Below are 72089 nucleotides of genomic sequence, written 5' to 3'. Positions count from 1 at the left end.
CTCATAAAGTGTTATACTCTAACGGCATATAATTTTAGGTTAATTAATTAAATTTAATATAGATAGATATAAGTAAGGGCGTAAGGGTAACAAATAATGATTTATTAAGATTTAAATTATTTTAAAACTAAAAATTATCTTTTTTAAAAGATAATCTTTTGATATTAGGATTTAAATTAAGAAAAAAAAACTATAAATTATACAATTATTATATACAAACACTTTAAAATTAAATATTTGAAAAAGGAAAATATATGTACATTTTGTTTGTAAGAAACGTTCAATCAATTTTCTTTTTTAAAAAAACATTTTAAAAGAAATATAAATTATTAATAATTAACTAATATTCTTCAATTTTTTTTTTAAAAAAATCAATATTCTTCAAAAAAAATAATAATAATAACATTCAGTCTTTATCAATATTTTTCAAAAAAAAAAAAAAAAAAAAAAAAAAAACATTAATGTTCAATTTTTATCTTATCAAGCAACCCATTTCATGATTAGATAAATTTTTTATAAGAGATTTATTTGCTACTCCACAAATATATAAGATAGGATGATATTAAAGATTTGTATAGATCCACTCATAAATATAATTTTGATTTTTTTTTCCAATTGTAAATAAACAATATATATATACTATGCAAAAAACACAAACATGTGAATATTATTTATCTACACTTTTTCATGGTGTGAATTTTTTCAAGTCTAATTTGTTGATTAACAAAAAATATTGGAAATAATGTAAGTATATCAAGGCTTTCTGATGGTAAACAAAATAAATTGATTGTTGTTCATTATTTATAAGATGTATGTTTTGTTTTATTTTACCTAATCTAATTATGTGAACTATCGTATTAATTTTTGTTAAACAACTTAATTGTAACTTAATATTAATTATTTTGTATTTGAAGGGATTATGTTCATGCGCCAATTGAAAGAAATTTCTTCAAGCACTTATAAATCCAAAAGAGAAATGTGTGGATTGGAAAAGTAAGGGTCTATTCTCTTCAGCTTATTTTCAGTTCAGTTCAGTTCAATTCAATTCAGTTCCTAATTTCCTTCTCTCATAAAATATTCAGTTCAGTTCAGCTTCAATCAGTTCAGTTCAGTTCAGTTTAGTTCAGTAAATCAAAACAAGCCCTAAGTCAACTATAATGTTACAATAGTAGGGGAAAAAAATTAAAGATTGTAAGAGATGTCTCTGATAATTTTGATTTTTTTGTGTATTATAGTTTCTTGTAGAATATCTATATTATTATTGTAAATATCATTGTAATAGTGTATACATATAACTCTATTATTACGGACATATGATAATGAAATTTCATTATAAGGATTTAATTTTATTCAATTAGATTAATTTTAGTAATGCAACACTCTTGGTAGTATATATATATTTCATTTAACTATTTAAAAATTTATAAAGTCATATCTTTTACTATTACTCCCACCGTCTTTATTTTAACTCTGTAGTTTTGGATTTACTTTATTAATTTTTCATTGTATAAAGTTGATACGGAGTAAAAGAATAATGGTGGTCTAAGTTATTGTTTGTGAAAGAAAAATAGTGATTCTATAACTATATATGTATAGTGGAACAACGTGTTGCCGTTATACAAACGAATCATGGGTTAAAAAATACGAACAAGATTATGATTTATTCTAATATCTATCATACTTATAATTTTCATATAACTAATATTAGTAAATTAAGGTCGCATTATAAGTTGCATAAAAATAAAATAAATTATTCATTTTCTAACAAGCAAAATAATAAAAAATTATAGGGTTAAATTAAGAAAATAATCTTTTCATGAGATTAATGTATAAAAAACCGTGCATCGCACGGTATTCCATCTAGTCCTAAAATATTGAAAGTATATGAAGTAACAAATTGGACAAAAATTTTGGTGAAGATTTCATTGTTTAAATTTTGGTGAAGTTTTCGAATTGTTTAAAGGTTAGATCTCTCTCTTTTTTCTCCTAGATTACTGTTTGATAATAATTTCCACCATAATTCATTCTTTCTTAAAAAAAAAAACACTTTTACTCGTATAAGGTGTTTGAGGATGAGTAGTTATAGGATGTGTTAAACAATGCCAGTAAATTACTTACTAACGCCCACAAATATTGGAAGCGAATACCAATAATACCCCAACCCTAATTCTTTCCCTCACTCATCCACCACCATACCCATCTTTTTAAATGAGAAAATACAACAAAAACTCTTTATCACATGGCATTTTTGTAAATAAATCAACAACTTTTTCATTAATGTGAGCTTCACAGTTGATTGTGATTGGATGAAATTGTTGATATATTTACGTAATTGCCAGTGACAATTTTTCGTTTATCAGTGAGAGCATACACAATAGTTGCCAACAACCATTGTGGTTATCACTTATTTTATTAATTTATCAATCTTCCATCTCACTTATAACCCCAAATCCCCAATAGTTAACCACAAATTTTTGGTTACTCATTTTCTCTCTCCTATTTTTACCTAACCCCACAACACAATCTTCCTCGACTTCATAAGCTGATTAATTCCACAACCAGGTTATTGCTTTTTTTTTTTCACAAAAAATTTCTCTTTATTTTTTAATTATTTTTTCACATTCTCTCTCCTAATAACCACCATAAATGGTTAACGGTTGGCTATGCTCTGAGATTAACTAGAGCAAGCTCATTTTAAACACATGACATCAACAATTCAACAACACCACAGAAGCATCGGAAACAGAAACAAAGACGGTGCCTTTTAATTTACTGTACTTAAAATCTTAAATATAAATAAATAAATAAAATACCTCGTGTGGTTAATGTAGGTGAAGAGTCGAGACGGTGGTTCTGGTTGTGGGGGGTTACGTGGCTTCCGGGCTGTCTTCTCTCCATTGACGTGGCTTCTGAAGTAAGAGTGGTGGAGGAAGAGCGAAAGAAAACAGGGATAAGTCAAGATGTAAGGAGGGTTTGGGTGTAAAAGGGTATAATTGTCCATTTAATAACAAATGCGGGTGTTAGTAAGTAAAGTGTAGGCGTTGTTTAACCACCCACTATTTAAGGGGATTAACCAATAACCATTGTAAAAATAGTTTGAAAAATCAACAGAATTTAAGAGTTGATGTACTGGTTGATAGGAAGAGGCAAATATGCCAAACATGGCTGCTTTGGGTACCACTGTAGTGTAGTGTACTACGGTGAGGTGAGTATTGAATTTCCTTTTTTGCCTCTTTGTTTTTCGAGGAGTGAGTATTTTTTTGGGTTAGTTAAGTTGATCAAAGGTTAATGGAGTATTTGTTATTTTGTTAGTACAATTCTACTATAATGTGGACTTGTAAAAAAGACTTAAGGCACACCAAGGCAAACGCAAAAATTTTGTTTATTTTTATTTTTTTCTCATTTTGAAAATTATTGCCCATTTAAGCAGTATGAGTAAAAATTAACATTTGATTGCACCTGAGTGTATGTAAGAATTTTAAAGGTTATAAGGATTTCTTTGTGACTTAGGCATGAGACGCACATAATTCAAAGTGTAAAATTTTATGATGCGCCATATCAAGATCACCCAACATTTATTAAAAAGGGCGTATGGTCTGGCCTTACAAGGTTACACATCAATGTCCAGGTTAAAGTCAATAATTAGTGTGACTTTGGCTCATGATAATGTTAGTATGGTTAACGATGTTAGCCCTTCAGCAATTTTGGGAGTTTTTGGCAATGTTTAATCCCAATAAGCAATTACAAATCCTTTCATGTTCGCTTTGGATTTAGATGTCACATTACTAGCTCAAATCACACTTTTATAACGACAGTTATTTCCTGACTTGAGGTGTTCTTAAGTAGTTTGGAATACATTATTTAGAATTTTTTTTGAAAGATGGAATACAGTATTTATAAAACTACTGCAATGGCTAATATTAAAATGAAAAGTCAGGTATTCAGGGTTCAGACTGTAAAATATTGATTTATTCCCCCCTTTTCTCACCTTCATGCCTTATTGAAGAATGAATAACTAGTTAATATGTCTTTAATCTTTATGATATTCTACTGATGGATATTCTCTAAAATACTACAAGTATATAATAAACATTAGCCGCATCCATGTAGGACATAGCCTTCATCCAGGGGTTATCCTCACATGTACAAGATAAAAACAGAAGAGCAATCTTTTGAACAAGAAATACTCTGTTGTGGACTTCAATTAATCTCACAGTAAGTCTGTGCTAGAGAAGTCAATGAATCACTGAAGTGCAGTTTAGAATTAGATTTATTTACACGCGAACAGTTCCTAACGAAGAACTGCTCAGGTCCTAATAATGCCCCATTCGATGGGGTGTTTAATGTGCCTTAGGTCACACTTTTGATTTTTATGAACCATGTTTGAAGTGATTGTTTTCCTGTTTCCAATCATTAATACACAACCCTGTGAGCCAATAGTTTAAACGCGAACCACAATCCTTTTGCTTAAGCACAACAATTAGATCAAAGATATATAGCTATACTCAAGCAAACTTATGAACCATATTGCGAGAACTTGTTAAGACATAGTAGATGGTTGTTGTTTAGTATGGACAAATTGCATCAGCCATGTTAATATGCTCACCAAGAACTCCATTCTTAATGATGGTGATACATAATTACAGAAGAGCCCACCCAAAGCCCCCTATACGATTATTGTGGGACTCAAGTCCCATACAAATGGATCATAAGAGAAGCACTATATTATCTCACAAGAAGATGTTAACTTGTGTAATGTGTGCATTACCTTGCTTGTGAGGTCATCTTTCTTCTTATTATACTTGATATCTTTTATCATAACACTAGCCATTTGAAAGTAAAGCTGACTTTGCATGTGATCTCAATCACATTCAAACGAAGAAGAATTAGAGTCTATAGTTGGGGAGAGGTTGGGATGACCTAGTTTGCTGAGTTGCAAATAACAAGAGTATACGATACAAAACTTGAAAAAGGTGTATAGGACTTCATGCTCTGGCTGTTGTATTGTGATGAGGATCTTTCAGAGAATTGTATGGAATTTGAAGAGTATGTCATGCAAAAAGTTAAAAGGAAAGGTACACCATGGATCATGGAAAAATTTAAGATGTATTGGAAAATCTCCCTCAGTTGACTGCTATAATTTATAAAATCTAGAAGAGAAAGACATCAGATGATTTTGCAGATTGATATGGGACCAACAACTATTGTAGAGTATGTTGGAACCTGTTGTTTTAATTATTTTATTTTTATTGAAAACTGGTTTCTTCAGCTAAACATTATCAATTTTTTGGCTACTGAAAATTTAAGCAGAAAGATGTAATGTATAACCCCAGAGCACAACAACAAGCAATAATCAGCTCTTGCTATTCATTTCTTTGCTTTTAAGGTGCAGGAAAGTAGTATTTGTACTCTTGTTTGTGAAAACATAACAATCCTAGAAAATTGTATTACTCTAAATTACCTGATTGAGAAGCCTTAACATTGTCTCTGATTGTTATTTACAAATAATTTTTGCCAGCATGAGCTAACCAAGACTATTGCTGTTCTCTTGTTCCCTGGCAGCACTTAGTAAGCTCTAATTGCAGGCCAAGAGACCTTCAATGTCGTATGTTCTTTCAGATATCTGGCATTGAACTCGTCGGACTTGGCACAGCACATGTATCCAAAAGATGGAGCTGAGGGTGTCTTTCTCTTCGGTCTCCCCTACCTTGAAGATCAAGTAATTGAATGTTCTGGTGCAAGACGGCTGTCTGATAAGATGTCTCTGCTAGATTTCACTGCAAGACTAGTTTTAAGATGCTGCCTAATGTATCATGATCAAGTTCACCCACAATTGTTGGACTGCCATCACTGGAACATTTTCTGAAGAAATAGCTGCAACAAGTTGATGATGAGACATTTACAGGATGATGCTATAGACGGATTGATCCTACCCTAAGACGGTGAAAACAGAAGCAAAGTTGTCATAGGATGACTACATTGCAGCTCTCTTTTGCAAAAAGTACATTATGCATTTATTTATTTATTTATTTATTTGTTGGAATACAAATTAAATTAGTTTTATTTAGAGGGAAAATGCTTGATTAAATACATCCCATTATGCAAAGAAAAGGTTGCATACTTGCATTCATGGGGAAGATGTATTTGATTTTGCTGGACGATTATTGAGGATAGTTGAAAAACAAAAATGGAGATAACACTAAGGTGGGTGACAAATTAAGTGGTTATCTTAGAACACCTAACAGCTGCTCTGATTCTAATAAAAGTGCCTACTAAGGTGGTATTAAAAGAGAGAAATGGAATTCTCACAAAGATAATAACAAAATTCAAGTCACGTTCATTTAGAGAAAACAACCACCAAAGGGATAATTTCACGTTTACTATATTCATTGGAAGAACAATTTTTAAGTGCCCAATACCTCTTCAAGATTTACTTAATAATAGTGCATTAAACCAAACATATCTTCTTCACATATATATTGAAATGTTAAATTTTTACAGGAGATTGGTTTCTGATCCTGATTAATGAGTTATGTTTACGAATTGCGATAGCTTGCTAATGTTGACAGCTTGGCCTCAAAGAGTTTCTATCTTAAAGACTGAACTCAGCAAAAAAATAAATAAATAAATAAATATTAACATTATACTCCATATTAATGTTTGGTTTTATAATCTTATCAATATTCCAATGCAAATACAATATAATTTATGAATCAAACTTGGAATCATATGTTCTACTCTGTGACAGGTCTGCTCGAGTTCTTCGTTCCCTTTAGCCACCTTTTTGTTTTCCTTCACTTTTCTTACCTGTATTTCCATTATTTACAGTAGGTGGGGGTAAAAAGAAATGAATAAAAGAGAAGATATAGAAGATGATAAACCAGTATGATATAGAAGCACAGTATGATTTATACATCAAACTTGGAAGTTTGAACCATATGTTTTACTCTGTAAGCGCCAGTCCTGCTCGAGTTCACCCTGCCCTTTTGCCACTTCTTTGTTTTCCCTATTTTTCTTCCTATGTTTCCCGTTACTTGCAATAGGTGGGTGAAAAAAGAAGAAGAACATTGAGAAAAAAAAAAAAAGGGTATGCTTTAAAAAAAAAAAAAAAAAACCAAAAGAAATACATGGGCCAGCCTAATACTTTTTTTTTTTTTTTTTTGTAAGACTCAAAAGTAAACTATTCCTAAAAAAAATAGAGTGAAAGTGTAAAATTACAATACTCAACTCTTGATATAATGATATGCATACATGCTTTAGGGTGCAAGGAAAAAAAAAAGTCACTTTGTTGTCTGGATTGATAATAGTTAATTGCATATTGTATTATTGATGTAGATTTGCCATGAAGTTGGAGTTTAATAAAAGCATTTCATTATTGACAAACTATTCCATAAAGTCTTAATTTGTACTATTCTAGATCCACTGACTAAAAAGTATATGCAATGACTCAGATTAGTATCAGCAAAAACTTTTTCTTTTATCATGAGTCAGATTGACACTGATGTTTGTTTTATGGTCAATGGCAGGAATTTTAACTGCGGGCCGAGAGATTGCTATGCTGGTCGGAAACCGGAATACATTTTACGAGCCAGCCGATGGGCCAGCTGATCGCAGCAAGTGCTATGCATACGCACCATTGAACCCAATTCAACCTTTCAGTACCTGCAAATTTCTTGAGAAATTCTACCATTGCCACTTGAAGAAGAACAGTAATCAGAACTATCCCTAGAAACAACCTGTTTTTAAGAATACCTTTAAATATGTTCTTTTTCTCCAGCTTTCTTGCATTAAACTCGTTAAATACTTGACATAGCACGAAACAGTTGAAGATGAGGGTGTCCTTCGCCTTCTCCTGTACTCCGAAGATTGACTGACCCTTAAACTGTAGGATCAGCAAGATGGTCATCTGATAAAAGGCTTGTGCAATGAGGTTTCGCCACATGACTTTGGTTATGAGTGGCTCAGTTCTTCCTACAGGTACAGTAGTTTTTTCCATGAGATCATTTGTTGGTTCTTCAGTTGCCAAAGCTAATGCTCCCAAGGTATCCATGATCAAGTTCACCCACAGCAGTTGGACTGCTGTCAAAGGAACATTTCCTGAAGAAACTGCAGCAACAAAGTTGATTACAAGCGCGGCCACATTTACTGTGAGTTGAAACTGAATGAATTTCTGGATGTTGTTGTAAACACATCTACCCCACCTTAAGACGGTGACAACTGAAGCAAAGTTGTCATCTAGGATGACTATATCGGAGCTCTCCTTTGCGACTTCAGTCCCTTCGATACCCATTGATAACCCAATATCGGCTTCTTTAAGAGCAGGGGCATCATTTGTACCATCACCTGTCACTGCCACTACATGGCCTTTTTCTTTTAGGCACTGGACCATGAGGAGCTTATCAAACGGGGATGATCTTGCCATTACTCGAATGTGGTCAATTTTATCCATTCTTTGTTCAGAAGAGTAATTTCTGAACTGAATACCTTCTATGACAGCTTCTTCATGTAATGATTGGTCATCAGGTTTGAGGATTCCGCATTCTGCAGCAATGGCTTTCGCAGTGAAAATGTTGTCCCCAGTAATCATTTTCACACTAACTCCTGCTTTCCTGCATGATGCCACTGCTTCTCGGACACCAGGCCGACATGGATCCTTCAACCCAACTATACCTAGCAATGTGAGGCCACTCTCATCAAGCTGCTGTGTGGCATTGCCTTCGTTTCCTTGTTTGTGAGCAAAAGCAATGCATCTTAGGCTTTGTGCTGCCATGTATTGAATTATTCCCCGGAAATATTTATTATCTTCTTCCTCCAACCTCACAAGCATCCCTCCTTGATCATAATAACTCGAACACATATCTAAAATCATCTCTGCTGCTCCCTTCCAATGCACTTGCACTACTTTAATGTCGCTCATCATCCTAGCCATAACCCCACTTCGCTTTTTCTCAGAGTTGAAGGCCTCAACTTTCAGAACCTCAAAATTATTGTTCAGTTTTTCCATCTGCATCTCCAAATCACATATAGCCCATTTTAGGATTGCTTTCTCAGTCGGACTGCCAGATATCTCAGGAACTATTGCAAAAGGCAATTGACAGACACTTCCACTTGTATTCAAGCCAACTGCTTGATAAAGCAACTCGAGAACAATCTTTGATAAAGAGAAGGGATTCTGAACCACTTCTCTGCCCTGCCAAAATTCAGTGACACTCATTTGGTTAAGAGTGAGTGTACCGGTTTTGTCTGTGCATATAGTAGTAGCCAAACCCATAGTTTCGCAAGCAGAGAGTTTCCTCACCATGGCATTATCTCCCATCATCTTCTTCATCGAATAAGCAAGAGTTAAAGTCACAGCTAAGGGGAGACCCTCAGGAATGGCTACAACAATAATGGTAACCGCTGCAGAAACAATGTCTATGACTGCATTCATTACATCATTAGTACTTGTTTTCGATCCATTAAATTCTCTATTTCCATGTTCATCTAAAGTGTGTCCTGTGAAATACCGAAGCAACAGTACAATAAGAACAAGTGATGCAACAAGAACCCCAACCTTACCAATATATGCAGTGAGTTTATTGAGCCGTTTCTGTAATGGAGTCTCTTCATCCAAATTTCGACTTATGGAACTCATCATTTCACCCCATGTAGTGTTCATCCCTACTGAAGTAACCAACATCCTCCCATAACCATCTGTCACTTTTGTGCCAGAGAACAAAAAAGGGCTATTCCTGTCATCCACTTCGACATGATCACTTTCTCCGGTCATGCTTGATTCATTTACCTTTAAGGAATAACCATCCAAGAATAACCCATCAGCCGGAATCTGATCTCCTATGTTCAAATACACGATATCTCCCACAACAACTTCAAAGATGGATATATGTTGGCGGCATCCATCTCTCAATACTTCAACCTGTATGTCACTGCCAATGTTAGAGAGCTTTTCAAACTGTCGGCTCTGCTTGAAGTTACTGATGGCAGAAACCGAAACAACGAGGAATATTGCTATAATGATGCTTCCCCCATCATACCACCCCTCTTTTAGGCCATGCTGCTTCATGCCAAATCCTAAGGAGAGGCAAGCACATATCAAAAGAATGATGATTGTGGTGTCTTTCGAGGCTTCAACTACGAAACTGAGGAAGGTTTTATTAGGCTGTTTTCGGAAACAATTAGACCCGAAAACACTCTTTCGATGCAAAATATCAGGAGTGTTAGTGCTATCTACACCAATTTCATTGTTGGTTCCTAGTGTTGAAGCAAGATGCTTTACACCGCCAAGTTGCGAAAGTGATTCAAGGTTCTTGTCCCTTGTGATGGAAGTGAGGGTTTGTTGGTTAATAGAGAAGGAAGACAACGACAACAACGACGATCCTTGTACGTTGTCATGGATAGAAGAAACAGAATCAGTTTCTACATCAAGCACGACATAAGGCGGAGAACGGATAAGTACTCTTTTGTAGAGATGTGTGTTTTTGTTTGCTTTTTTGGAGAGTGTAACAATGAAGTAAACTGCTTTGCACGGCAAACTCCATCGACTCGAAGTTTTGACCGGAAAGGGTGAATTATTATCGGAGTGAGTAGCATTTTTTGTGGTGTTACGTTGGTGTAACTCCATGGCTGTCAAAGTGTATGATCTTTAGAACTATGCATTCAGAAAGATTTTACTACATATTATATAGAGTAACTGCTAAACTCTTGACTCCTATAGAAGTATGGATGTAATTTCATGTAAATTTCACTCTAATATTCATCCCTTTTTTTACTCTTTCTTAGATTATGGACCATGTATAATGTATGTTGATTTGTATTAATATAGTAATATGTAGTTACACAAAATTATTATTTACGAAGTATAAATTTACTGTACCGGACGTATCTATTAATTTGGGGTTTACTTTTCTAAATAACTTTCTATATTTTATGTTTGTTGTGAAGTAACTACCTTTTTAAAGGAGTAGTTTCCTAACACTTTATTTGTGGGACAACTTCCTACCATTTTCTTATCTTTATAGAATTAGGATATGTTAGAAAGAAAAAGTTAATAATAATTGCAAATTTTGTATAGACTTGCCCAAGTCTTTAGGCAATAGTCAACAAGTCAAGTGATTGTACTCTAAATAACTACTAGTCTACTACGTATAAAGGTAGCCATTTGTCCATTAGTTATATTTTTCCATTTACAAATGACGGTGTTGCAGAGGCAGTCGTCATCAAATAACGTTATCAAGGTGACGAAACATAACTGCCAGAAAAAATAAAATAAAATTGTGACCTAATGCAAACCCTCTTCTTCCTGTTGCATCCATGTAGAGGTGGCAATCTGATTATTTAATCCAAATTAAATCTGGTTATTGGATAAGGTAGCTCAATGATAATAAAGTCAAGGTTAAGTTTAAATGGAAAAGACACTTATTGGGTATAGAGCCAAAATATTTGTTAAATTTAAAACATAAAGAAATTAGATAATGTAAAAAATAAATAAATAAATAAAATAAATAAATAAATAAATAAATAAATAAATAAATAAAAACATTGATATTTTTGTATTTATATATACTTAATAATGGCTTTGTCCAATCAATAATATAATACTAAAACAGACACTAGGAATAACACTTGTCACTTTCTGGTGTTGTTGTTTTTCCCCTCTAAAATTCCCCCTCCCTTTTTAGCAAAAATCTTTTATTTTTGGAATATTTGTATAATACAACTTTAATAATATATTATTCCTAATTTTATGTATCATTTTTATGATAATTATATTTCTTTTTACTTCGTGTTTTATAACTTAAAATAGTTACACAACATTTTGAGACATTTTAATTAAGGGAGAATAATCCATAATTTAAAAGGTTGATATATGGTGGAGAGTATAAAATATATAACGGAGCCAAAAATACAATATTAACATTTAAATTAACCATTATACAATAGTGGGGGTTCAATGAAAAAAAAAAAATTATATTCATGGTGTTGATTTGAAATCTTATGAAATAATAATAATTGAGTTTGTTTTCTATTTTCTGTAATAATTTTACCAACTTATAACTTTTTTTTTCTTGTAAAAAATCTATTAACTATTACTAATATAAGTCATGCTTACATTGATCATTTTGGACATATATCAAGCTATCATTAAAAAATTTCCTGCCAATACAATATATGATGTCAGCTTTAATTTCGTACAAAAATAAATTATTCTACTTAGTTTATGTTTTGGAAGTACATTGTATAGCATTTTTTTTCTTAACTAAATTAATTCATTAATAAAGGAAAAATTCATGGGAATAATCCCACCTTTGGGCCATTCGTTTTTAATACTCCCACATTTGAGATATTTTTTAATAATTCGACCTTTACTCCCCATTCTTTTTTAATGGTCCCATTTTACATGGAACCGGTTGAGTAGGTAAATTTTTTTTTAAAAGTTTAATTTACACGTGTCGTTACTTAATTGGTCAAAAAATTAAAATAAATTAAAATAAAAAAAAATTCCAATTTTCTCCCTTCCTCCATTAAATCCGGCCACCATGCCCTTCACCACCTCCCTTTCCGGCCACCCTCCCCTTCACCACCTCCCTTTCCGGCCACCCTCCCCTTCACCTCTCTTTCCAGCCACCTTGTCTTTCCGGCCACAACCCACCCGAAACCGGCCAATCCCCACCCGAAAACCCCCACCCTGAACCAAACACGCCCAAAACCCCCACTCAAATTCCGGCACCCTCCAAGACCCCCACCCTTGAAATCAGTAACCCCCACCACGCACCAGCCACTACTAACACCGACGTCGGCCCAAACCATCTCTCCTATCACTAGCAAACCTCGAAACCCCCTCCCCTAAGAACTCTAAAAAAAATCAATTTGGGGCTTTTTGTTAGGTTAAGCTACTCTTGTAACTCGTTGCACCAAATGAATATACGTTGGATTGTGAGCATTTTGATACAAATTTCATGCATTTTGGTGAAGAAATGAGTAGGTTCCCATTATGCCATGAACTCCATACGTGAGCTTCAATGAAGTTTCCTCCATTGTTGTCTTCTTTAAGCTTAAAAATGGAGTTGTTGAGGAAGGAGGGAAAGGGAACGGAGGCCGGCAGCCGCCGGCGTGCCTGCCGGAGCATGTACCGGCGGCAGGGGGCTAGCCTGGTGGCTGGCTGTTTTTTTATTATTATTATTTGTTTGACCAATCACAGGCCGCCACGTGTCATATAACCTGTTATAACAGGTTACATGACCGGTTTGGACCATTAAAAAAGAATGGGGGGTAAAGGTCGGATTATTAAAAAATATCTCAATGGTAGGATTATTAAAAGCGAATGGCCCAAAGGTGGGATTATTCCCATGAATTTTTCCTTAATAAAAAGTCATACTACATCTACATTGTATAGTTTTATTGGTAATATCATGCATCATTAATGTAGTATAATGTATATTATTTTTAAATATTTTCAACACAACTAATGAAAAATAGTATTTTTTTTTCTCAATTGCAGTTTTAATAATTTTTACCTTATTATTTCATCTTTTTTATATGCATTGCATTTGTTTACTCCACATGAGTTGCCTTATTTTATATTATATCACAAATTAATTATGAAAAAAAAAATTATTATTACCGTGCATCACATGGGCATTAATCTAGTATTTATTTTAATTATTAGTTTGTTGGTCCGCCCGTTATCAACCTAACATAGACCCGCAACCCGCAATGACCCGATCCGCTATTAGCCCTATAAAATATGATCCTTTTAACTTGACCTACACCGACCCTGATCCAACCCACCCAGACCCAACCCACCCAATAACCAGGCATAACTTAGTAATGAAATAATAAAACGAGCAATGAAGAAGGTTAACAAGAAACGTAAGAAAGTGAGGAATTTGAGAACTTCTCTTCATTATAATGGATAAAATAGATAAAATAATAATACGAGGAGTCTTAATACAATAATGCTTAACGGCTTAAAAGTATAAAATGTTTACATAATGGTCCTAAACAAACCCAAAAGTGCTCCCCAACTCCCCAAGTAATCACGTATATATTACTCTAATAGCCGAGAAACAAAATATTGGAAAGTGTTCTACTACATCCGTTACATATTAGTTGTAATTTTAGGATATTACTCTCTTCGTTTTTAAATACTTGCTTTATTTCTATTTTTTGCACTATTTATTTGTCCTACTTTGACTAATGTTTGTGATTTATACATAAGAAAAAAAAAATATAGTCTTGTGGGTACTTGTTGGAATTGTCTCAATGAATAGATTATTAATTTTCAATTGTTACTTATACTTATTGATAATTAAAGATATTATTATCAAAGATTAGCATCGGCCTACAAGCCCAAGAGAAATGGAGCAAGTATTTAAAAACAAGGGGAGTATTTGTGAGATATGAAAAAATTAAAATTACAACTAATATGTAACAGAGGTGGTACTGTAGATCAGTGCATGTAAGGAACAAATGGGGTTGCAATGTTTTATGCGCAAGGTTCTGTGCTACACGCACAACGTTACTCGATTATACTCGATTTTTTTTGAACATATATATACTTCATACTTCCTAATAATTGGTGTCGAGTCCTTAATTTTTTTATGTAGTTTTATAATTTTGTTATAGTATAATTACTCCGTATTAAACAATCATGCATTTATTGCACAGGGTTTAATAACCTAGTTAAGTATTATGGATTAGGTAATCGATTGTGTATTGGTTAGTTTTGTCAAGTGTCTTTATTCATGTATTCTCTTAAAATGTTGTCGTATTTTCCCTCTGTTTCAGAATAACTTTTTTTTTCACTATTCATGTATTAGGTTTGATCATAATTTTTTGCTAACCTAATAAAAACATATTTTATCATAAATTATATTTTTAGATATAAGTATTAACATAAAGTTTTATGTTAAATGATTTTTTTTTCCTTCTTTCTTTTTGAATGTGATCCTTTCAAGATTTGAATACTTTCTGTACAGTTTCTTGCACCTGGATATGGAAAAGTACGACAGTACGAGTAGTTAATTTTAAACGTTTTTAAGATTTAATCTAAATGGTACAAAGTACTTAGTTGTTTAATTTGTGTAAATTGTTAGCTGGTTTCTTAATTCTCGTAGATTACTGCTCTATAATCTAATATGACTATATTTGTGATGTAAGGTAACAACTGATCCGTATGTTTAATTTACCGGATTCTATAGAGTTGTTTCTACCAGCTAGCTACCACCCCATTAGATTTGAAGGCATCACACTTTCTCATCATGCTTGGTAACTGACTTTTTGAAAATGACTTTTGTGCTATTTATTTACACCAGTTTGGCTGATATTAGATATTAATTGATAAGATTAAAGTCATGTCATCATGTTGGGCCTTGTTAAATTTGTCATAATGCATATTTTCGATAATTTATATTTCCTCTGTTTTTTTTACTTTCAACACCATCATGGCATCATCCATGACATTTTTTTTATCATGCATCACTTTTCTTTTTTACTTTGTCATTATAAGTTTAAACATACATTAGTTTAGCTAAACGTTCAACATAGAACCCGGTTGGATCGTCCATTATTTGTAACATACATCATTTTTAAATTAGTGCAAAGTATGAAGTGTAAAACAAGCAACAACATGGAACATCAATCGTTCCGTTTTCATATCCAACTTATTCAAATTATCTCAATGTTGAACACTCCGTTTTAACACTTGATATACCATAATCTTAATATATACAGATTTAAACTTATCCTACATCATGTTTCTGTTAATTCTAAATAGTGATATCTAAATCTCATATAGTCATATTGCAATTCATAAAACTAATTACATCTTCTAAACAAATAAAAATTTAAACTTTTATTCAATTCGCTACGTCACATTCTTTGGACATTTATTTTAGTTATAAATATACTTGAATTGGGTATATGATAAACATTTTTCCAGTTTGATGATGGCATCATCGATAGCTATTTATGTGACGTCAAGCAAAGGACATCACCTCTATTGACTATACTTTTGATAGTCTTGGAGAGGAAACAATATGCAGTACGGAGTATTAAACATTATGTCCATGTTTGGTGAAATGTTGAAAAATGAAACTGATTGTTTTAGCTGATTTTGACTAGTTGATTGTATTAACTGATTTAACTAACTTTATTTTATTAACTGACTGTATAAAAGTGTTTGATAATAGTTGATTGCTTAAAATTATTTGAGTATGTAAAATGACTAATAAGTTAATTGTAAGGGTAGGTAGTTAAAGTAGGATTTTAAATTAAATGGGGTTATAATAAGTATTATTTCACAGTTAGATATTGAATACGCTAATTGAAAAAACTCCTAAAATGAGCTTTTTGAAAAAGAGTTTATTTAGTGGAATAAGCTCTTTAAGTAAATTTTTCATCAAACACCTTAAATTAGCTTAATTAATAGTCAATAGTACTATAATATTTATAGAGTATAAATCATACTCGTGGGCAAACCAATCTAGACGCGTGGCCAAACTATTTACGAAACTGAGCTTCTGACATAAAACGCTGCCTCGGTCAGCGTTTTACCTTTGGTTATTATTTTTTTTTATAAAATTTCGTATTATGTGAAATACAAATTTAAAAAAAAAAATTGGAAATACAGTAAAACGCTGACTCAGTCAGCGTTTTTCTTGTATCCATAACAGAGAAAAACGCTGACTGAGTCAGCGTTTTACACCTAAGCATAAAACGCTGCCTCAGTCAGCATTTTATCTGCTGGCTGAAGGCAGCAACAGCAGGCCCCCAACAGCAGCCAGTGCAGCCCCCTTCCACATCCACCAATACCACCACCCTCCTCCTCCACATCCACCACCACCCTCCTCCTCCACATCCACCACCACCCTCCTCCTCTACATCCACCACCACCCTCCTCCTCCACATCCACCACCACCATCACCCTCCTCCTCCACATCCACCACCACCCTCCTCCTCCATATCCACCACCCTCCTCCTCCACATCCACCACCACCACCACCCTCCTCCTCCACATCCACCACCACCATCACCCTCCTCCTCCACATCCTCCAACACCTCCACCACCCTCCTCCTCCACATCCACCACCTCCACCACCCATCCTCCTCCACATCCACCACCTCCACATCCACAATTTATTTCGAACGAAATGAGTCAAACGTGGACAAATAAGGAATTTGAAATTCAAACAGGACATAAATTCATTCAAATAATTATTAAAATAATAATGTAATGTAAGTGTTATGTACAACAAACTAGAGAAGGTCATTACATCAAATAAATCAGATAATTCTATCCTATTCTGACTCATCAATTTGGTGTAACGGCTCTCTATCCTGTATGTCCACTCTCGGCCTTTGACGACGGCTGTAGTGACGGACCGTGGTAAATGGGTTCGGGCGTACTGGCGGAGTCAGCTGGCTAGAAGATGGGTCATCAGGATGACGTAGGGGCGCGGAACTGCGAATGTCGTACTGCTCTGCGCCCGTGAATGACGAAGGATCACCCCCACAGCTACTCTGGCCAGCCTCGAACTGTGAGTGACTAGAGTGGCCGCCATGATCGTCCCGGGGGTGGACGAGATAGGCGTGACCATATCTCTGCAAGGTAGCCATGCCCATATCTCGCACCCGCTCGACCTGTGCTCTGGGCGGCTCAGGTATGCCTGGAAGGACGTCCGACAGTGCGTCAACCATCGCCGTCATATCCAACGCCTGCAGTAATTAAGGATGAGTTAGTTGAATGATATACAAATTTAAAATTGATAAAGATAAGTTAATCAAATACACTTACATATCCCCTGATCACGTCAAAGGATGGATGGTAATGTGCGGATGGCGGTGTGTAGCTGGGGTTGATAAAACGCCGTGTAATCCGCATGTACCACTCCATGTATGGATCGTATGGATCCATAACGTCGTGGATGGGGTCACCAGTGACGACGAACTCCAACCGTCAATGCCACAAGTCAATGTACTGGGCATGCTCCGTCCGCCAGTTCCTATCGCTCTTTCCCCGACGGTCAATGCGGTGCAGCCGGGCACTAGTGTCACACTGCTGGGGGACAGTCTGTCGTAGTCCAAACTGTCGCATGACTCGATCTGGTAGGTGACCCTCGACGACCTCAAAACAGATCAGGGGGACCCTAGAACGCCACTGCGCCTAATGATCTAGCAGATGTGGAGGCATGGCAGCAACTAAATCAGCTTCATACGGGTCCCATGTCATCTGCGATAACACATAAAAAGTAACATAATAAACAGGTTAGTGCATATTAAATATGTTAAGAGTATACATAATAAATAACAATTTCATAAACAAATTAAAGATTTCACCTGATCCTCGGTCAGTCGATCAAGGGCGTCTCGGTAGTACGGCAGGCCCCTCGCCGTATGCGCATATGTCAGCTTGGGGACCGCCCATCTGCAAGCGTACGCCTCGTCAGCGGAAGGCCGTGGTGGAGGAATGTACCGCTCATACTGCTGGTCCTGATCCTGCTGCCCCTCACGATGTATAGCAGGCCTACCTGGCCTGCCTACATGGATGGCCTCCCGGGTTTGACTGTTTGAGTGCTTCCATGAAGTGCGGAAGTCGGCCATAAGAACTCTCCCAATCTCCAAATACTTCAGCTATGGCTTTCTCCCTAGCATACCATGCTCTTCGATAAGTAACGTCGAACTTAAAATGCTTGGATATGAGTTCCTGTATAAATTCAACTTTCAAGCATGGATCTTTCTGCACAAAAGACTTCACAAAATCGGAAATTAAGGATGAATCCAAGTGTGCATGATCTGTAGATAACACTTCAGTGACACAGGTGTCCCGGTGCGGGCCTTTGTATGTGACTATGGTAAAGGTATCTGAGTGCTCACTTTTTTTGGTGCCTCGTAGCGACCAACCACAATTCTTCTTGCACCGCAGATGAAGGACCTTCTCATTTGAGGTCACTGTGGTGTAGAATTGGTTCCTTTGTATAGAATACTTCTTCACCATTTCCTGAAGCAGTTTCTTAGATTCAAAGAACATACCCTTCTCAAACTCCCCCCCGATCACAAATGTTGTATGACTACCTGATTCGGCCCAATATTGATCAACCTCATAATTCTCATTTACTTAACTTAACCAAGGAATAGGAGTTCTAACCATGGCCTCCCCACCTTCCATGTCTGTAGAATCAACATCCATGTTATCCAAAATTGGTTCCTCCTCTTCGCTCTCAGCCTCATCATTTGTTTCCCGGAGCGCATCATACAGAGACAACTCGTTATTCACCATATGTTGTAGATTTTCAAGATGATTCACCAATGGTTGAGACGGTGATGTATGATCATCATGTTGCAAAAGTGAATAACTTTGGAGTTGCATGGGAGAAGATATAACTGTGTTCGATGTCGAAGGCCCAGATTGGCCAAACATTGTCGTGGATGTTCCACCATATACAGGTGAAGCTATATGTGAACTCAACGGCATCTGGAACCGATCGTCATGAAGCAGTCTGCTGAAGGACCCCATCCCATATTCAGTTGATGGAATGTCTTGTGAGGGCATTCGGAAGGACTCTGTGTAACCGGAAAAATAGGTAGCTTGTTGATCTGGTCGAGTACTTTGTTGCGTACACGTAGACACTATTTCTACATATATCTCATGTGGATAACCCCTCATTAAAACAGCGCTCCTCAAAGCTTTCAAATGTCTATCGTTAGAACAAGGTAACACTTGAACCGCATTATTAGTCTCAAACCTCATTTGAATGTTAAGTTGTACATTCATTCGGTTTAAGCCAATAATGTTATGAACCTCGTTCATCAGATCGTTGAAAGTCATGTCTGGTCCAAGTGGCAATGGTTCCATATTTCCACCACTATACTGGACATTCGGTCCATCAGACACAAATTCACCCCCCCATCGGCATAACAAAGCTGCGTTTTGTGCAGCCATATTCTATACAACAACCAAAAACACATCTTAATTGCATGCAATCTCCACCAATTCGCACAATAACAACCAAGAAATTCACACTACAAACATAATTAACCATCATTGTTCAATTCACATAACAACCAAAACAAAGTACACAACGAACATATTCACACTAACAACCAACGTATTCTACATAACATAATTTTCGTAATTAAACGACAATGTAGGCTATTTTATCAAATTGTAACAACAATTTCATCAACAATATCAACAATTTCATCAACATTTTCAACATTTTTACCAAACATTTCCACAATTTCATCATAAACTTTCTTACTAAACTAACATCAATTTAGGGCTTTTATACTAAACTATTATCAAATTACAACAAACTAACTTAGAATTATCAACATAATTATCAATTTACATCAAACTAACTTAGAATAATCAACAACATTATCAAATTAAAACAATGTACTATATAATTATCAAACTAACCTAGGTTTTAAAATTTTAAAAACAAATAAGTGAGAAGTACCAAAAATGTGATTATAAAGAAGAGGAGAGGCGCGGCGGCAGCAGGCAGTAGGCGGCGGCGACGGTGGCAGGCAGCAGGCGGCGGCGGCAACGGCAGCGACGACAGAGCTTTGAGGAAGAGTGAGTTTGAGTTTTTAGTTTTGAGGAAGAGTGAATGCGTTGCGTCTGCCTGGAAGAATATACCAGGCAAAACCGCTGACTGAGGCAGCGTGTTTCTAGTATTAATGAAACGCTGCCTCAGTCAGCGTTTTAAGGCCTGTTATAGCCTAACACAAAAACGCTGACTGAGGCAGCGTTTTTGTGTATTTCAGTTTTTTTTATTTTTTATTTTGTATTTCACAAAATACATAATTCAAAACAAATTAAATAAATAAAAATGAGGAAAAACGCTGACCGAGGCAGCGTTTTACCTCAGAAGCTCAGTTTCGTAAATAGTTTGGCCACGCGTCTATATTCGTAAATAGTTTACTAATAAGGCTTAGTTTCGTAAAAAACCCATAATAGAGTAAGATACATGTTCATGATCTTTTAGCACAACCAATAACAGACCACATTAGCACCACTTATAAAGTTAAAGGATTGTAAAAGACTAGCAACAAAGTTAGCCAATTTATTAGTATTAATAATTAAATAAAAAACATTGTTACTTTCTCCGATCCGTTTTTCTTTCATTGCATGATTGCATCCTAAGAACTTTTACATTTTATATAATTTAATCTTCTTTGACAACACAAAAAAAAAAAAAAAAAAAAAAAAAAAAAAAAAAAACAGAGGACGTACAAATAAAGATTGTGGTAGATACTATAGACTTGATTATATACAAGAAACACCAAACTTCACTAACAATTTCTTGAAAGTATCAACGTTCAATAATCTATTATGTTGCAAATGAATCATTGATAGATTATTCGTAATTGCTTGATTGACTAGTTTGTCCACAATTAATTAAAGAAATATAGTTTTAAAAAAAGCTCTTGACACTATTCTTTAATCGTTTCTTTCATATATGGAAAATAATTATTATATACTACAAAATCAATCTCTTTGTAGATGTAGTAACATTATACTTCACCCGTTTCATTAATATTGCAACATTTTAAGAAGATGAGAAAGATAGAGAGAGTTTAAAACATATTCCCATGTGACGAGGAGATATATAGAGAGATGGAGTAGAGAGAAAGCACATATATGCTAAAAAAATTATAAAAAAGAAAAAAAAAAAAAAAGAAAGAAAAAATGTTGCAATATTAGTGAAACATCCTAAAATGGTAATATCTATTATAATATCCAACCTTATCGTATACTATCCCTTTGTCTTAATCCCTAAATCATAACCTCATTAGTAATAAATAATTAATCATCTTAGATATTGATGGTTATTCACTCACTAGCTAAAAGCTCTTAAATTCATATGAACTTGATTTAATTAAGGCTATAAGTTTTAGTATAACCTTGTTAAAATTTAATACGGATGGAGTAGCTCTTATATGCCCGTAACTAAATTAGCTTAATCCAACCTAAATTTTGGACTATAAAATGAAAATTTTCAAGGAGGGATTATTTTTACGCACATAATCACCCAAACTTCCATTTATTTTTGCCAAATTTTCTTAAAGAAACAAGTTTCAGCAACAAGTTTATGAGTAGAATCAATTTTGTTCAAAAAGAAAACGAGTTAATTGCATTTCAAGGAATAAAGTCTTGCCTTTAAAGCTAAGGGAAGCTTCAATTATTCCTTAAATTACTTCTTAGTTCTATGAATACGATTATTCCTTCATCGATACTTAAAGAAAGTGATGCATGCATTTATTCCTTGGGTTCATCTTCGCAGAAGATATATTATGTGGTTATTAATTTGTTTAAAAGAATGTGATAGGAATAATGAATAATACTTCATTCCTTTTTTTTTTTTTTTTTTTTTTTTTTTTTTTTTTTTTTTTTTACGGAGTAATAGGTAGATTTTGACTCCTAACAGCTGATACACATACAACCATTGTATGTTGTCCCTACATACAACACCACTAGAAATTTGACACATCATCAAAAGAGGGGAGAAAATTAGGAGTCAAATATAAATTGAATTTTAATGGAACTTGGACCCATTATTCTAGCCAATAAAAACATGACACATTAAGGTTGTATGTAGGGGCCACATACAACAATTATATGTGTAGCCTTTACCTAACAGGCACAGTTCACAAAATATTCTTTGACAATTTGACGACTAGCTGCTAGCTAGCTTTTGTGATTTATAACTATGATAAAACACACTTCCTTTGTTTTTCTTTAAGTGAAATATTTTGACTTTTTGCACATTCATCTACCTAATTCACTTTCATTTGTGTTAGTAATTTTATCATAAAAAAATGTTAGAATCAACTCAATGAATAATTTATATTAATATTCAATTGTTATATTTTTTAATTATTGATAATTTAAGATATTATTGGTCAAAGCTTTACATTTGGCATATATGCCTAGGAAAAATGTTAGTAGTAGTGGATTTGAGGGGGAACCATGAAAAGAGAAATATATAATATTAAAATGGAGTGATTTGCAAAAAATGAAAATATGACAATTAATAAAATGGCCACATTTGATAAATGTTACACTTTAAAGAATGAAGGGATTAGTTATACAAGAGTGGACATTAACTAGTTAAGTACTCTTTCCGTTTCATAATAATCTTTCATTTACATATATCTATGCGAAATTCCAATATTTAATTGTAAATATCTTTGATCTCTAATTAGCAATATTATAAAATAAAATGTTAATAATGTACTCGACGAAAGGAATCAAATTACCTAGATCTCATATAACTATCAAAAATGGAAATTAAAGATCATTGTGAAACGGATCGGAGGGAATGCTAAGTTCATATTTATACATTTTTGTCTAAGAAATGTTTCCAAACTTGAATGTAAGTAGATAACACGTACTTTCTCACAATTTCTCTACCATATTGATATTTTATCATAAGTCCGAGGTTGTGAACTTGTGAAGAGGGACTTTGGTTGGTTTACCGGTTAGTCAATGCCTAACTTCGGCGTTGATTTTCACATGCATAGCACGTGACACTTAGAAAAGACTCCTGTAACTTTTTTTTTGCCATGTTTCCCTCCATTTAAACAACCCCGTGCTAGGCACATGAAAGTTAAAGTCGAAGTTGGGTGTTGACTAGCCGGAAAAACAACTAAAGTCTCTTTTCACAACTTCAAACAATTTATAAAGTCCTTTCTCACAACTTTTGTCTTAAAAGGTCATTCCTCATAAAGCCACCCTCTTAAAAGGTTCTTTCTTGCAAATTTTCTTTTTAAAATGATTGCAATTCATACCTAGTGTTTGTTCAAAATAAATAAATAAGTCATGTATCTCAAAACCCCCGACATATGAAGTTTTAAAAGTCTAATGAGGACGGAAGTACTACGTAGTGATATGAATCTAAATCCAATGATATAAATGTTGACCCTAAAATTAAAGTAAATGATATATAATACGTAGAATCAATTAAGTTTTGTTTGGGGTAAAAATACCCCAGCCACGTGGCCCTATGGCAGAGCGACACGTGGCACCCCGCCATTGGTCAGCAGGGCTCCAATCCCCTGCTGACACGTGTCCCAGGAACCCTAAATGGGGAACCAAGTCTCCCCATTATAAATAGTGGGAGAATCCTCATTAATGGGGCATTCAATTCAGAATATTCAATACATTCATAAAGACTTACACAAAAACCGAGCAATATTAATTGCGGAATTCTCCCATTATGCGAGAAGTAATTTCACTATTTTACGCACTATCTTCCTCCCGTACGTAACTGACTTGATCGTCGTAGGCGGAGCTCCAACCAACCGGAGTCTTCGTGGTTTTGCAGGTACAGGCGGCGAAGGGCATTCTCGGAATTGTAACTCTCCCGCAGGACACATCAAAAAACCCCGAAACATTTGGCGCCATCTGTGGGGAGAGTACTTTTGAGATGACTTCTAATCCTGTACCACCGGATCAGGACAAGCGGCCATCGGCCGAGCCTGAGGTCCAAACGGACCATGAAAGCGGTGATGATTACGGACTCGACACCTATGTGGCCCCAGACGGGTCCTTCAGAACAAAGCACACCCATTCCAGGGATAAGAAGGAACGGGATAACATCCAAGCTGCTCCAGGCAACCCAGCCGGCAACCCGGTTGGAGCTGCTCAGGCGGCAGAAGGTTCTGCTCCCGTCACTAGGAACGAACTCATGACCTTCATGAATAGTTTCAAAGGCGAGATCCAGAACCTTATTCGGTCAGCTACTCCCAAGAAGAGTCAGCCGGCCAAGAAGCCTTATTCTAGCAAGAAGGCGATTAAAGACCGGGTCCCCACCACTCATCCAAAGCCGAAGGAGGGGGAGGGCCTCAGGTTTGATCAAAACCGGCTCCGCTTCCCGCAAGCGGAACCCAGAAAATCCATCCGGCACTTGCAGCCGGATGGTTCAAAAAAGATATTCTCTGATGCCCGGACGTTTCTCCAAGAAAAGAGAAGTCTGGCGTCTGCGTCGGCTTCAACGTCGACCTTCCCAGACAGTTTCCGTGACACCTCTAACAGGTGCACGGGAACAAGCTTAGGGAGTCAGACGGGCGAACCATCCGCCCGGTCTGGACCCTTAGTGATCCAACCTGGTCTATTTGGTTCGCCAAATGGGCTGGGTGGATCCCCTTTTACCCAAACGGGTCCGTTTGGCAGGAATGTGCAGCAACCGTTCCAGCTCATGGACTGGCAGCAGCGCCTGCTGAACTTAGGAGAACAGCCCACGGCGTTCTCCCCTGAGATAACCCAGGCGGCACAGCCGGCTAAGGTTAAAAACGTGTTGGTAGGGGCCTATGATGGTACCTCCAACCCAGAAGATCATCTAATGACCTATTCCAACCTCATGTACCTACAGGGGTTGGATGATGCCGTCTGGTGCCAATGCTTCCTGGCTATCCTGAAGGGCATTGCCCAACGGTGGTTTGGTAATTTACCAGTCGGCTGCATCAACAGCTTCAAGACTTTAGCGTACTTATTTACGTCAAACTTCTCAATGAACATCCTTGCCAAAAAGACTAGCCTCGATCTGGGGGCAATACAGCAGGGTGACAGAGAAGGGCTCCGGTCCTATGTCAGGCGGTTCAATCTGATGAGAATTCAGATTCAAGGACTGCCGGACGAAGTTGCTTACACAGACTTCTTTAAGGGTCTGAAGGATGGGTCAACCTTCAAGTTCAACCTCGTCCGGAAAAGGGTAGCCACCCTCCAAGAGGCGTTAATGGAAGCTGAAGCCTATATACAGGCGACGAAGATTTGTGTTGTAAAGCAGCCGTCGGATTCCAAAAAATCTGACAGAAGAGACAGCCGACAACAATAACAGCCGGCTAAAAAAGAAGAAAAGAAGAGAAAAGAGGTCTGGGCAGTAGACCGATCTGGTCAGCCGGCTCAGAAGCTCAGACGGAAATCAGAACCGTACGTTCCCAAGTACGAGTTCACAAAGGACTGCTCCTCCATCCTCATGGAGATCAAGGACCGGATGTCTCTCGACAAACCGGTTGTGATGAAAAGTCCCGTGAGCAGTCGGGACAAAAGCAAATACTGTCAGAACCATGAGGATGTTGGCCATGACACTAACGGTTGCTATAGCCTCAGGCGGCTATTAGACCGTCTGGCTGATGAGGGGGCCCTGAAGTCCTACCTGCCCAAAGTCAAGAGTAACACCCTGGCCAAGAAAGGGCAGACGGCAAAAGATGTGCTTGCCAACTCTGAGACGGATGAAGAGACAATCTTCACCATAGCAGGCGGCTTTGCCGGAGGGGGTCCCACTATTAGGGGCACCAAAGACAACATCAGGAAGCTGGTCAACTCAGTTGAGGAGAGCTGGGCGTCGAAAGACACCTTTCCTGAGGTCCTTATTTCTGAAAAGGACCGAGGCAAGGTCAGGCGGCCTCACGATGACCCCATAGTCATCGAATGTAAAGTTGCAAATCAGAGGGTTGGCCGGATCCTAATAGATACCGGGAGCTCGTCTGACCTAATCAGCTATCAGTGCGTGACCAAGCTCAAGTACAAATCCAGTAACATGCACCAGGCACCTCACACGCTTGTTGGTTTTGGGGGAGGCGTAGTGCATCCGGTTAGAAGCATAGATCTTCCCATCCGGCTGGGTGAAAAGGGGGAAGGACGCCACATGGTGATAAAATTCCTGGTTGTAGAAGAGCTCGCCGCCTACAACATGATTTTTGGCCGTCCGGCCCTCAATGAGTCCAAGGCTGTCATCGTTCCTTCACTCATGCTTGTCAAATTTGAAAAGGACGAAGGTACATTCGGTTCCCTGAAGGGGGACTAGAGGACGGCTAGGGAGTGCTATCTCTCTGACGTCAAACCTACTATGGGGGCAACCGGAGACGGCAAGCCCATAGACCTTGATAACTGCGATGCAGCGGTCCCGGCTCCAAGGGCAGCCGGTAAGAAAAGAAAGGCGGACCAAGCGGATCCCGTCAAACAAGAAAAATAGCAATCACTAGTCGGGGAAAGGTCAGATGATCAACGACCCCAGCGGCTGGTGACTGCCTTGATGTGTCTTAGACGACAGCCGTCCTGACAGAACTGTCAAGGTTGGGACGGTTGCTTATGAACGGTTGGGAGCAGACCTGCTCCAACTTCTAAAAGAATTCAAAGATATCTTTGCCTTTGAAGTGGAAGAGATGCCAGGCGTCAGCCCGGATCTAGCTGTCCACAAGCTCGTCGTGGACCCTAAAAAGAAGCCGGTCAGGCATAAAAAGAGGGATCACGATGAAGAGAGATCTCAGGCGGCAGCGGCTGAGGTAAAAAAACTATTAGATGCTGGGTTCATCCGGCAATGCTACTACCCGGATTGGGTAGTAAACGTTGTCCTCGTGAAAAAGTCGAATGGTACCTGGCGGATGTGTGTAGACTACACAGATCTGAACAGAGCATGTCCAAAGGACAGTTACCCGCTTCCAAAGATCGACAGTCTGGTCGACTCTACAGCCGGTCATGCTCTGATGAGTTTCATGGATGCCTACTCAGGTTTCCATCAAATACCCCTATGGAAAAAAGATCAAGAAAAGACGGCCTACGTAACTGATCAGGGGTTATTTTGTTACAAGGTGATGTCGTTCGGGTTAAAGAATGCACCGGCTACATTCCAACGCATGATAAACACCGTTTTCATCAATCAGATTGGCAGGAATGTAGAGGCGTACATTGATGACATGATAGTCAAATCCAAGCTACAGACGGATCACCTATCGGACCTCCGAGAAACATTCACCACACTCAGGCGGCACCGGGTCATGCTTAACCCAAAGAAGTGTGTATTTGGTGTTGAGTCTGGGAAGTTCCTCGGATTTCTGATCGACCAAAGGGGCATAGAGGTTAATCCGGAAAAAGTACAGGCGGTCATTGACATGCGTTCTCCCCACACTGTAAAAGAAGTCCAGAAATTGACCGGTTGCTTGGCGGCGTTGGGAAAATTTCTCAGCCGGTCAGGTGACAAGTGCCACTATTTCTTCCAGGCCATCCGGAAGAGGTCCAGATTTGAGTGGGGTGAAGAGGCAGAAATGACATTCCAGAAGCTAAAGCAACATTTGCATTCTTTGCCAAGGCTAGTGAGCCCCCTGCCCCGGGAGGTCCTCTATATGTATCTAGCCGTCTCTGATCATGCCCTTAGTGTCGTTCTCCTCGCTGAGAGAGACGGTAATCAGCTCCCGGTGTATTTCATCAGCCATGTACTTAAGAACGCTGAACTCCGGTACCCTATGATCAAAAAATTTGGGTTGCCCCTGTTCGTCGCAGTCAAACAGTTGAAGCCCTACTTTTTGGCTCACCCGGTGATTGTATATACAGACCAGCCGCTCAAGCGCCCAATGACCACCATTGAGTCATCCGGCAGAATGATCAAGTGGGCTGTTGAAATACAGAGCCTCGAGATAACTTTTGAACCCAGGCGGGCAGTGAAAGGTCAGGCGTTTGCCGACTTCATTGTCGAGATGACTAGACCGGTGCAACCGGAAAACCCTGATCAGGTTTGGAAGTTATTTGTAGACGGTAGCTCTACAGTGAACGGCTGTGGTGCAGGCGTTATATGCCATTCTCCGGAAGGGGATAAGTTTGAATATGCACTACGGTTCCAGTTCCAAGCCTCAAATAATGAGGCAGAGTACGAAGCTCTGCTAGCCGGTATACGAATGTGTAAGGCAGCAGGGGCAAGAAAAGTCAGCGCCTGCTCAGACTCTCAGTTGATTGTTAGCCAATACAATGGTGACTACGAGGCCACCCATCTGGCTATGATCAAATATCTGCAGGCGGTTAGAGAAGAGGTCGTGTCACTGGATGAATTTCATCTAAGTCAGGTGCCCCGGTCCGAGAATAATCAGGCGGATGCCCTTTCCAAATTGGCATCATCCGCCTCCTGTGATGCGCCTAGGACGGTTTTTTTGGGAGGTCATTGAGAAAAGAAGCATTGATCATGACCCCATTGGTATCCTTGACCGAAGTGCCACCTGGATGGACCCCATCCGGGATTACTTGGCAGACGACACTTTACCGGATGACCCTTCTGAAGCAATGGCGCTCAAGAAGCGTGCTCTGAGCTTCGTTATGCATCATGGAGAACATCTCCGAAAGGGATACCTACAGCCGTTTCTAAAGTGTGTAACCCCTGAAAGGGGAAGAGAGGTTCTAGAGGATCTACACGCGGGTTTTTGTGCCTCACACATAGGTGGCAGGTCCTTGGCAAGAAGAACCAGACGGCAGGGCTACTTTTGGCCCACTCTTGAGGCAGACGCCATGGATTTGGTGAAACGATGTGACAAATACCAAAAGTTCGCCTGGTTGATACATCGACCGGCAACTGACTTGACTGTCATCCATAGTCCGGTACCGTTCGCAAAATGGGGTATGGACATTCTGGGTCCGTATGCTCCTGCATCAGGCGGTCGCCGCCATATTTTGGTGGCAGTGGATTACTTCACTAAATGGGTTGAAGCAGAGGCAGTCAAAGGCATAAAAACAAAGGACGTTATCTCCTTCATTTGGAGAAATGTCATCACCCGGTTTGGGGTCCCAATGTCTATGGTTTTTGACAATGGACCACAATTTGAAACGCCTGTCCTCAAGAGCTGGTTGGGGGACCAAGAAATCTCCCATTGTTTTGCATCCGTTGGCCGTCCTCAGGCAAACGGACAAGTTGAGGCTTTCAATAAGCTGATCTCAGACGGTATAAAGAAGAAGGTGGAAAGAGCCGGTGGATATGGGCAGAGGATTTACCTCATGTCCTTTGGGCCATCAGGACCACTGAAAAAGGGGCAATCGGTGAAACCCCATTTCTTATGACATATGGCACTGAGGCGGTGCTCCCTATTGAAATTTATGAGCCAACACTTCGCATCATGCTATATGATGAGGCGGCCAACTAGGAAGCCATGCGGCTTGCACTGGATGCTCTCCTAGAGCGAAGGGGTAACGCAGCCTTGCGTCATGAGATTTACTGCCTGAGAATGACAAGAGCCTACAACAAGCGGGTTCACAAACGACCCTTGAAAGTAGAAGATTTTGTGCTTCGCAAAATGGAAGCAACCGGTAGGGCCAATGAACAAGGAAAATTGACCCCAAATTGGGAGGGACCCTACCGGATCTTTGAAGAAGTGCGAGACGGTACATACCGCCTTGAAACCCCAGACGGTAGAAAGCTGCCTAGAACCTGGAATGTAGACAATCTTAAAAAGTACTACTTCTAGAAATTGTATAGCTTTTGTAGACTTCTGTATAATTAATGACAAGATTCACTACATATTATGCTTACATGCGCCATGTCTTGTGTTTAACACAAGCGGCCCCATTTACTGATTTTCCATGCGCCATGTCTTGTGCCCAACACAAGCGGCCCTGAAAACTGACGAATAAACCGGTGACACCCATTCGGGTGCATTCATCGAAGAGAACATCTCCCATTCGGGTGGAAAATTGTTCTAGTGGTCAAAAATCAGGCGGTCCTACCCGCCTGAATGATCCATGGCAACAAAGAATCGTGGGCTAGCATTCCCAAGCTTGCAGCCGGCCCACCCTTTGGACTAAGTTCCACTAAAAGCTGATCTCAAAACAGACAACCGGTACTTAAAGTGCCGCCTAATCGACTAAGAGAAGGCAGGCATCAAGCATTTGATTAATGCCATAATCTATAAAGGGGTGTTCCTGCAAAGGCCCAACCGGCAAATTGACACCCTAAATCCTACGAAAAGGCCTTTCCCAGAAGCCTCAGCCGGCAAATCAAAAAAACCGGCTGCTTTTCAATCTTACGGTTAGCACTTAGCACTTAGCTAAATTGTTAACATTTGCGCTATAGCATATGGATAGCCGCCTGGCATCATCTCACCTATGCCAGCCTCTTATCCAGGGGCAATTACCTACCCTAACCCCAACCAGTCATGCGGAAACACATTCATCCAAAAAGCAAAAAATAAGCAGCAAAGAGGAAAACACAAATTCATTCAAAACTGGCTCAGCCGGTAGAAATGTAACAGAATAAACCGGCACAACCGGTGAAAATATAAAAATTGTTTACAGAATAAACCGGCACAGCCGGCGAAAATATATCAGTATTCAAAATAAAAGACAACAGCAGAGTAAGCCGACCTTTCCGGCGCTATTACAAAATAATGCACGGCGCGCAGGCCGGGAGGTCGTTGCTACTCTAGCTGCACAGTCACTCGGTCAGCCTGAGCCGGGTTCCCTTCCGGATGAGATGGGTCGGTGGTGGGAACGGAGCCGGGAGCAACCTCATCCTCGACTGCCTCTTCGTTGCCAGCCGCCTCCTCCTGCATCCGCTTGAACTCCGCCTCAACCCATTACTCATAGGGTTCAGGCCCCGGCTTGCCCTCCTCCTCAGCCAGAATGGCAAGGTCTGCGTACTTGTAGGCGAGCTCCCAGACGTTGTAGTCTGTACCCGGATGGATAATGGAGAACGCCCTCTTCATTCGGTTTTTACAGTCCTGCTCATTCTCCTCAATGAGCCGGCTATGATCAGCTTCAAGAGTGGCCTGGAAGTTGCGCTGAGCATCAACAACCTCCTAGACCAGGCGGTCATTCTCTAATTGCAGCCGTTTGCTGCTCTTCTCCGCCTGGTCAAGCCGCTTGAAGGGCTCCTCGTGCTTCTTGAGCTCATCTTCAGCATTGTCTAGGGCCGCCTGGAGGTTGTCTATTTTTGTCTTCGACTCTTTGAGGGCATTTTGGAGGGACTTGACCTGATCCGCCTGTTGCATGATTATAGATTTAGTTTCTAAGTCATGCACAATCATTGAATAGTGGGCAACGCTATGTGCGTCATCCGCAGAACGTTTGGCTCTTCTTACCTCCTCCTGTTTGCGGATGTAGGCCTTCTTGAGCCCCTCCACGCGGAGCAGTGCCTGCAACAACACAGCCGGTATTAGTAAAAAAACTGGATGGGTATACTACAAATTAAATGTCGGGTGGGTACTCATTGACTTACATCGGCCAGGTCGACCATCACACGGTCGGCATTGAAGGTATTGATTCCAGGAATCGCCTCCTTCTCGTCCCGGGGGACGGCTTTCAGCGTGGCCCAGGCGTATTGAGCAGCGTCCGGCCAGCGTGGAGAATTATCTGCACCAGAAACAAACGGTGAGAAAGCTACGTATGCTCCGCCTACGGACAGCCGGCTGATCGGAGAATCTCCCGGCTGAGATGCGGAATATGACTTAACCCGCATGGGTAGGTCAAGCAGCGTGAGGTTGAAGGGGTTTGTACCTCTTTGGGAAGCCTTTTGGCCTCCGGCAGCAGATGGACCGGTTGCGGTCCTTATTGGGGTGACCTCTTTCGAGGCCGTTTCAGTGTTAGACCCGCCTGGGGTCTTTATTGTTTTACCGCCGGTAGTAGCCCGGGCGGTAGAAGCGGTTCTCTGCACCTTAAGTGCAGGTTCTTTAACAGACGGCCGTTGCCGGATCTGTTTTTGTAAAGAGCGAGGAATAACGCCCCCATCCTGAAACAAGATCACAAACGGTCAGATGAAGAAATGGTCAAAATAGCATCAAGGCAAACAAATAAAGAGGGTCAGGCGGGCTAACCTTTTTAGCCGCCTGAGCGACAAGTTTTTTCTCCAGATTCTCCTTGCGGATATCTGAAGCTTTCTTTGCGGGTGTCTTGGTGGTGGGCAGCATGTTTTTAGCTTCTTCTGCAAAACGCAAATACATCCGGTTAAGATCATGATAATTTTGATTACAATAAAAAAAAAGGTTAGCCGGCATAAAATTAACCGGCTAGGGTTCGTAACCTACGTCTTTCAAACATGCTGCTAAGCCTACAGGCGGACAAGAAGCACTCGTCCCTAAAAAATTCGTGTTTGGGCACCCAGTTCTTGGGTACCCTTATTATCTCTCCGGTTGAGAGAGAGGAAGAGGTCAGCTCAAAAAATCCGGAGTCCAAAATGGCCTCCCTATCATTATCAGGCACTGGGGGCAGCCGGCACTTCTGCCCCAAAAGCTCAGGTTTCCGGTTGTAGGTCCGGTACTCCTTGTTCTCCCCCTCAGTCGGAGCTTTGACCAGGTAGAACCGGTTCTTCCAGTCCGACCATTTAGACGGCTTATCCAAGGTCATCATATATTGAGGATGAGTCGTCAAGGTGTACCAGGCTCTCCAGCCGCCTAGGCTCCGGCTCAAATAATGCATATGGGAAAACGCCTCCCAGCCGGGGTTGAGATCCTGCATCTCACAGGCGGCGATGTACCCTAGAATGTTCACCCAAGAATTAGGGGTGAGTTGCCAAACGCCTAGGCCATATCCCCTAAGTATGGCCTTAATCGTGTTGTGAAGGGGGAAGCGGACACCGGCTAGGAAAGCCGCCTCATAGCATCCAAACCAACTGTTAGCGTTGGGTTGGTCATCCTCCCATACAACCGTCCCGAACTCGCCCGGTACGGACAACTTGTACCCTCCACCAAGCGGTCGCTTGGTAATAAAATCTATTAGAGAAGACCGCATGAGGGCCCGGTCTTTAAGAGAGACGGCGATCATGAGAGGGTCATTTCTGCTTTGCCATGAAGGCCTTTCCGCCTCCTCACTATCTTCAGACATGGTCAAGTAGCTAGAGCTACTGCTTTCTACGCGACTGTCATCAGAGCCGGATGGGGAGTTGGGACCCTCATTGACGGTTCCTGGCTGCTCAGCCTCCTGAGCAGGAGAGGTCTCCTCGTTGTAGGAGCCTAAAATACTATTGCTTGGGGTGGCGGGAGTGCCGCCGGATGGTTCTCTAGCCGCCTCGTCTGTGGCCCGTCTCTCAGGCGACAACTCATTTGAGTTTCCGCCTCTGTAATTGGGGTCCATAGCTGTTCCCCTAATTCTGGCCATCGTGTCCTGCACAGACACGAAGTCGGTCAATACAGGCGTTGAAAAGGGGAAATTCCAAAGATCAGAGGCGGCAGATCCAGTTCTAGACTCAGCCGTACTAATTGACCGGCTGAGTTCACAACTATGTTCCGGGTATGGGTATAAAGGGTCCATCTACCTATGGGACTGATAAACAAAAATGCAAGCAAAAGACGCAAACGGAAATACATGGAAAAGTGAAAAGGAATTGAGACGGTACCTAGAGTAGAAGAGATTGCTGAAACCTCAAGAAATTTCTTGGGGATGCTTGCAAAGACACAGACGGTTTGAAGACCGGCTGGGTTCTCTTGGATACCCTCACGAAAAACTTTTGCTTGCTTGCTACCTTACAGGCGGTCTGAAAACCGGCTGCTCTAAATTTTCAAATCTCCGTCTGCTCTGAATTTCAAGTATCGGATGCTCTCAAATGCCGGATGCTCTCAAAATTCAAGAAAATTCACGAAGTTTGTAAATGAGCTCTCGTGTGTGTCTCCCCCCTATTTATAGGGGTTGCCTCAGAAGGCGAAGGGACGCGACCCTTCCCCTTCTACTTTTCCCTCCTCTTTCAGTTAGAATTTGAAGAGGTTTCAAAAAAAAAAAAATGCATACGTCAGCTCTTTTCTCAGGCGCCACGTGGCACCCTGCCACGTCAGCACCTGAGAGGGGCAAATGTTTGGGGTAAAAATACCCCAGCCACGTGGCCTTATGGCAGAGCGACACGTGGTACCCCGCCATTGGTCAGCAGGGCTCCAATCCCCTGCTGACACGTGTCCCAGGAACCCTAAATGGGGAACCAAGTCTCCCCACTATAAATAGTGGGAGAATCCTCATTAATGGGGCATTCAATTCAGAATATTCAATACATTCATAAAGACTTACACAAAAACCGAGCAATATTAATTGCGGAATTCTCCCATTACGCGAGAAGTAATTTCACTATTTTACGCACTATCTTCCTCCCGTACGTAACTGACTTGATCGTCGGAGGCGGAGCTCCAACCAACCAGAGTCTTCGTGGTTTTGCAGGTACAGGCGGCGAAGGGCATTCTCGGAATTGTAACTCTCCCGCAGGACACATCAAAAAACCCCGAAACAAGTTTCGTTCTCATATCACTCTATATTCATTCCTAATTCTAAACGATTATCACATAAATTAGGCAACATGTAGAAATCCACTATCAATTATCTACGAGGATATTGCCAAGATATATCTAATATTAGGTGTGACTGGTAAGACTAACAACAGAATTGCTAATATGAATTAGGCATGACTTTGCATCATCTAACTAATGTCACACATTTTTGAGAAACTTCAGTGCACACGACGTATTGATTGACCTAGTTGCATTAAATTTACGAGTAATTTTAATACTTCGTATATTTAACTGAAAGCATTACATATGATGAATTCATCGTATCATAAAATTAAAGGTTAAAAAATCATAGTCAATCATCCTTGTGAAATTTGAATAATCATAGCCTATTAGGGTCATTAACTAGTCATCCAATTAAGATTTTTCAATAAAGATTCACAAGTCAATACTAGTAACTTGAATATTACCATATGATTATCCTTTGTTGATAAGTCATGGCTAGTGCCTAGATGATGCATGATTTATACGTCTTTTAAGTTCATGTAATCAGATGACATTGCAACAATTATGTCACGAAGTACTAGTAACTTTGCAAGAAATTTGTTGCTGTTTGTTAAGCCTAATGCCTTGTCTTTATTGTTTTGTTAAGATTAAAGGCTGACTCAAATTAGTAAATTATAAAGGAAAATTGGCTTAGAATAATACCAACTATCAACGGTGTGTGCAAAATAATACGAACTTTACTATTTGCTATTAGCGGTACCATCTTTTGTACTATGTGTGCAAAATAGTACGCCGGTCACCAGAAAAGTATCGCGAGGAATATTCTGTCTAATTATTATTATTATTATTATTATTATTATTATTATTATTATTATTATTATTATTATTATTTTGTTATTAATTTTCTGTTTTCTTTTCAAATTATATATTCTGTTAACAACTTCCTTTACAGTACCATCCAAATTAATAATACCCTACACCTTTGTTAGGTTTTTTTTTTTTTTTTTTTTTTTTGAATTGTCAATATGTATTAATTTTATTTTTTTTTTCAAAATACCTGTAGTAATTTTTACTACCACACAATAGTTAATAAGGTATTTAAATGCATTATTATTTTGATATAATTAGTTTCAAAAATTGTTTAAAAAATCCAAAAAAATTCCCCACATTATCTTGGTTGGTTAATGTGGGGAAATTTTTTATTTTTGAAACAACTTTTTAAACTAATCATATCAAATAGTAATCCATTTATATACCCTATATACTATTGAGTAATAGTAGAAATTACTACAGGTATTTTGAAAACAAAATATTTAAACACATATTGACAATTCACAAAAAAAAAAAAAAAAAAAAAAAAATATATATATATATATATATATATACAAAGAGGCGAGGCATTATTAATTTGGATTATAAAGAAAATTGTTAGCATAATATGTATTTTGAAAAGAAAACATAAAAGTAACAAAAAAATATATAAATATAGACGGAATATTCCTCGAAATAATTTTTGGGTGACTGGCGTACTATTTTGCACATATAATACAAAAGATGGTACCGCTAATATCAAATAGTTGAGTTCGTATTATTTTGCACTCACCGTTGATAGTTGATATTATTTTAAGCCAATTTTCAATTATAAATTCAAGAATCTATTGTAATTTTATATAGTTAAATGTGTTCTAATGAAATTTATGACCTATGTAATTAGGAGAAGATTTATTCGTGAATTAAATAATAATAATAATGATAGCGGTGGTGGTGGTTAAAAGTTTATAATAAATTTGAACCAGATTCAATAAGTTCCAATTACGTTCAATTAATTCAGATTAGGTCATTTCAAATAATTTCATGTCCAATTATGGATGTATTCTATCACTAAAAAAATGAAAATTGTATGTTGGTAGTTTGAAATGTGACTACCATAATATTTTAATGATTATGTACTCGTAGTTCTTAATTGACATATTTTTCTCGAAATTATAAATTATGTAGTTCTTAATTGGTATAAGATAGTATTATTAACATTTTTTTTATCTATCAAATTTTTAGATTTTGTAAATTTTATTCCTATTTTATAGTTTCTCGAAAGAAATTTATTTTATATTAGATTAAATTTTCAAAAATTATATTTGCATGGTAGATATTAGAAGACTAATTGGGTCCATATTATAATGTGAAATAATAAATTGATTATATTGTTTATCATTAAAATAATACTCCATCCATGTTTTAATAAGTGTTACACTTCCTTTTTTTGGCAAAAAGTTACATTTTAATATTATATCTCTCTCATTTCATGGTCCCCATCCAAACCCACTAATACTTTTTATTATTATTATTTCTCTCCTCTCACATTCATTACTTTTTAATAAATTATTAACCCCACTATCTTTCTTTTATAATTTTTTAATACTCCAACTATCCCACTTATACCTCTTATTTTATTTAAGTCAATTAAATTGCCTAAAACTATGTGTCAGTCAAAGTGTAACACTTATTAAAACACGGAGGGAGTATGGTACTCATATTTCGAACGTTCTTTGTAAAAACATCTTTTATAAAAGCAAATTAATCATGAACCTTTTTTTTTTTTTTTAACAAAAAGTGATGACTTAACATAGGCTTACAACTTTACACTACCACACGATAATCTTTCTTCAAAAGTCACCATTAACCATAACAAGGACATATAGTAAGTTATTCAATTAATTTTTAAAAGTGAATTATTTTGGGGCAATTGAAAAAGATATTAATATATATAGGGCTTTTAGGAGTAGGTTTTTTTATTGGGTTTTCTTGTATACTCCTAGTTAAACAAAGGTTGAAAATGAGTACCAAACATTTATACTTAGCAATTTAGTGTATAACAAAACCGATAAAGGTTATCATATGCAGGATACATTAATACTTGTAAAAGATTGAGTCAATATGACAACTAAATCAAAAAGGATGAAAAATCCTTATTTTTATCGATATCAAAACATAAAATAAGAAAGTGTTAGGAAGTTACCCCATATGAAAGGTACTAGGAAAGTATTGTATGAAACTAATTAGTGGAAAAAGCATTTAATTCATGAATGACATGCATAAGTATATACGGAGTATTCAGTATGAAGTTAACTGTAAAATACTTCGTAATACTATTATGAAATTAATCAATTAAAATATGTCACACCATGAAAATGGTAATTAATCTGCATTGTGAGAAAAAATATTCAAAAACGAGTAAAAAAAAAGATGAAAATTACTTTTTTTTTTTTAAAAAAGTGGGAAACTACGTTGAATCTTCTTAGAAAGCGTTACATGTGATTACTTCACTATTCACGTATCCTATATTTATAAACCAAGGAAACCAAGCCAAAATACAAACTTCCAAAGGTCATTCATCTCTCTCAGACTCTCAGTTGATTCTTTTTCCTTCATAACTATGGAATTACACCAACGTAAAACCACAAACCATTCCAACAACATCGACAACGATGACAAACCATTCATTCCAAAACCTAAAAAACTATGGAGTTTGCCATGCAACACAGTTTACTTCATTGTTGCACTATCCAAAAAAATCCTTACCAATAACACCCAACACACGAGAAGGGTTGTTGCCCGTTCTCGGTCCTACATTGTTGTTGATGTTGAATCTGATTCTAGTTCTATTATCCATGATGACGTTCAAGCAACATCGTCTTTTCCATTTGAAATAGGCCAAGAGATTCTTACGTCCATGACAAGGGAAAAGGACGTCGAATCTCTTTCGAAACTTGGTGGTGTAAAGCATCTTGCTTTTACGCTAGGAACCAACAATGCACTTGGTGTAAGTAGCACCAACACTACTGAACTTTTAAACAGAAAGACTGTATACGGGTCTAATGTTTTCCAAAAACCACCTAAAAAAGGCTTTCTAAGCTTTGTTATTGAAGCATTGAAAGACACCACAATCATCATACTATTTCTTTGTGCATGTCTCTCCCTTGTATTTGGCATTAAACAGCATGGCCCCAAAGAAGGGTGGTATGATGGCGGAAGCATCATCATTGCTATATTTCTCGTTGTTTCTGTTTCTGCCATTAGCAACTTCAAGCAGAGCCGACAGTTTGAAAAGCTCTCCAACGTTAGCAGCGACATACAGGTTGAAGTGTTGAGAGATGGTCATCGCCAGCATGTTTCCATCTCTGAAGTCGTTGTGGGTGATATCGTCTTTCTGAAGATAGGGGATCAAATTCCGGCTGATGGGTTATTCTTGGACGGCCACTCCCTGAAGCTGGACGAGTCAAGCATGACAGGAGAAAGTGATCATGTTGAGGTAAATGACAAAAATAACCCGTTTTTGTTCTCTGGTACAAAGGTCACAGATGGTTATGGGAGGATGCTGGTTACTTCAGTGGGTATGAACACTACATGGGGTGAGATGATGAGTTCCATAAGTCAGAATTTGGAAGAAGAGACTCCATTACAGAAACGCCTTAACAAGCTCACCTCATACATTGGTAAGGTCGGTCTTCTAGTTGCATCGCTAGTTCTTCTCGTCCTGTTGATTCGTTACTTCACAGGGCATACTAGAGATGAACATGGAAATCGAGAATACAATGGAAGGAAAACAAGAACAAACGATGTAATGAATGCAGTCATAGATATTGTTTCTGCTGCAGTAACCATTATAGTCGTTGCCATTCCTGAAGGTCTCCCATTAGCTGTGACATTAACCCTCGCATATTCAATGAAGAAGATGATGGGAGACAATGCCATGGTTAGGAAACTCTCAGCTTGTGAGACAATGGGGTCAGCCACTACCATATGTACTGACAAAACTGGTACTCTAACTCTTAACCAAATGAGTGTCACTGAATTCTGGCAGGGCAAAGAAGTTGTACAAAGGCCCTTTTCTTTGTCGAAGGATGTTCATGAATTACTTCATCAAGCTGTTGGCTTGAACACAACAGGAAGTGTCTGTCAAACACCTTCAGAATCAACTCCTGAGATATCCGGCAGTCCCACAGAGAAAGCAATCCTTAAATGGGCTGTTTGTGATTTGGAGATGGAGATAGGCATGCTGAACAAAAGCTTTGAGGTTCTGAAAGTTGAGACATTCAACTCAGAGAAAAAGAGAAGTGGGGTTATGGCTAGGATGATGAGTAGCAACAGAGTGCAAATACATTGGAAGGGAGCAGCAGAGATGATACTAGCCATGTGTTCGAGCTATTACGACCAAGGAGGGATGTCTGTGATGTTGGAGGAAGAAGATAAAGAATATTTCTGCGAAATTATTCAAAATATGGCAGCTCAAAGCCTAAGATGCATCGCTTTTGCTCACAAACAAGGGGAGGAGGACGGTGTCATGCAGCAGCTCGATGATAGTGGGCTCACTTTGTTGGGTATAGTTGGATTGAAGGACCCATGTCGACCTGGTGTTCTAGAAGCAGTAGAATCATGCAGGAAAGCAGGAGTTAGTGTCAAAATGATCACAGGAGACAATATTTTCACTGCAAAAGCGATAGCTACAGAATGCGGAATCCTCAGACCAGACGACCAACTACATGAAGAAGCTGTCATAGAAGGCGTAGAGTTCAGAAATTACTCACTTGAAGAAAGAATAGCTAAAATTGACAACATTCGAGTAATGGCAAGATCATCTCCATTCGACAAGCTTCTCATGGTCCAATGCCTGAAGCAGAAAGGCCATGTAGTGGCTGTGACAGGTGATGGTACAAATGACGCTCCAGCCCTTAAAGAAGCCGATATTGGATTATCAATGGGTATCCAGGGCACTGAAGTTGCAAAAGAGAGTTCCGATATTGTCATCCTAGATGACAACTTTGCTTCTGTTGTCACTGTCTTGAGGTGGGGTCGATGTGTGTACAACAATATCCAGAAGTTCATTCAGTTCCAGCTGACAGTAAATGTTGCTGCCCTTGTAATCAATTTTGTCGCTGCAGTTTCTTCGGGAAATGTTCCTCTAACTGCAGTCCAACTGCTCTGGGTGAACTTGATCATGGATACCTTGGGAGCATTAGCTTTGGCTACTGAAGAGCCAACTAACGATCTCATGAAGAAAAAACCAGTCGGAAGAACCGAGCCACTCATAACCAAAGTCATGTGGCGAAACCTCATTGCACAGGCATTTTATCAGATGGCTGTCTTGTTAACCCTACAGTTTAAGGGCCAGTCAATATTTGGAGTAGGGGAGAGACTGAAGGACACCCTCATATTCAACTGTTTCGTGCTCTGCCAAGTATTCAACGAGTTCAATGCAAGAAAGCTGGAGAAGAAGAACATATTTGAAGGTATTCATAAAAATAGGTTGTTTCTGGGGATAGTTGGAATGACTATTCTTCTTCAAGTGGTGATGGTGGAATTCCTCAAGAAATTTGCAGGTACTGAGAGGTTGAGCTGGGGTCAATGGAGTGCATGCATAGCAATTGCTGCAATCAGTTGGCCCATTGGTTGGCTTGTAAAATATATTCCAGTTTCCAGCACGCAGAATAATCTCTCAGCACGCAGTTAAAAGTCCTGCCAATGACCATAAAACATGCATCAGTCTCAATCAAATTATCAGTCCGAGTCTTTGTTATTTGTTAATACTTTATAGTCAGTTGATTTAGAATCATAAAACATCCAGATTCATGAATAAGAAGTCAATTTCTTGAATATACAATGCTACTACATTTCTTAACCTTCTAAGCTATTCCAATCCAATTTGATATTAGATGGAAGGTACATCCACATGAAGCGCCTACAACAATATATTTCCAAATATTTTAATTTACTTTTCAAACAAGGGGATGGTTTTTTAATTCCTGCATCCTAAAGCAAAGAATGTACACCAAGAGTTGATTATTGTTGTATCACAATTACACTAAGGTGCTTTATGATGCAACTTTGCAAGGAAAAGAAGGGGAAATTCTTCAACAATAGTAGGTTCAACTACTATACCATATGTAAGGCATCACTCTATGAAATAGTAAACAATAAGTACGTGATTCAGAGTCTTCTAAGACAGTTAGGGATACACATGGCTAGTATAAATAAAGAAAGATAAAATTTCAAAATTGGCATTCTGATATGCCTTTTCTTATTAGTTATCATCTTGCTAGCCCAACAATCGTTAAAAAAATTTAAAAAATAAAACCTCACAACCGATACGATCATGTCTGAAGTAAAGAAAATTATATCATAAATAATTTTTAAAATTTCATTAACACCAAAATACACCATTTTTAAAAAAATTGACTCCATCCAAAAGCAAATGAATCTTACCGGAAATACTCAACAGTCAACATTGAAGCCTAAAAATTCAATTTTCCACCCACTTTTTTACAATTTATTTCAAAGATTAAGTAGCCCCTAAGAATATTAGAATATTGATGGATCAGCATAAAATTTGTTGACTCAGTCCAATGGAAGAAACTCCTTGATGGCAAAGCTTGAATCTCTAGTCTTTAGAGCCCAAAACCAATATATTACATTTATGGAATTTCACCACAGTAGTACTAAAACCACATGGATCACCTATGTTTTGTACACAAATTACATAAAGCTGAAGATAAGTGACAAGGATCCTATTGTCCAAATGAAGTTTCTATACCACCAATTCCAAAATTCCAAAACACCTATCACTGTCCTTATTGTGAGGTGAAATAGACTACTATTACAACGGATGAATCCAGGTAGAAAGCATGCTAGACACACGCTATCCATATTACACAAAAAACAAATTTGAATGCCTCTCAAATTCTCAATATAAGCAAGCTCTGCTAACCAAAGTAATCGACCTGTCTCAGATACAATTCTCCTGTAAAACCTCTGACATATTTAGTTTATTGCTCTGTGAAGTGAAGCTTGAAGAGGGATAGCTCATTTATCAATTTTCACTAGTAGATTCAGATATTCTAGACACCATCATTCAACACCAACATCCTAAATGATTGATACTCACTTACCAGATAAGACAAGAAACCTTTTGCAGGTTGACTTGACATTCACAATCCTATTATTCTTATACTTAGTGACTGCATTTGACTGAAAATAACCTCAAAGCTAAAGCCAAAATCAAAAAGGGCCTTACAGCAGCACAAGAACAACTCATGGAGGCTTGAATAGGAGTGTGGGATATGTATGTATAAATGGGTTATGGTTAGGTGAAGCTGTTCTTACGTAGCTTTGAATTACGTTAAGTAAAACACCATATGCTTCTCACTATACCTAATACTCCATCTTTGTCTTCAAGAACATAAATCATTCAATATTTTTAATCTCTCACTAAACAGATCGTTACAAATAAAAATATAAAAATAAAAAAGACTGATTTCAATTTGAAAAGTCCAACTTATTTGGCTCATATGATGAGACACTCTAACTTATCAACATACGGTAGCACAGGCTAATAACATGAAGGAGAAGATGAATAGATAATGATGAATTTAACTAAGCATATTCAGAAATAAACAAGTTAGCCATGTCTTGAAGCCATGTGAGGATAAGCTCCTAGTAGAGGCTATCTCCTACACACATGTATGTAAATCCACGTCCATAACAGATCACTATATATTCCGGTTTGTCAAAAAAAAGCTCGTCCATTTTTTGTAAAAAGAAGATAAGCTCCTAGTAGAAGCTATTATCTAGACAAATGTGACTATGTTCCTATTTCTGCTGTTCAAAATCATTCCAATTTTCCCTTTCAGCCAACCTTTGTGATACAATCAGTATGCATTACAATCTATATATCAAAATTTAACATGTAGTGTAAGACTAACACTTTATTCATGATCTGCCCTTCCACAGGGTATGAAGGAAGAAATTAGATATCCAACTCATTGTTATAAGCGTGCCTTGTATCATGAGAAAAAGAGGAGAATGCTAGTGGCATTGGCGCTACGGGTTGAGAAACTCATTCAAGCTAACCCAAGTTACAACACCAGTGAGTGCGAGGATGGTAATATACTGTGGCTCGCCCACACCTTGCCCAGAGCTGGCTGAACCTTGCCAGTGGCAGCGCATGTGCATTTCCTCAATACGGTTTTGTTAATTTTGTTATGTTTCCTATTTTTACGGCTTGCTCATGTCAGCTACAACATTATTAGCTGCTCCGTACTAGGTTATTCCCTGGGAAATAATTTAGGGTACTATTAGAAATTCCATATACTAGTATTATAAAAGGAGCCATGATCATCAAATTAAGCCACATTAGAAAGACTCCATGTAAGTCTAAAAGCTCTCAAACCCCCCACTCGGCTACGTGTGAACTAGGTCTCATCGACTGAACCACATAAATTCTTGTGTCATCTGTTTCTTTTCTTTATTAAACGGCCTATATCATAGCAATTCCACATAAAAAAGAAATCCAAAATTCAGTTTAAATTCTATCAATAGCCAATTCTAATTAAAGCATAAATGGGAGTCTTGCAATACCTAATAATCCCTCCATTTTAAAATTGTAGGATCATTTGTTTAAGGTTAAAATTTGTTACCTTTACCCACTAAAATTAAAATTATCATAATTATTCCTATTGATAAAAAGTAGTAGTAAAAAATTAAAAATTATACTATCAAGCTTTGACCAAATGTCAAATTATACAATCACAATTTTATACAAGGACCATCAACCTTGGCAACAAAAAAAAAATGTCAATTTGCACAATTACACCCTCTCACAGTCTTCTCAATTCAAGGTCATACTGTTATATACTTCGTATATAATTTGCGGGATGCCCAACAACCAGATCAATAAAAACATATGATTGACATTTTCTGATTAGATAAAAAAACACAAAATTGGGCGAAATTAACCATTAAAGTAGCAAATTTTTATTTTTTTTAACTAATAAAACAGTAAAATATGAAGCCAATCAAAAAAAAAAAAAATTAATGAAATGAATAGAGAAAATAATCTGACCTTTTGATCATAACCGCAACTTAAGGAATTCGGGATTTCTACAATATCGCCGGAGAAGTGCAAGTTTTCTAAAAAAAGTAAAATGGTTTGCATGCCAGGAAAACCCTGGAAACACTACTCTGTTAATCTGGTTTTTTTTTTTTTTTTTTTTTTTTTTTTTTTTTTTTTTTTTGGTCTATATATATCTTTTCTTTTTTATACTCTTTTTGTTTCATAGTATTTTCTTTTTTGTAGGTAAACCAAAACACAATGTCTCTTCCTATCTAAATATTGTACTTTTGACATTATTAACCCTTTTTTATGAGTTGCCATTTTTTTTCCTTTTCTTTTTTTGTACTTTTAACATTAATTTTCAACCCTTTCGCTCTCTATCTATTCAATTATTCCCAACTACTTTTTCTTTCTCTCTATCTCTCTCTAACCCCACATACACATATGTACTTTTAATCATTAATTTTAAAGAATTTACAACGTTCTTAATTTTCGCGTAAAAACCCAAAGAGGTTTTGTATTATGAGACGGAGGGAGTATAAGTTTAGGAATGCATGACAAAATCACGCGCAAATCAGTGTAATTAATGAATATACTTCCTCTATTTATTTTTAGTTGACACGTTTATTTAGTCACGTTTGCCAATGCACAAATTCAACCGTTTATTTTAATTACCAATAAGCAAAAATTATAAAAAGTTGATATTTTTGAAAATATATACCGTGACGAATCTATGAAGACCCTACATGACTATATTTTTCATTACGTATAATCACAAAAAACGGTCAAAAAGAAGTATGAATAGTGCTAAAGTCAAAACGTGTCAACTTATAAAAACGGAGGTAGTATTCAATTAATATTTTCCTCTTTTAACTTCTTATACATAGCCAGTGGCGGATCCAGGATTTCCGAGATAGTGTGTCACCATCAATTATTGATCATTTGGGAAAGTACAATTTTTTTTTCCATGTCTTGTTCATAATTAATTTCAATCCAAAAATTATATATATATATATATATATATATATATATATTTCACCAAATTGATTTCAATCCAAAAATAGGACACAAAAATTCATACCACAACCAAATACAGTACTTAAGAATTCAATTTTACAAGTCGAAAATATTACAAATAACATGTTATAAACAAATGGTACAATAAAATTATTATATTGAATTAACTTTATGATTTTTTAGTTAATTGATAAGCTTTATGGGGAAATATTAAAACTGGTTGTACAAATATAAGATATAAAAAGGGAAAAAAAATTATTAAAAAATTATACAAAAAAAAGTGAGATAACTTAAGAGACCAGTTATTAAATATAACTGGTCTCTTTAATGAAAAAAAGTAGCGCAAGAAAATTGCGAAATGCAATAGCAGCATCAAAGAGACCTCTTATATAAATAACAGGTCTCTTTAATATTTAAAAAAAACCACATTAAGTCTTTTGAAGCAATAGCAGCATAAAAGAGATCGCAGAGGTCTCTTTAATATTGTTTGTTGTTACCAATAGCAGCATCAAAGAGACCACCTATCTATAATAAGGGGTCTCTTTGATATTTTATTTTTAAAAAAATACTGTGTCACCAGACCCACTATGACTAAAGATGGATCCGCCCCTGTACATAGCTCTTAGGGCTACATATAGCATTTTCCTATTTTTATTTCTTTTCTTTTTTTTTTACAAATTGATTTCTTTCTACTTCGTTCTTTTTTTTTAATTTTTCTAAAAAAAAAAAACAAAAATCTTTTAACGTTCTTTTTTTAATATACCTATGTGCATTGTTAAAACAAAAATAAATTCCCTATGTGCATCGGTTTAAAAACAAATTCCGATCCCCAAATAATGTCCATGTAGGATCGGTGTTGGGCGTCATTTCTTGATTTGTTTTAGCTTAAAACCGCAAAGAGCAATAGCGGTTGTAGCTTTAAAACCGCTATTACATTTAACGATTTTAAAAAAGAGACCGCCTTTTACTATTAACAGGTTTCTTTGCCTCCTTAATTAAATCGCCAAAAGCAGGAAAGAGAGCGCCAACATTAATATTGCTTAAAGAGACCATATTTCAGTAATAATCAGTCTCTTTGCCTTTTAAAAAAAAAAAGATATAAACCGCTAATATTGTTAACGGTTTTAACATAAAATCGTTGACGTCATTAGCGGTTTTAAGCTAAACCAAATACCAATATTACATGGATGACACTTTGGGTATTTGTTTTTAAATTGGTGCATAATGGGATTTTTTTTTTCTCAACAATATTGAGGGAAAATCGCTCTTTAATTTGAAGTACTAAGTATTCTAAATATAGATGTGCCTAAAAATTGTCATTTACTCGACCACAAAGACTCGACACAAGACCCAAATTTGACTTGAATAAGATAATCTTAAATCTAAATTAAGTTGAGTCATAGCTTGAATTAACCGATCCAAACTAATTTCGGCCCAAAAAAAGTTCAAACTCAACATCTATCCGAAACCGAATCGATCCAATCCAAACCCAAATTGACCTGATTCGAAATTAACTCATAGTAACCCAACCCTAAATCAACCCAAATCAAAGTTAACCTAACCTGAAAATTGACTCGATCCAAAATCAACTTCAATTGAAATTGATCCAAATAATTTGAAATTTTTAATCATTAATTATGGAGTTTAACATTTCTTTATTTAAACTTATTTAAATTGATTTTTTATAAATCAAGTCAAAATAAATCAAGGATTTAGGAAGGAGGAAGGATATGAAATATATAGATTTGCATGAGGATGAAGCATTGGATCGTAAGGGATGGAGGAGGAAGATTTATGTCGATGACTACATGGAATAATCAAATTTGGTTTATGTAGCCGACCCCACTTATGGAATTAAAGCTTTGATTGATTGATTGAAGTCAAAATAAATCAAGTATAATTCATACACTAGTATAAAAAATTAAATAGGCACCCCCCTATAGCACCGGTTCATGAAAACCGGTGCCAACTAAAACGAGCGTGAGTTAAAATTTCAGAGTTGGCACCGGTTCTTACTTGAACCGGTGCCAATTACGCTAATTAGCACCGGTTCAAATCGGTGCCAACTGTATTTTTTTTAAAAAAAAAACAAAAAAGAATAGAGTTTGCTCTGGTTAACCTGTGCCAACTGATTAATTTTTTTTTTTAAAAAAAGAAAAAGAATAGAGTTCGCACCGGTGCCAACTGATTATTTAAAAAAAAAAAAAAAAACGAGTTTAAAACAAAGCTATATATGCCGAGTTTCTGGGTTTTAACAACTTCATTTCTTCTTCAGTTTATTTGTCATTCTCTCTCTTAGCTCTCTGAAATTCCTTATCTCTGAAATCTGAATGCATGCATGCCTCTCTCCTTCAATTCCTTATCTCTGATCTCATCTCTGTTCTTCTCTCTCCAACCAAGCACAATAGCCAACACAACAACCAAGCCTCTCTCCGTCAAATTTGAGGTTAGGGTTTCGGGGTTTTGGGTTTTTCACAATTTTGGCTGGGTTTTTCATGATTTCTGGGTTTTTCACGATTTCTGGGTTTTTCACGATTCTAGGTTTATGGGTTTTGTGGGTTGAATCTGTGAGGGTGTTTTTGTGCGAAATCGTTTGTTTTTAAGGGGTTTATTTGATCGAGTTTTGTTCGATTTTTTGGGTTTATTTGTCAATTTTTTTTCGATTTGTTTGGGGTTTATTTGTTCTATTTATTTTTTGTTTTTTTGGTTGAATTTATCTGGGTTAATCGTTCGTTTTTAAGGGGTTTATTTGATCGATTTTTGTTCGTTTTTTTGGGTTTATTTCTTCGAATTGTTTTCGATTTTTTGGGGTTTATTTGTTCTATTTATTTTTTGTTTTTTTGGTTGAATTTATCTGGGTTAATCGTTCGTTTTTAATGGGTTTAATTGATCGATTTGTGTTCGATTTTTTGGGTTCAATTGTTCGATTGTATTTCGATTTGTTTGGGTTTATTTGTTCTATTTATATTTTGTTTTTTTGGTTGAATTTATCTGGGTTGAATCTTAGTGCATTGTTCGATTTTTTGGGGTTATTTGTTCGATTTTTTTGGTTAATTTGTTCTATTGATTTCCGATTTTTTTGGGGTTTTTTTGTTCGATTTTGTGGGTTTATTTGTTCGATTTTTGTTGAATTTATCTAATTTTATTGTTTCAATTGATGCAGATTTGAAGGACGTGAATTTGCTGAGTTGATGTTCGAAGTTTCTGGGTTTTGGATTGTAATTTATTTTTCATCAATTTTTCTGTTTTTTTTAATAAACTGTAAAAAAAACAATTTATTTTGATGAATATAGCCTTAGCTTGTTCGATTTCAAGTTTTGGATTGAATGTATAAATTGGATTGATGAATAAATGTTATGCTGAAATTTTTTTTTTTTACTGTTTGAAGGCATATTTGGCACCGGTTAACCGGTGCCAATTGAAGTTTAAATTAAAAAAAAAAAAAAAACAGCGCGCATTAATATTTCGCACCGGTTAACCGGTGCCAAAGTGTGTAGTTAGCACCGGTTAACCGGTGCCAATTGCTTTAGTTGGCACCGGTTTTGAACCGGTGCCAAATTTTTGGGGATTTGGCACCCCTTAAATCCCCAACGGTTCAAAACCGGTGCCTTAGGGGGGTTTGAACCGGTGCCAAATTAGTTTTTTCGTCTAGTGATAAATGCATAACAAAATTTATGCTGTATATTTTCGGAAACGATACACATAGTCTATGTGTACCCCACATAAATAAGTGATTTGCTCAATTTCTATTGGCTAAAACTTTTGGCCCCACCTCAAAGGTTCTGTAAATTTCAGTTTAAAACATTTTGGAATTCTATTTGAAATTTAAATTTGAATTTTGAATTTTATGGGAACGACAACATTCCCACCATTGTTAACCTTCTTTTACTTTAGACGAATTCGATTGAAATTTCTCCCACTAATTTTACTAAAAGTGGACAACAATAACGACATGAACTAACATCGCAAGGGCAAAAGCCTGTCATTGAAGGTGAGAATCGAACTTGCAAAGAAGAAGAAGCAATAGCCATGGTTTTTTTAATTTTTTTTATTTTTTTTTTTTTTTTGTAATTTTTGGTAATTGTTTATTTGTAATTTAGTAATTGTTACCCTCTCCTTGACGTAAAATATTTAATAATTTGTTTATTTGTAATTTTTTAGTATCAAATATGGATATATAATGGTAGAATATACCAAGATTCCAAGAAAATTGTTTATTGGTTATTGAAGATATGCAATGACAATCATGATCAAGAAGTGTTTTATCTTAAAATCCTGGATAAGTTATTAAGATGAGACCTATAACTAATTACTCTATGTGAGTGCCCACATAGACAACCACTTAGGGATTGACAACTACTCATGTCAAGATACTCACTTGCATCATTGCCTTGAAAATGTCTTCTTGGTAAGTTGGTGTGTTGATACTACCTTGATAATAATTTCATTGATTAGGTTGCTTCACACCAAAACATTTCACATACCATTTAATGCCATACAATTGCAAGTTATTTCGAAAAAAACACGTTTTTTACATATTAACATAGTGACTCAATCTTGAAAACCAAAAATTTTCACATGAAAGTAGTATTTTCGAAGAAAAACACAAATTTTAGTATGACACTACAATACTTCATCACTCTACTTATCAAATTACACTTAAATTTACTACCATAATAAATTATTTGTATCAAATAATTAAGGATAATTTGTTAATTACCACCCAAAAATGGATCCATTTTTGAAATAACCACCCATTTAATTTTTATTTTTATTTTACCACCCCTTAAATTAAATAACCGCTCAGATTACCACCTTTTTCAAATTTCCGGTGAAGTTTCCGACATTGGGCCCCACTTTTTTTTTATTTCCTTCCTTTTTTTTCTTCTATTCTCTCGATTTCCCTCTCTCTCACCTCGATTTTTTCTCCCTCCATTCTTCCTACCTTCTTCAACCTTCTTCCTACCTTCCATTTCAAGCTCACTTCCAAATTCTTCCTCTTCTTCTTCATCTACAATTCCCCACCGGTAGCACCACCCACCAATTTCCTAGACAACCACCATAATCTACCTCACCGCCCTTAACATACACCACTAGCCACTACAATCTACCCCACCACCCTCAACACACCCCACCGACCACCGCCTTCAACTTCACTGCCCTCCACACATATCTCACCGCCTTCAACTTCAAATTGCAGATATCAAATTAGCCGACCCTACTGATTTTCTTGTTGTTGCTATTATTGTTGTATTTAGGGTTGAAATTAGGGTAAATTACTACAGAATTGTCCTACAAATTAATCAGAAAATAAAACTTTGCAATTAAATTTGGGGGAAATTAGGTTGATATCAATTGAATTGGGGCTTTGTATGCTGAAATTGACGGGCTGATGCTTATCTTAATTGAAGTGGGCTGGTTGTGATTTGTGATTGGTGCTGCCGTGAGGAGCTTCTGTTGGTGGCGAATGGTGGCGAGTGCGGCTATATTATTGTTGGGTTGCCGCCAATTGCGGTCGTTGTTGTGGTGTTTGTGATTGTGGAGCGGATGATATGTGAGTCAAATCGGAGCAGCGCAACTGATTGCGCTTCTTGCGGTGGCTAGTGTGGCTATGCGAGGTGGAGGAGATGGGTGGGTTGGTGTTGTTTGCGTGAGGATGGATGTTGCGAGGTGAAGCTGGGGGCTGTTTTGAGAAATGGCGAGTAATCTGGTTTCTATTGCTGTTCTTGAGCCACTGTTGGGCTCCACTACCAATACTTACCATCCTACTTTTAATTTGCTTTTAGTTGTTCTTTTCTTTACTGTTTTCGGGAGTAGCAGGCTCCATGATTTGCATTTTTCAAGCTCTAAGCAAACATGAAAGCCCATTTGGTCACAAACATTACTTGAGCAAGGAGTTTGATAAAAAAAAAATTCAGAAGAAAAATGGAGAAAAATGGAGGAGAGAGAAAGTGGGGGAAGGGGGAGAAGAAGAATTTGTCAGAAGGTTAGAGAAAAATGAAGGATTGAAGGTTGAAGAAGGTAGGAAGATCGAGAGAGAAAAAATTGAGGGAAAAAATGAAAATATGGGGAAAAATTTTAAATTATCACTTGTTAGGTGGGGCCCACAAACGGAAAACCACCGAAATTTTGAAATGGGCGGTAATCTGAGTGATTATTTAATTTAAGGGGTGGTAATTTAAAATAAAAAATTAAAAGGATGGTTAGTTCAAAAACAGATACATTTTTGGGTGGTAATTTACAAATTATTCAATAATTAATCATATTTTGTAATCAGCTACCAAAACGACTCAACAGACCAAAGCAAACAAAAACTGCGTGTTCGTGTCACATAACCTAGACGTACCACATACGTTACGCCCTACAAAAAGTACCAAAATCCCTTGTCAAAAATCAAACAAGATATCCCCTACATATTCAGTCCCTTTTCCCCCCTCTTCTCACAAAATCCTCTCCTACTTTTCTTTATCAGTCAGTCCACCACTTTCCTTCCTTCCTCTGCCGCAACCTTCCCCCTACTCTCTCTCTCCTCAACAATGTCCGACGGAGCCTTACAAGTTCTCGACGGCACTCACCTCCTCGCCGCCGATACTTCACTGCCGGAAGAACTTTCCGGCGACATCGCCGCCGATCGTGTTCTTCAAATCGCCGAGTCTAGAGCTTCCGGCTGTCTCTACTCTCTCTCGTTGCCGGAGTTTCTCAAATCATCTGCTCTTAAACGACTTAATTATGATGTTCGAGGTCAAGTGATTGATAGTGCAAAAGCTGAGCGTCTTCTTCGTGATTACATCTCTGCGATCGCCGATGAATTGCGAGGTACTTTTTTTTTCATTATCTTGCGATTAATTGTTCAATTCTAACTTTTGATCAGTTCAAAATTGGTTGTTTGATGAAGTAGATCGTTTGAAATTTGCTCTCTACTTGATTTTGAATTATTTTATTATTTTTTTTTTCTGGAATAGTAGCTATTAATTTTTTAAAATAACTGTTTAAATTTTTAAATGACAACGATGATTTTCGGATTTACATTTTTTGATTTTAAATGCATTTTTTAAATCCTTTGCTTGTTTTAATATCATTTTTTTTTTTTGATTGAGGAATAAACCAAAGTTGACTAAAACTTGAATTGAATTAAACGTTTGGCATAAAATAGAATAGTTTGCAATTTGATTGAAAATTGCAATTAAATCGGTCAGCATTATAGTGCTCCTTAAATTGAGGAAATTGGAATCCATTATCCTCAAAATGACCATTGACTAAGTCCGACATTGCAAAAATTTAATTAATATTTTGCTATCCAGATTTTCCTGATCACTGTCCATGCAGCATTCTTATCAATTAATGATTATTGCAGTAAAATATCGAGTTATAATAATGTTACGGTTTGTTATTCGTTTTTTCGGATCTGAATTTTAGCTTCAATATGGTTTATACTAAATTACTAAGCATTGGACTCATAGACTGTGATTTGAGTGTGTTATGCGATGTTTGAGGATGAAATCATAGAATGTGCTTGTAATCACCAGTAGATCCTATTGGCTGAATTTGTTCTCTCATATATCTAATTTATGCAATGTTCGATTTTGCATGGAGGATTGTTAAGGGTGTAAATGATCCAATGTGCTATCACATACATGATTATCTTGAATTCAAACTTGATCTTAAAACTCATTTGCTAAGCACATAAACAAAAATAAAAGACAGATTTCCAACTTGTATATAGGAGCCAATCTTGAACGCTGCCGCATTTTGCTTGCTTACATTTTTTAACACCTCAATATTTAATTCAATGACAGTCTGATTCTTACTGTATAATTTAATTGATTTGATCTTCCGTTAGCTAGTCTAGAATTAAATAAGCATTCTTCTCATATATATATATATATATATATATATATTTATATATATATATATATATATATATATATATGTATGTATATATATTTCATAGTTGTTTAGTGATTTCTATATTGCTGTTTTTTATTGAAAAGTTTGAAATGTTCATCTAGTAAATAAATAAGCTTAGATATAAAAGTTGAACAGAGTCAAAGTTCGATTAAAACTTCAATAAATGAGCACAGAAATTCTGTTGCTTGACTCTTTTCATGTACAATTCTACTGGTTATTATCTTACACTTCATATTTTTCTGTTTATTTATTCCAAGTTTCTGATCAAATGATCGAGTTTCTCTTTTATCTGTGCAGATGAACCAATTGTAGTATCAGTTCTGGATGGAAACACCATTTGTCTCTTTTTGGAGGACGAAGATGATTTTGCTATGTTGGCTGAGAATCTGTTCACCGACTTGGATGCAGAAGATGAGGGGAAGCTAAGCAAGAGTGAAATACAGAATGCCATAGTTAATATGGGAGTTGAGATGGGTGTTCCTCCACTTTCAGGTCTGCTTTCATGCCTTAGCAAAATACTTCAGCTTACTTTTTTTAGATGCTTTCGACATTTTTATTATTAGATAACTGCATTATATGTTTGGCCTGGTATATGAACCTTAGTTTTGCTTCCATTTTATGAAACTAACTAAATTTCTGTATCCCACCATGGAATCAGAATTTCATTGTATTCATATTTATTTAACATGAACCTAATAAGAAATTCCTTCGCCAAGGCTCTAGTTGACATCTAATTTATCAGTAGAGTTTGATGCCTTATGCTCATAAGAATGGCCTGGTGTAACTCTAAATGTTTAGTGTTTCAAATAATATATTGACATAATTTTGTATGTGTTGAATTTTATTTTATTTTAACTTATAACTTACTTCCTCCATTTCATATTATTTGACATGATTTGCGAAGATATGATTTCAAATATCAATATCTTCAATCATTAATAGGCAAATATTTTAAATTGTTGATGTTCGAAATATATACACTGAGAGAATTTAACAAAACCCTATATGACTATGATGTTTTTCAAGTATAAATCACAAAATGATGTCTAGTTAAAATATGTGAATAGTGCCAAAGTTAATACGTGTCAACTAATGAGAAATGGAGGACGTATATCTTTTGGCATCTTTGAAATACCAATTACTGCAAATAACATACTTCGTATATTGAAACAAAATTTCCATATTATAGAAAATCTTGGTAAATTTACTTATCTTGGGTAGTTTGAATATCGAGTTCAGAAAATAGTTTTGAATTTTAGAAAAGGAAATATACTTACTCAACTATGGAGGCTTTTCTATAATGCTACTAACTCAACTATAGTTTGTTGCTGATGATAAGAATGCACATCACTTCTGCTCTGTTGCAATCTATAATCCTCTTTTATAAGAAATATCTATTGTTTCATTTTTGCTGACTTTTAGAAAAAGTCACACTATTCAAATAGAAAAGGGAGAAGGCAGAAGCAAGTGGGTAAAACAAAGGTACAAATGGACAGGTAAAGGGTAAAAGCTATCGAAAGAGGATGCAGGCCAACTAAAATGAAAATTCCTGTAAAGAAATGCATTTCATCTAAAATAAGATTGGAGGTAGTAAACATTTGAGTTGCAGTACTTACAAATAGTTTTGAAGAATTTAGAAAAGGAAATATACTTGAAAATAGTTTTCTTGGAGGCTTTTCTATATAATGTTGCTTACTTGACTATAATTTGTTGCTGATGATAAGAATGCACACCTGCTTCTATTCTGTTGTAATCTATTCTTTTATAAGAAACATCTATTGTTTCATTTTACCTGACTATTAGAAATAGGCACACAATTTAAGGAGAGAAGGGAGAAGGCAAAAGCAAGTGGGTAAAACAAAGGTACAAGTGGAAATGTAAAGGGTAAATGCTATCTAAAAAAGAAACATGCCAATTATAATGAAAATTCCTATCAAGAGGAATACATTTCAACTAAAATAATATGGAGGTAGTACAAATTGAATTGCAGTACTATTATATCTACTAGGACATCGTATGCTGTAAAATAACATATAAGTATCTACGCCAGATTTTTATCTCTCTCTTTTTTTTTTCCTCTCATATATCAGATTAACATGTTATGTCTCCATGTTTTGCCATTGTCAATGTGCCAGAAATCTCGGTGCCTTTAAAATTTTCAAACTGTCTGTAATCTTCATCAAATCGTTGAACAGATTTTCCAATGGCAAATGACATATTGAAGAAACATGGAGCTGAAGGAGAGGAAAAATTAGGCCAAGCACAATTTGCACAACTACTTCAGCCTATTTTGCAGGAATTGGCAGATGCTTTGGCTCTAGAACCTGTCACTGTCATACAAAATATCAAGATAACGAATGGTTCTAAGCTAAGAAAGGTAGTTTTCTGTCTCCTTGTCTATTTATAATTAGGTTTTTTATCAGATGATATCATCCCTTCAATGTACAGTCCAAAAAATTATCACTAATTACCAAGTCATTGTTCCCTTTTTCTATGTGGCCTACTGATCTTGCCCTTCAACAGTAGATGACATTGTTAGACACTTGATTAGGAAGTAATCATTTGGCCTTTCTGTCTTGCTAACTTCATCAGACGTATTTTAAAAAAGGGGTAAAAGAAAGAGATGTTCATCTACATTCTGTGCTACATACACTGTATTTTTAAAAGCCAACAAACATGATCTAACTATGACACCTGTCATCAGTCCCTCTGAACATGCAAGGCAAACTCAGATTAACAAATTGCATTAAAGCAACATATATACGAATGATGAATGGTCCAAAACTTTAAATGGATAATGAGTCCTATGCAATATGTCGTCCTAATTTTCTTCCTTATCACCCTTGTAAATACAAAAACGTAGTTTTGAAGTCTCTACTAGACATTTGTGATACAATGCTTCTCAGTAATGACTATGATAGTGGATAGGGTTCTGATTGCAAAAAGTTTATCCTGGATGGCATCATTTTATTTATTTATTGTTTCTCCATCCAAAAGCCTAATTGCTTGGTAATCTGAAAAGTTTGAGTTAACATTGCAGCTCTTGGCCGACAAGAACCAATTAGATAATGTAACAGAGAAGATGTACCAGCAAACTAATGATTGTCAGAAAGAGCAAGGTTGTGCAGAAGTAATTAGGAGCTACCTCGAGAAGAACGGGAATGAGTTAGGATTACCTCCCTTAGAAGCCAATGAAACAGTTATTCTTCTGTATGATGCAATATTTTCTGACATAGATAACAAAATGAGAGCCAAGGATATGAAGAAAAACGAACTGGGGGATCTTGTGAGGCAGATTCTCGAGAACTTTGCAGCAGAGTTACAAGCCAATCCTGTTTTCCATGATGTTGTCAATTGAGTTGGAAAGCTAGGGAGCTTTATGGTTTTATGATGTGTGCATGTATACTGGATGTTTTAAATCCCATATTACTATGATGAATAAGATTGGGTCTCATGTATAGAGTAATATACTAGTTTCCACCCTTAATCTGGAAGATTGTGTCAAGAATTTCTGCAAGACTGCAGCGAATTGAGTGATTGGCCAATCGGTCTCCCTAACAACTGCGATTGTGTATATGGACAATTGGACAATACGGTTGCCTCTTATCAGAGTAAAAGTTCTGCTTTGTTTTCATTCGTATTTCTATGTGACGGTTCATTTAAATTGCACACGCGCATGCTCCTTCAATAGACATGAACAGGATTGCTTGTCTCTTAACAGTTTTGGATTGATCTTAGAGAATTATAGACTAGCGTTGATTGCGGAGCAACAGGCAATGTAATAAGTTGGCCAGTTCCAAACTTCTGACCAATAAAAAGAGGAAATACAAGTTTATCTTCGTGAATTTGTTTATCATGGGGACAAAAGTGTAATTTTTGCAGTAAAAATGGGCAAAATCGCTACCTTGCCTTAAAACCGCTACTTTTCCCCCCCAAAACCACTACTTGAAGTAGCAGTTTGCTCAAAGCGGTTTTACTCCGTAATAAACGAATTTTGTTTATCACGGAAATTAACTAGGGCAGTGTCAAATGAAAGTGATAATGAATGGTAGCATGGAACAATGAACTATCATAGATCCTGCCATGTTCTCGACACGGAGTAAAAGAATTTCCACCATATTTAAAGTCCAGGGAAGTCGAATATATAGTGCTACTGCTACCATTAACCAAAAGTCCAAAACTACAAAGAGACTTCTTGCAAAAAGCTACTCGTAACTGATACTGTATTTTACTAGCATTTCAGATGCCGCAATATGTCATCTACATTTGATGAAAAACTGATATACATAAGGTACCGCTACAACTTTGTGCAATAATCATCCAAAAAAAAAATTTCACAATAGCCAATGCATGTTACTATGTTAGTATAAGCTTCTAAAACATTCAGCCAAGGAAACTACTCATCATCACTCTCATCACTGTACGAAACAAGACCACTCTTCAACATATCAGGGATGTTTACCCCATTGGATTCAGAATTCTTTAACTGCTCTTGAGGCTTCTCTACATTGATACTAGGCGTTCTTTGCTGGTCTGAATGCCTTTGAAACTCAGCAGAAGGCTTTTCAGCAGCTCTGGATTTTGGTTCCCGTGAGGGCTCCACTTTAGCTTTCTTTTGTGGCTTAGCTTTTATGATCATTCCCAAGGGCTGAACAGGACGACTTTTCTTTTTCGTAATATCTTTTTTCTCCTGCGGGTAACATTCATTATTGAGTGAACAAAGCAAAATTGTCGCAAGACAAATTTCAATTCTAGTTCCAGGCTTAGAGAAATAACCTCTGCCCTTCAATCTGTAAGATTTGTTCGCGTAAAAACGCTGCGAGACAAATTTCAATTTGAACTATCCTATTTACAAGTAGCATTTTCAAAATTTCCCAAAACATCATCCATAGTTCCATGCCACTGTGGACTTGGTGACATTAGACAACTCCAGCTATTTGACCAAAGAGTAATCCCTCCATTCTTGGTATATTCTGGTAGACATTTTAAACTGCCACTGATCAGTGATCAAGTTCAACTAAAGTGAGAATCTTCTAGGCCCTATATTTGATAAGGGTTTATTTGGGAACGTATGTTTTTTATTGCATTGTGCACTAATTAATTTATATTCCTAAAAAGAGTTCTCTTCTTATAATGAACAGAAATATTAAAACAGTAGGATCGTAATAGTTCTTTTCTTTTAATAAACAGAAATATTAAACAATAGTACTGTAAGAGTAGTTGATATATGATACAAATAGGACTAACAATCAATGAATATATTACTCCTGTCCGCAAATCCTCATTAAAAGTTAATATATGACACGAAGTAACTTATAATGAACATAATTCAATGGAGAGGGGAATTGTTACCCTCCATTTGGGGCAATACATTACCCTGGTGTGGTGGTAGGAAACTATTTCAGCTAAAATGAGGGTAATAAACTTCCTCCTTTATAATCACTGCACCATTCCATCTACTACCACCAGGCCACCATTTACGATATTATTTCTTTTAACCTCAATCCAAGCACACCCCTAAATTTTTATTAGAAGCAAGCAAACCCTCCATCTGTTGTTTAATCAAAACGAAAGCATGGGGAACACAGGTTGATTTTTTATGCCTATATAATTATTTCTGCAATCAAACATGGTACAGATTTATTTTAATCCAAACCCACACTGCAAAACCATCAGGCCTACCAAACATGTCTTTACAGATTCCTTCCTATCCCATGGTACAGCAGGAAAGGAGAGTGGCTCCATTAATGTAATCAATCCTTTGGCTAATGCGAGTTTGCAAAGTTCAAACATGAGAGCCAAAATGCATATTCAAACCATCACACACTCTAATCTAAGACACAGAAAGTGTTACATCATATGATATACATGGAAAACTAATGGCAGGCCTAAAAAAGAAACCAATTTGAGGAATATCAAAGACTGAGCCAAAGCAAATCATATCATAACTTTGTAAATTGATACGATTGATACTCTTTATTTATTATTTTCTGTAAACAGAGAGGATAAGATGGTGTGAGAAACTCAAAATCCAGATTACAAATTAGCCTAGTTCCTGAATCACTTCTAAAAGCCCCTGCCCATGGAATCACTAATTAGAATGACTCGCTGATATGGATACCAAGGGTATCTAGAGATTTTAATATTAAGTTGATTTAACTAAACAAAAAGACTGTTTATGACAACTATTAGGAAACCTAGTTAACTTAGGATTAATAAGCCTATAAAGGGCTTAGGTTCCACAAAAAATAAATAAAATATTTACAAAAATAAAGTTTTTCAGTTTTTGCATAAAGTTGTGTGAACTTGTGAGATGCATGTTCATGAGTGTAAGAGAGATTCTTATTCAACCAATTGGTAGAGCAAGCAATTTGGTTCTACAGCTTAGTCTATCTTAAGAAAGGAGAGACTAATTAATCTCATTCCCGAAAATGCATTCTGCGTTTACCATATTCCCAAAGTCATGATTTATTTTTTTTTAAAACAAAGGGGTATTAAGCTTGGAGCATTCAGCATTAATGATAGGAAGAAAAGGGGTAGTTATATTTCGTTAATAGATTGTAGATGACCCTTTTCTCTTTCCTCTTGGATAATATCTTTAAAGTTCAAGAATGTGTTTACTCTTTGTTATGAACTAGATTAACAAATGCAGAGAGTAAAAGAGAAAATGAAAAGAGAGGAAGATATTGTTAAATATCAGATATTCATTAACCCCTAGCTTTATATGTTGGAGTGATTGGGTCAATCCCACAAGAAAAAACATAAGCTAATGTTTCAGAATAACTTTCTGTTCACCATTCCCATTATTAATCATCACTTCCAGATTCCTTTTCTCTCAACAAATGACCTTCTTTACAAAATCCTCTTGGTGCTCCCTGCCCTCTACATCAAGCAACCTTAACAATATAATGCTGCAATTCCCACACTTTACCCCCCTGTTTACACCTAGCATAAATGAATTGTATAAAAAGCTTAGGCTGGTGCATAGCATTCATCATTGATTGTTTGGGCAAACATAGTATAGCATCCTTATAATAAATCGAGATTCTCCCATTTCGGCTGGTTGCATGATTTAGGAACAGCACCTTTGAATTTTTTTTTATCTTAAGAAAATTTGGGACTCGGTGATTAGAAGGTTATTAAGATGTTAAGACAGGTTGGAAGGCCTATTTTTCGAAGGGAGGATGATGAAAGAGTTAAACAGCCTTAGGGGGGGAGGGGGGGGGGGGGTGGGGGGCGCGGTTGTTTGTGTCAGTGTATTCATCCAAAGGTGAGGGAGAGAAGTGGCATGATTCTCATTGGTGTTGTTTGTTGGGCCTAATTTGTCATTTCATTTACCCTCCTTTCTTTTTCACTTTAGAGTCTTCTAGGTTGATCCCCTCCACTAGGTATTTCCATTCTCTTTCCCCACTTCATTAACCCTTCTCTCAAAGCCTATAGAACTCCAATATCAGCTGCCATTCTCCAAGCCTCCAGCCACCTTCTACATTGTCTCCCACATAGCCACCCTTTGCTTCCTCATCCTCTCTCCCTCGCATTCTTTCTCTCTTCTCCTTGGACCCTAACCACTCTGAAGCCTTCCACTGTCGCTCCTTGAAGCAATCCACCACCACCCACACAATCTCTCTCTCTCTCTCTCTCTCCTTTGCCTTCTATTTCATTCAAGAATCAATTTTTGTCGATTTTATTTATTTTTGCCCTACTTTCAATTAAATTAATTTTTATTTTCATATGAATTAATTAACTCATATGTACTCCCTCCCTTCTTTCAGGTTCTAGTGTTCAACACAGGAAATATTGAAAAAAGTAAGTGGGTGTTAGACAAAGTAAGAAAGAGAAAGTAAATAGGTGGTAAGTTAGACAAAGTAAATAGGTGGTAAGTTAGACAAAGTAAGAAAGACAAAGTAAAAAAAAAAAAAGGGAGAATAAAGTAAGAATTCGAGGGGTAAAAGGAATATGCCTAAAATAGAATAAAGCAAAACAAAAAAGAACGGAGGGGGTAAGTTGTTAATGTCTTGTATATTTTAACTTGTTAATTTGTATCTTGTTTATAATATGGCATGTATACTTATTTGAATACATTAAAAATATTAATATGTGTGCTTGAGTTAGTAATGTCCTTTGGATTTTCTAGTTATATATCATGATATGGTCTTGTTGTTAATCATAAATATCAATTAAAATTTATAGGTTGATTCCCTAATCCCTACTCTGAACCAAACAATCACAAAGAAAAACCAAAATCAAACGTCATTTACTTCCTTTCTCCATTCATCCCTTTTTAAATTCCAATCTATTTACCCTGCACAAACCAACCACCCCTCTGTGCTTTGGCTGTTATGGCATTTCCTATCCATGCCCATGGAAGATCATGTTGCAAGTAACCACTTTGTTCCTTCCCAATGTCAGGTTGTGGGTGGGTAATGGGGGCAGATGTGGGGTTTCAAATGGACTTTAAGGCCAAGAGAGCAACTTTTCTCCATTCTTTTTTCACAACTTCATCACTTATCTACCCCCTTACACAATGCTCATTTCCCAAAGGTTGAATTTGTTTTAGAGCCTTCAGTTTGGGAAAATCTAAACGACAATCCAGCTTCATTAGGAAACAATATTAAAGTTTTGTAAACACAACTTTAAAAAGCTCGCACTGTATGCTCGCAAGTAATACGAATAAGTTCACACAGGAAGATATTAGTCTGAAACCCTATAAAATAAAAATAAAATAAAAATTCCCGCAAGAATAGCACATCAAAAATGGCTTTTCCTAATATACCACTCACCTGGACATCAGACACAGGAGATATTTCTTTCACCTCATGTACAACCATAGATTTTTCTGCCACTGCTGCCTACATTCAATAAGAAGAAGGTTCAGAAACAAAAAGAAACAGTGGAAATTCTAACAACAAAAGCAGCCAGCATAATTGATCATTAGCACAGACTATAAAAAAAAAAAAAGCTAAGCAAAAAGCTTCATAAAAACAGTAACGAATTGTTCAGACCATATAGGTAGCAGACAGCAATAAAATTAATGCATACAAAAAAATGCTTCCAGTGGGATATAGCAGATTTATGGGATTGAGGAGAATAAAGGGATTTAGTGTTGTATTGCTAGCTAAGCACAAGAGAAAAACTCGATGCCAGAGCCAATCTACTGATTTGGCATCCCTTTATCTATACCCAAAATTGCCAACTACTAGCCTCCTCCACTGCCAATCAACATCACCAACCCAAATTCAAACCAGTCTATATATAAATAAGAATTTGTTGGGTTTTAAGGAAATCTCCTAATCAATATCACTAAGTTTGTGTCGCCTATTTTAAACTCAAATTCCTAATCAAAAAACCCAAAATAGCTTGTTATTTGTTAAGGTTGCCTGGTGAATCTACTACGAAGTAGTGAGAGTGTGAGACCCTTAAAAGTTCAAGCACCGTATCAGCTTTGTAGAGAAAGGCACTAAAGGTGGTTCCATTATGCAAAAATAACTGCATGCACTGTGAAGAAACAATCCAGAAACAAGTTTAGAACTCCTTAAAATCAAAGTGACAAAGCCTTTGCCTTTTGGAAAATATGTATTGTCAATGATCTTGTGAGATGCTTTGGTTCCTTATGTCACAAACAAATTATGGCAAAACAATATCAAGAAAAAGGAACACTAAAGCTAGCATCAATTAATATAGTTTAGAACTAGAGGGTCAATGTCACAAACATTTGTACCCATGCATATAAATTGCATCCAATTGAAGCAACTTCACAGAAATTATATTAAAAAAAAAAAAAAAAAAGAAGCAAGGCCAGTAACACATTGTCGCCAACCAATTAGAGCATTTACCCAAACAAAAAGCACTGTCTTAGACAGGGCATCCAACAAGAACACGGATATTACCAGATTACAAGGGTAACATGGAGACAAAAGTTAAGGAAGATATAATTTCATGAAAAACCGAGTCAAAGAAATTGTACATATTCCACAAAAATGGGATAAGATATCTTACTTGAAAGCTCTTGAGTTGTTGGGCTTCTTCATCAGCTAGCAGTCGTTCATATTCTTTTCGAGACTACAAGAACATCAAAATAGCTTAATATCAATTAAACTGACAGCTTGGCAATAAAAGGAAAATAATTCAGAACAATTTGTTTAATTGGCAATTTTTATCAAATAAAAGCATTGAAACACTATGGGCAGAGAGAGCTATGTCTATAATAGTTCATGCCCTTAAGGTAGACTTTCCAGCTTCACCACCACTCCAGCAATTGACGACATCCATAGCTTCCTAAGGATTAGACTAGAATCCAATTGCTAAGGCAACCGTCTTGTGAACCTACCCAAAAGTCCAAGAAGAGCAAAAACTCCATCCTAAAATATATGAACTTTTTTCTAGGTTCAAGCAAAACAGAGTGACTGTCCTAAAGCATGTCAGAGTCTCAGATCCCACATTAGGATAAGCCCAGATCCAACGGCATTCCTCAAAAAGATTTTTCGTGCATATATGGAATGAAGTCTGCTCCATCTGAATTCTTAGTTGTTTCTTTTCATAATATGCTCAACCAACAATTTTATTGATAACTAAGTGAGGAAGACAGTTTAGAATCACAAGGGGTCAGTTAAATAATTTTAGGGTATTCACATAAAATATGGTGTAATTTTTAGTACTATTAAAAATACTACGTAAATAAAATAAAAGCAGCAACAACAGAATGATGTTGTAATTGACAAGTTTATAAAACCACATATATTGCCTTATAAAAATCATATATGGATTGACCAAACAAAAAGTACTTCCAGTGCTCTTGCTCAATGGTGTTATTCTTTTCACCTCACAAACTTTCTACTGTAGCTACCATGCCTACCAATGTCTTTTATACTATTTTTATGGGGACAACAAAAAATGTATAAAAGATGTCTTCCCAGGCTCCCAGCATAGACATCTAAAGCTAAGAAATTAAGATGATACATGAATAAAAAATCTCACCGTCTCCAATTTATCAAGGAACTCGGTCTCATCTTCGTCCAAAGCCTTTGGTGGTCCTGCAACAAAACAAATGTCAAAGTGCCTGGCTTGTTCATGCAAACACAGAGAAAGAGGAAGTAAATCAAGGCACATACGATGCTTAAACCGCTCATTGAATTCTGCATCTTGCTTATCTTTATTCTCCTTCAAAATCTACAAAGAAAATACTTTTGATAAGAAAATTTATAGGAAAGACTCCAGGAGGATAGCATAAAAAAGAAGGGCTAGGTACCTAACATGGAAAAGCCTTGAAGGATAGTGGGCATACTCCGCAAACGGAAGCAATAGGATTATAGTTACCTAAAGGCAAATCAATCCTACTCGTATATTACTGGTCAGAGTACTCCTAAGCAGCAGATTCAGGGTAAAAAAACTTCTAGACCAAGTTCAGTGCAGCCAAACAAGCAATGTGTAGCAGAGGAATCCACCTTATGTAATTAATTGCTAGAGTAGGAAGCTTTCTAACAACATAAAACAGTCACGACATTATATTACAATAATTAGATATATTTTGTAATGACTAACTCTTGTAATGATTTCCTATTGGTTAGTTAGTTAGATTCTAGCTTCCTGCTTTCCAAAAAAAAAAAGATTAGAGTTTCCTATAGGTTAGGACATCTCAAATGTTGTGATAGTCTAAAAAGGATTAATTCATTCAGTTTGTATCAAACGATTCTCCAAAAAAGAATTTTTAGTCCTAAAGCTCTAGAGTTGGCAAAGGCTCGTCAATATAGGATAGAAAGATTAAACACTGGTGTTCTATTGATTCTTTCGATATTGTAGCAAATAAGTGTACATCATAAAGTCAAGGAATAACAAGAGATTTTCCAAAAGAAGCAATCATATTAGATACTATGAAGTGAGAAACAAAAAGAAAGCGGAAAATGCAAAACCTCGAAGAGCGGACGATCTCTTTGTGCAGTCCCGTCATCCACTCTTTCACCCCGACTACTCTTTGCTATATCTAACTGCCAATCACAACACAAGCAATTAAAGATACAGCAACCAAACACAGCCACTGCAATCATCAGTCAATCAATATACTTCCAGATTAATGTCTTCATATGTACTTTAAAATGTGAAAACAAAATCCATAAAAAATTATAATATACTACTATTTAATCGAAAATTTCATAATTACAATACGAAGTAATAAAATAAATAAAATAAAAGCTAGGGTTTGAAATTCGACCTCTTCTTGGGACACGAAATTCATCAACCTTATGGGAGGAGGTGTGTCCTCAGCCATTTCTGATATTTTATTTTGTCAAGTAACTTCAAATTGACTAGTGCTTCCAATTCAGTCAGCCTAAAACAATCTTCCTTACAGCCAATAGAAAATGTGGCCGCAACTATGCAACCAACCAAACCAAACTTGACGCCCTGGTTTAGGAAATAGCAATAAAAGTTATAATAACAATAAAATAAAAAGAAAATTAGGCAGAACCCCCCTTAAAAATAGGACAACCCAATTAGGGACTAATTACAGCTTTATTACTTTATATAACCATTTCCAAACAACCATCCATGATCATAACAATGATCCCAAACATTAATCTAGGGCATTACCGCCACACCTACTTGAAGAGTTAGTCCTAAGGTCAAAACTAAAATTAACCTGCCACAACATGACAACAATAAACCTCAACGCCTCATATTTTCCCAATATCTACTAAGGAGTTTGCTATGTCATAATCTACAATGATCTACTTAATACATAAGTTTTTCTTCATAAAACCCATATAGAATCGTAATACAAGTATAAATTATTACTCCATGGTTTTCTTCTTTAGACTTAAGCCATTGCCGAAAAAGACTTTACATAGTAAGACTAGTTTTAAAACCGTGCATAAAGTCAAGTAAGCAAGGTTCTTAAATTCTTCATACAATGAAATCATCACCTAAAATTGTTTTCTAAAGCTTCCAATTTGTGAAATCCAGCATATAAATAAACCAGTTATTTATACTACATGAAAGTTCAAACTAATCTAATCTTATGCCAAGACTAAAGATATTAAAGTAGCTAATATATAAGCAAGTTAAAAATCATTTCATACTTGTAATAAAAAACAAAAACTTACACTGATTACAAATTTTACAATACTATAGGTTTCAATAATCAAACCGAAAACAACCGAATTTATATTAATAAACTACAAAATGTAAGCAGTGAAACATAACACAACTAATATACCTCAAAAGAGTGCAATTTCAAAATTGAAATCAACTCTAATTCATGATACTAAAAACAAATATCATAATTAATAATCTGTTTACTTGCTTAGCAAACTTATATAAGTAAAATTAAAATACATAAGTAAAGTTTTATAATTAGGGTTTAATAGGAAGGCTAATCTATCAAGGGGAAGATGGAGTCGGCGGCGAACTGACGGCGGCGGGAGCAGTTTTTTTTAAATGAAGGCTAATTAAAGCGAGGCGGAGGGAAGAGGAAGAACAGCATTTACCTGGTGGCTGAGTGCTGGTCGACGGTTGTATGACTAATGACAGACTTCGGGTTTTTAAAAGGCCGTCCCCGTTTCTCATATTGATAAACAAAGCTCCTTAATCAAAGGATTAAAATTGTAATATTAGAGGCTAAATCACTAATTGAAATAGTGGTTTTACCCTTAAATTGCTATCTCAATTTTCAAGTAGTGGTTATATCAAAAAGAGTTACATTTATTTACAACTTTGTCATTTGAGTTATGTACAAATTATTTCCTTTACTTTACTTTCTCTGTCCTAGGATATTTGTCATATATAAACTTTGCACACATGTCGATGCACTAGTTTGATTATATTTTTATATAATTAAATATCAATGAAAATTAAAAAAAAAAAGTTATATTAAGAAACTTTAGATTAATACTATCTAACAATATAGATTTTTATGATAAAATATGTTTTTATTATGTTAGTATTAACTATAGTTAAAGTTAATATATGAAATAGTGAAAAAAAAAAAAATCCAATGTATTTTTTTTTAAAACTGATATAGTATTATCTGCAACTTCTACTAAATATGGATGCTTCCTATTATGAGCAACCTTTCCAAAAAAAATTCATTTTAGTAATTTTTTAAAAATAATATCTCCAAAATGTCCTTACTTTAAACTTCTTAATTTAAATTACAACTCTAAATTAAAATTTAACGAAACTAATAATACCAACCCAAATTAATTCACCCCCAAAATAATTCATCTAATCTAATCCTTCTACCCTACCACTTCCCAAATCAATTCACCAAATCAATAACCCTAATCCATCTTCATCTTCATCTTTCCCCATATCTTTTTCTCTCCTCTTTTAGATTTGCTTACTCTCTCCCTCCACCACCTCGTTCGGATCTAAGCGACTATAATCAAAACCACTCAATTTGGTGTCAACTCCAACTAGCACTAGCAGCAATGTCGTGGCTATGGTGGTTTACGGGAAGAAAGGCAGCAACACACCTGGTGTTTTTAAAGGTTTCATGGTAATGATTTCATGGGTTTTCATGTGATAAACATGCGAATATATATAAGAAGATCTCCTAAGCTTGCTGTGATAAACTTGGTCTAAAGAAAGGACCTTGGACTCCCGAAGTTTCTTGCTTACATTGAAAAACATGGTCATTGAAATTTCCATGTTTTATCGTTGGTCATGGCATGGCCATGATCGTGGTTGGAAAAGGAGGGGAAGAGAAAAGAAGGAAGGGAAAATGTGACTTTCCATTATCTTATTAAAATTTAAAAGGGGGAGGAAAGTGGAATCTTCCCCTTCCCTCCTCTTCCCTCCTTGCATTAGATATTCAAATAAAAGGATAATGTATTCGATCCCTCCTTTCTTCTTCTCTTCCTTTCCTCCATTTCTCTTTATCCAAACATAATGTTAGACTAAGTGATCTTCTACGGTTTTTCTTTAGATTGTAAGGGAACTAAGATGACTTCTTAGCTTCTTCCGTCTTCTTCTTTCTTTTTTATCTTCTTGTGAGATTGATGATGGTTCCTTTCAAATCTTTCCATCCTCTTCCTCTCTCTAGACCTAAACCTCCTTCTCCTTTTTACTTTCATAGCTCGCTCCTCGTAGCTTCAATCCAACATATGAGGGAGGAATTCCTCCAAACAACAAAGATAAGGGAAACCAACACAAGAAGATAATATAATAAAAATATACAAATAAGCAGGAAAGTGGGGGTAGTACTATAATTTCATGAGTTAGTCAATAGAGTTGGGCTAACATTGTTAATTGAAGGTAAAGACTAAAGATGTGAATTTGAAGAATAATCAATTCTACAACAATGGAGGTTGTAGAAAGCGATGGAGGTCGAGAAAACACCTACTCTCTAGAGGTTAACCATGCCCTTAATCCTATATTTTTATTAGAGTTTTTCTTTAAATTTGGTGGTGAAGCCGCCAAAAAAGGTGGTGTTGGGGTTGGGGTTTGTCGTGGTGTTGGACATGGTTTTTGTTGAGTTGTTGGGCTCGTCCGCCATTGTTGATGATAAAGGAAGAATGAGAAGGGAGGAAGAAGAAAAGATGTAGAAGAAGACGGAAGCTCACGCCAAAAAAAAAAGCATTAAATGTCTTTGTGTGTCAGCAACCAAAAGAATGATAAAATATTGAAAATTTTCCTACCATTTACAACTTTTGCCGCTAGATGCCACTAGAGAAACACTTAACGTTTCTCAATATGAGAATTTGGGGCTTACCCAATACAACTTAAAATGAGATAATTTATAGAATTCCTAATGCTAAATGAGTATAAAGCTCACTTATCTCATTCTACAATCAAAAGAAATGTTAATCATGGTTTTTTTTTTCTCCCTACAATCAAAAGAAATGTTTAGGGTAAAAATACCCTTGACGCGTGGGCCAATCAGAGTCTGCCATGTGTCACCAGAGGAGAGCCCAAAGTGGACCTATCAGGGATCGACACGTGGCAGGCAGATATTTAAAAGGGTTATGCGGCCTTCAAAGCCCAAATCCCTAGGCAGCCTGTTAGTCAAAGGTTTCCGTAACCTAGGATGGGCACGAATCCCAAGTCCCTATAAATAGGGAGATATTCCCACCTCAGGGGACAGATTGAATTCACACATTCAATTCAGAAAAAGAGAGAAAGCACTTAGATATTGAGGCAGTCAATCTGCCGGATAACCCATTCTCACCATAGAGAAGCCCGATCCCGGAATCCGAGAGGATCCTCCCTTATTTTCCGCACTTTTTACATACTCCATACACGTTCTAACTTGATCGTCGGAGGCGGAACTCCACCCAACCGGAGTCTCCGTTGTTTTGCAGGTACAGGCGTCCGAAATCCAGTCTTGGTGTTGTAACACTCCCGAAAGACACAGAAAACCCCGAAACATTTGGCGCCGTCTGTGGGGAGAGTACTACTAAGGTGGCTTCATGACAGTCTGTACCGCCTGCTAATGAGAAACGGCCTACGGTCGAAGTCAAGGACCGAGCTCCCCATCCTAAAACAAAGGAAGGGAACCGGCCCTTGATTGTTCATTCGAAGATTCGTTTCCTCAAGACGGGGAAGAGGAAGGCCACCCGGCATGTTCGGGCGGATGGTTACCCAGGTAGTTTTCAGAATACCTCAATGAGGTATTCCCAATCTAACCGAGAGAGTCAGTCAGGCGGCTTGTCCGTCCACACTGGCCCTCAGATAATCCATTCGGCTCCGTATGTGCTTCAACAGCCATACATGCCATATAGACAACCGTACATGCAGCCGGCCCTCTTTGGGGGTCAGGCAACACATAACGTCCAACCTTTGGACTGGGAGCTCCATCTGCTAAAACTTGGGGAACAACCTTCTGTGTTCTCAAGGAAATAACCTTCTGCGGACGGTATTATCCTATCATCTTGGTGCTAAAGAGTTAGACGGCCAAGTACTACAGGCGTCTTGAGGCCAACTGTCAAGCACATCAGGTGTCATAAAGCCAAATGTCAAGTACTACAAGCGTCATGAGGACGAATGTCAAGAGTCAGACGGTCAAGAAAATTATTTGACCAGGGCTGCTTGGTACCCATTGTCGTCCAACAACTCTTTTGTAATCATAAGACAAAAGCGGCTCTTAAAAAGCCAAGAAGTCGAGATGTGAGCAAGGCACCAGACCATGGTGCCGAGTGTGATGCCGAGAGCTTGCTTACCGTGTGAGCATGGTTGGACAACTGCCTGGTCAAAAGGCTGTCTGAGTATGTTTTTCAAGAGCAATCAGCATGCCCTCAACCCCGCAATCACAAGCGGCAACTATGTGCCGAGGTCGATATGAGAAATTGAATGCCCTTCGCTGCCGCTTGACTATATACCGAGTGGCAAAATATACTGAGATCCTCCATGGCGGTCTTAGTAGCTCGGCAAAAAATTATTGTGCTGCACTTCCTTGGCTTGATTGTCAAGCTGGCTAGGATGCTTGAATTCATACATGGATACACTCAAATGGCATGAAAGCCGAGAGAAATTGGCAAACTTTCCCTCACAAGCATTGTTGGTCGGTGCAAGTGACGAACTTCATGTGAGGGAAACTTTAACCCCTCACATATAAACGACATTTAAGGCGGTGTAAGGATGCCGATCAATAAAAGAGTTTACACTTAAACGGCATAATGCGCCGAGAGCTGCTATGGTTGTACATTTAGAGTAAAAATTTAACAGCCTCTTGTACATGGGAAGATATATTCGGCACTCTAAAGTCATTACAACCGTATGGTTTCCTTGAAAGAGTTCGAGTTTTCAGCCAAGGGGACTTGCATATGACCGCCTGATCAGCCCTTAATACCGAGTTCCTTCTATACCTTAGCATGGTTAGCATGAATAATCAATCGGCATGAATGTCATACGCTTAGCCAGGCAGCACCATTGATGAGCTCTGTTGAAATCAGTGAGTTAGCCAGGCGGCACCAGGTGTATGAGACATACGGCTACTTCCACTCCAAAGTTGTTGACAGCTAGCTATCTTGCAGACAAACGCATAAGCGGCATTAATGCAATGGTCAGGTGGTTTTGCTTCGTCTAATGAGCTAGTCGACACTATAATTTGCATGGGAACATAAAGGTGCCGCATGAGTGCAAGCCCAAGCAAGCACTATATATCCCGGATACAAGCTTGGAACCATGATAAGGCTCGGCAGTCAAGACCGTCTAACAACCAGCTAACAGCTCAACTTGAGTAGACGACATTTATGACTAGTCGGCAGCCGAGCATGGTAGCTTGAAGCAGGGCACCGTATGTAAAGTTTCTAGATTGTCATCTCTTGCTTGGGAATAACATATATAGGCGGCAACTCTTGCATTGATGGCCGCCTGATTAAAG

At 36.9% G+C, this 72089-nt stretch overlaps 4 protein-coding genes and 1 long non-coding RNA gene across 5 annotated transcripts; 3 read left to right on the top strand and 2 right to left on the bottom strand.

The window, feature by feature from the left end:
- Positions 1–7283: 7283 nt before the first annotated feature.
- On the bottom strand, positions 7284–10773 carry LOC110737097 (putative calcium-transporting ATPase 13, plasma membrane-type). The gene has a single exon (XM_021917467.1). The coding sequence runs from the start codon at positions 10619–10621 to the stop codon at positions 7532–7534; it is 3090 nt and encodes a 1029-aa protein (XP_021773159.1). The 5' UTR covers positions 10622–10773; the 3' UTR covers positions 7284–7531.
- A 27446-nt stretch (positions 10774–38219) lies between these two features.
- Positions 38220–41641, top strand: LOC110737096 (putative calcium-transporting ATPase 13, plasma membrane-type). Its single transcript, XM_021917466.1, has one exon. It carries the CDS (start codon positions 38399–38401, stop codon positions 41471–41473), a length of 3075 nt encoding a protein of 1024 aa, XP_021773158.1. The 5' UTR covers positions 38220–38398; the 3' UTR covers positions 41474–41641.
- Positions 41642–47920: 6279 nt separating this feature from the next.
- Positions 47921–49220, top strand: LOC110736080. The gene is made up of 2 exons (XR_002514198.1): positions 47921–48314; positions 49032–49220. It is a non-coding gene; the product is annotated as an uncharacterized LOC110736080 (long non-coding RNA).
- A 1460-nt stretch (positions 49221–50680) lies between these two features.
- LOC110737095 lies at positions 50681–57416 on the top strand. The gene is made up of 4 exons (XM_021917465.1): positions 50681–52684; positions 54074–54268; positions 55972–56153; positions 56817–57416. The coding sequence occupies exons 1-4, from the start codon at positions 52405–52407 to the stop codon at positions 57132–57134; spliced, it is 975 nt and encodes a 324-aa protein (XP_021773157.1). The 5' UTR covers positions 50681–52404; the 3' UTR covers positions 57135–57416.
- A 564-nt stretch (positions 57417–57980) lies between these two features.
- LOC110737094 (protein FAM192A-like) lies at positions 57981–67376 on the bottom strand. The gene is made up of 8 exons (XM_021917464.1): positions 67255–67376; positions 65982–66172; positions 65683–65757; positions 64885–64942; positions 64751–64806; positions 63773–63835; positions 62557–62625; positions 57981–58466 (listed from the first exon to the last, which is right to left on the bottom strand). The coding sequence occupies exons 2-8, from the start codon at positions 66036–66038 to the stop codon at positions 58173–58175; spliced, it is 672 nt and encodes a 223-aa protein (XP_021773156.1). The 5' UTR covers positions 66039–66172; positions 67255–67376; the 3' UTR covers positions 57981–58172.
- Between the last annotated feature and the right edge of the window lie 4713 nt (positions 67377–72089).

The sequence above is a fragment of the Chenopodium quinoa genome, unplaced genomic scaffold (assembly GCF_001683475.1).
Source record: "Chenopodium quinoa cultivar QQ74 unplaced genomic scaffold, ASM168347v1, whole genome shotgun sequence".
Taxonomy (NCBI): domain Eukaryota; kingdom Viridiplantae; phylum Streptophyta; class Magnoliopsida; order Caryophyllales; family Amaranthaceae; genus Chenopodium; species Chenopodium quinoa.
The sequence above is the reverse complement of the archived record's forward strand: the minus strand, read 5'-3'. Positions and strand labels throughout refer to the sequence as shown.

Bases quoted from the DNA above. Each gene is read 5' to 3' on its own strand.
- LOC110737097 (XM_021917467.1), bottom strand. From the start codon at position 10,621: ATGGAGTTACACCAACGTAACACCACAAAAAATGCTACTCACTCCGAT.
- LOC110737096 (XM_021917466.1), top strand. From the start codon at position 38,399: ATGGAATTACACCAACGTAAAACCACAAACCATTCCAACAACATCGAC.
- LOC110737095 (XM_021917465.1), top strand. From the start codon at position 52,405: ATGTCCGACGGAGCCTTACAAGTTCTCGACGGCACTCACCTCCTCGCC. The intron at 54,269-55,971 runs GTCTGCTTTCAT...ATCGTTGAACAG, and splicing joins GGGTGTTCCTCCACTTTCAG to ATTTTCCAATGGCAAATGAC. The intron at 56,154-56,816 runs GTAGTTTTCTGT...TTAACATTGCAG, and splicing joins ATGGTTCTAAGCTAAGAAAG to CTCTTGGCCGACAAGAACCA.
- LOC110737094 (XM_021917464.1), bottom strand. From the start codon at position 66,038: ATGGCTGAGGACACACCTCCTCCCATAAGGTTGATGAATTTCGTGTCC. The intron at 64,807-64,884 runs GTATGTGCCTTG...GTTTTGTTGCAG, and splicing joins CAATGAGCGGTTTAAGCATC to GACCACCAAAGGCTTTGGAC. The intron at 62,626-63,772 runs GTAAGATATCTT...TATTGAATGTAG, and splicing joins AACAACTCAAGAGCTTTCAA to GCAGCAGTGGCAGAAAAATC.